The 60948-nt window shown below is 45.6% G+C and overlaps 1 protein-coding gene across 1 annotated transcript; it reads right to left on the bottom strand.

Moving 5' to 3' along the window:
- Positions 1-2237: 2237 nt before the first annotated feature.
- Positions 2238-36861, bottom strand: JOSD1 (Josephin domain containing 1). The gene is made up of 5 exons (XM_075321881.1): positions 36669-36861; positions 32088-32614; positions 19988-20116; positions 12021-12215; positions 2238-7409 (listed from the first exon to the last, which is right to left on the bottom strand). Exons 2-5 carry the CDS (start codon positions 32267-32269, stop codon positions 7310-7312), a joined length of 606 nt encoding a protein of 201 aa, XP_075177996.1. The 5' UTR covers positions 32270-32614; positions 36669-36861; the 3' UTR covers positions 2238-7309.
- Positions 36862-60948: the final 24087 nt, after the last annotated feature.

Here is a 60948-nt window from a genome sequence, read left to right as displayed (position 1 = left end):
TTCTATGACTAAAAACGCAGCTATAAACGCAAGGGGTGGGTACTACAGTGACGTGTACAGGAAGAGGATTCCTTCTGTTGGTAAACACAGAAGCAGGAATCCTCCCGGTACCGTCACCGCTGCGTCCACCTCCCGTCCTGTGCACGTCAGCTCCGTGCGGCGCCATGTCTGGGCGGGAGGTGGAGGCAGCGGCGAAAACCAAAGTGAACAGTAGAAAAAAAAAAAAGTCATATACTCACCTGTCCGCAGGGTCCCGGTGCCATGCCCGCTCCCAGCTCCTCCCGGTCCCGCCGCTCTGGCTGTGTGCAGTCTCCCCGGGGCAGGACCTTGCTTGCAGGACCTGGCGCTGATCACCTGATGCAGTCACCTGACGCATCAGCTGATCGCGGTGTCGCCGGCTTTTTCGCGCCCGGCCGGCTATCAGCTGATCCTGCCGTCAGGGGACTTCATCAGCTGATTACCGGCAGCGATCGTATAGGATCAGACTCCTGTCCAATCGATCGCTCCAGGAGCTGCCGGTCATCAGCACAGCACATAAGTGAGTATTATTTTTTTTTTTTTTTCTACTGATGCATCAGCTGACTGTATAATCGGCTTTTATACAATCAGCTGATGTGTGATGTGATTCAGGCACTTGATCCTGACACATCATCTGATCGCTTTGCCTTCCAGCAAACCGATCAGATGATATTGGATCCGGATTGGACGGCGCGGGACCCTGACCCAGGATTACTGCGGAGGGGGGTTTATTTCAATAAAGATGGAGTCACTAATTGTGTTGTGTTTTATTTCTAATAAAAATATTTTTCTGTGTGTTGTGTTTTTTTTTTTATCATTACTAGAAATTCATGGTGGCCATGTCTAATATTGGCGTGACACCATGAATTTCGGGCTTAGGGCCAGCTATACAGCTAGCCCTAACCCCATTATTACCTAGCTCGCCACCCGGCTTCAGGGCAGCTAGAAGAGTTGGATACAGCGCCAGAAGATGGCGCTTCTATGAAAGCGCCATTTTCTGGGGTGGCTGCGGACTGCAATTCGCAGTGGGGGTGCCCAGAAAGCATGGGCACCCTGCACTGTGGATTCCAATCCCCAGCTGCCTAGTTGTACCCGGCTGGACTCAAAAATTAGGCGAAGCCCACGTCATTTTTTTTTTTAATTATTTCATGAAATAATTAAAAAAAAAGGGCTTCTCTATATTTTTGGTTCCCAGCCGGGTACAAATAGGCAGCTGGGGGTTGGGGGCAGCCCGTACCTGCCTGCTGTACCCGGCTAGCATACAAAAATATGGCGAAGCCCACGTCATTTTTTTTTTCTTTTTGGGCAAAAAACTGCATACAGTCCTGGATGGAGGATGCTGAGACTTGTAGTTCTGCAGCTGCTGTCTGCTCTCCTGCATACACTAGTGAATGGAGGATGCTGAGACTTGTAGTTCTGCAGCTGCTGTCTGCTCTCCTGCATACACTAGTGAATGGAGGATGCTGAGACTTGTAGTTCTGCAGCTGCTGTCTGCTCTCCTGCATACACTAGTGAATGGAGGATGCTGAGACTTGTAGTTCTGCAGCTGCTGTCTGCTCTCCTCCATACACTAGTGAATGGAGGATGCTGAGACTTGTAGTTCTGCAGCTGCTGTCTGCTCTCCTGCATACACTAGTTCTGCAGCTGTCTGCTCTCCTGCATACAATGAACATTTTGAAGAAGGAAATGACATCAGACCTTTTTTTTTTTTTTTTTTCATCAACAATCTTTAATGGCATTGTGCACTGATTAAAAACGCAGTGAGCAAAAACGCAGCAAAAAACGCACCAAATCGCGGCAAAAACGCATGCGTTTTTGCCGCGTTTTTTTAGCCGCGGGTGCGTTTTTTAGACAAAAACGCACATAAAAACGCAGCGTGAAAAAAACGCCTAGTGCGCACATAGCCTAAGGGTGTGGGGAGCATTTGTGAACCCACAGACTTGTAAGAATTAAATGTAGGAAATAAATATTCATATATATTCACTGCTCAATCTAATAAGGGGTATAGGAAAAAAATAGACCCCAAAATGTATTAAACGATTTTGTCCAATGGTATGGATACCCCATGAGTAGTTGGACTACTGTTTGAGCCCACAGCAGGGCTCAGAAGGGACAAATCATGACTTGACATTTTGAAAAGCAGTAATGGTGTGAACAGAGCTTAAAGAATAAATTAAAAAGGAGGAAAAATAAAGGAAACAAAAAACACCACACCAAGGTCATGTTCTTACTTTATTTTATATTTGGATAACAAAATACATTTTCTCTGTAAACAAATAGCACAGAAAATAGCATAAAAAAGTTCGTCAATTTTACATTTTCTGAGCTCCATTTTTTAGACTTTTATTGAAGGAAAAACATTTTTTTTGTTAGTGAAGTCCAACATTTCCAGTCTAGACCAAACAAGCTGTAAGCTGTAAACCATTTACCATTAAGGCCTAGCCTTCATGGGAATATTTTGATTTGTGAATATTATGCTTTGCAATCATGGCAGATATCATATTAGTGGCGAAAACGCACCTTTTCAAAATTCCAAAATGTAATAATCACATTGCAGAAATGGCTATGGAGCTCCGGCCTAAGCCAGTTAAGAGGATTTTGTACTTTTTTTTTTTGTTGAGGTGGGGGGGGGGGGGTTAGTTGTACAGATAAATTGGGCAGTACTCAATTAACACACCAGTTCCTGCAATGATAAAACAAAACCAGAAAACATAGCAAGATACCTGGCAGCCTGTAGTACACAGCTGCTAGCGAAGTTTATTACAACCTGAGATAGAACAGAAATGAAGCATACAAAAACCATTGTATAACAAAGAAAAAACAACAACCAATGAATAGTAACTCTATACATACCGCTATCCCCAATTGAAAAGCATTGGTGACAGAGACCTTGCAGCTGAGACGCTCTGTAACCACGGCCCGGACTTCAAGATCACATTAAACTAGTCCCAATTCATTTAGAAAACGTTTCTGCCTAAAACCTATTCCTTGGTTTTATTTGCAGCACTGAAGGAATTTTTTTTTTAATTGTGTGTGCTAACAACATCTAATAAACTAACCAATAAGAATAACATTTTATCAGCTTTTGCAAGAACTGGTGTGCGGCTAGACAATGTAAAACAATATAGGAAAACTGATGATTTAAAGGGGACCTGTTCAAAGATTTAAAAATGTGTCCAGTTCTTCTCTTATTTAATACCCACTGATCCCCTAAATATGGTTTGTTTGTTTTTTTTTTTTTGTTTTTTTTTTTAAAATCCTCCACACGGTTCCGGAGATCTGGGCCTTTTTTCTTTAGCGCTATTTTATACATGTAATCCTTACTAAGGAGGCGTGTCTCACAGGGTTCTCTGTGGGCGTGTCTTCAGGCTGCTCTGCATATTTACCCGGTGAGCTCCACCCCATTAGTAAAGATCAAAAAAAGTAGCAACACTAAAGAAAAAGTGCAATATACTCAGAGGAGCAGCAGGAATAAAATAAAATAAAAAACTGGACACTTGACTTGGAGACGAGGCCCCTTTAACTCATTGTAACTAACTTAAGACACCTACATTTGTTTTAAGAGGCAGAATATTTAGTGCTGACAGCATTTCCCTTCTCCAAAAAGTGATGTTCATACAGCATCAGTTATTAAAAAGGGGTTGTCCACTACTTTTACATTGATAGCCTATCCTTAGGACAGGTCATCAATGTCTGGCACCCTGTACACCCGCCGATCAGCTGTTCTCAGTCTCAGCAGCAGCTAGAAATGCTCAGTTCCGGACCTGCTCCGTCTTCTGATAGTGGCCGTGGCTGGGTACTGCACATCCCCTTCCCATTCTAGTCAATAAGAGGCAGATGTGCAGTGCCGCGGCCACTATGAGAAGGCGGAGTAGCTCCGGAACTGAGCATTTCCGGCTGCCGCCGCCGGGACCAAAATCTGCTCATTGGTAAAGGTGTGGGGTATCAGACCCCGGCCGATCAGACATTGATGACCTATCCTAAGGATAAGCTATCAATATAAAAGTAGTGGAAATCCCCTTTAAGGCTGTAGTCACATTAGCGTATGGCATCCGATGCTAGAGCATCGGATGAGATATGTTAATGACCCCCGACTCAGGCTCTGCTGCGAGCGTGAGAAGAGTGTCATGCAACTTTGAAGCGGAGAGTGGGCACTGCGGAGGAGAGGGAGGGAGGGGTTAATCCCCCCATCTCCTCCATAGTCAGCCTGTGCGTATATCGCACTGCACTGGGATAACATTTGAGTGCAGTCCGTTGTTTCTCTCGCACCCATTCACTTGAATGGGTGCGATATGGCTCTAGCAGAAAATCGCAGCATGTGGCGACTTTTCTCTCATCCAGACTCTGAATGCGAGAAAAGCTGCCAACTGCTCTCCCTCATTGACTAACATTTCTCAGAGTGCAATGCGAGATTTTCTTGCATTGCACTCGTCAGTTTTTCACGCTCGTGTGAGCGTACACTAACACAGATTATGACTCTGCTTAATCACGTTTCCTTGACTTTGCAGACTTGTAACTTTTCTTTGTTTGCTACTGCCCCAATTAATCAGAAAAGCGACTTTACAAATAGTCTTGATTAAAAAAATGTCATCCTGATATGGCTCCTCTGCAGACCCATACACCTCTGTGTTTAGGCCATAAACCAATAATTTGTGTTACCGGTTATTGCCGTCACATGTTGCTCCACTGCCTCTGCCCCTCTACTTGCCAACCTACAGCCAGGAGCGGGGGATCAGACAGAAAGACGGAAGGATCAGACTAACAATTGGGTTTGCAGTGTGTAACCAAAGAGACTTAAGTTTGCAAAGAAACTGCATACACAAAATAGATATATTAGGAGTGTTGTCCAATAATTTACAATCTAATCCCAGGATAGGTGATCAAGGCCTGATTACTGGGGCACCATCACTGGAGTCATGTCCCCTTGCCTCCTTGACCACCATGGGAGGACACTGAAAAGGGCTACGTTGAAAATATTCCAATAAGTCTATAGGATCTACATAAACAGCCGAGTACTGGGATTGGGTTTGAATGAAGCGTTAAATGTCTGGGTGCTGGGACTCCGCAATTAATCACCTACACCATGGACAGAACATTTTGGCCAATACGCAAAGTCACCATTCTTAATTTTATATGCACTGGAAAAACATTAGATATGGTTACCAGTATATGCATACTCTGTGGGTAAGGTTGGTAAATTAGGCTATGTGCGCACAGTGCGTTTTTCGCGGCGTTTCGGGCGCGTTTTTGGCCTCAAAACTGCAGGACTTTGCTTCCCCAGCAAAGTCTATGAGTTTTCATTTTTGCTGTCTGCACACATCTGTTTTTCTTACCTGCGTTTTTGAGTTAAAAAAAAAAAAATGGACGTCAGTTCTTTCCTGTGTTTTTCTGCGTTTTCCGCCCATGCAATGCATTTGAAAAATGCAGCAAAACGCAGAGATCAAAAACGCAGCCAAAAACGCATTCGTTTTTTTATGCGTTTTTTCGACGCAGGTGCGTTTTTGTGCGTTTTTAGCAGCCAAAAACGCACAAAAACGCAGCGTCAAAAAGACGCAGTGTGTGAACCTAGCCTTAGGCTGCCTTCCCTTACAAAATACTGGCTCCAATGCTGCCTTCATTCATCAGTGTGTCGCGGTCCATCCGAGTTCAGACTGTGACGTATGAACTGTTTGTAGGTCTTCTGACCCAAACGTGACAGCTTCATATATATCAATTTAGGGTGAGAATGTGAAAGAGTTGGCACTCAGATTGCTGAACAAAAGCTGTGATTTTTGTTATTTTGAAATCTGCAGTCTCCCCATAAGAGTCTATGAAAGTAAGCCGCAAGTGAACTCCAGCATGCACATTGATGAGGTCCAAGGAATTAGGACCAAAACGTCTGTGCTTTATTCACTTTGAGGAATTCACTTTGTGAGGATTTAAAAAAAAAAAAAAAAAAAAAAAAAAATCACAGCTTTCGTTCAGCAATCTGAGTGCCAAGTCTCTCTTTCACACCATACCAAGGGATTAGATCGTACTGAGGACCACAACCGAATTGCTGTGGTCATTCTCCAATTTTGGGTGAGAAGACCTGAGAGCAGTCCAGGCATCGGTGTCCATGCTCGGACCATGACGCACGGATTTATCAAGGTGGGCTAAAGATGAAAGTCGTTTTCTTGTAACAGCACTCACTTTGGTCAAAATCTCATTTTGTGGACAAAAATCCAGCTGTTCCTTGTGCCAAGGCTTGGATATGTAACACTTAGGCAGAATTACCTACATATGAAATAATACACAGATATGTCAAATAAATAGGCAGCGTTCCACATCACAAGTGATGAGGATGGCAAGTCATGGTGCAAGCAAAAGCAAGAAGTGTTTCTTGGTGCAGCAACTGTACAAAGACAGAATGGAGAACACCATGTTCCATGTATCCCCTCCTCTTATACCCCCTCACTGCAATACTGCCATTGATTAGTAAGCAGCTATTGTGGAACAGGTAATTGGTGTAAACAGACCTGTAAACAGACATCCTCCATCACTGCATATAATTCTAGGAGGATGCTCCTAGACGTGTTCAAGTATCTGAAACAGGCCATATTTTGGCTGCACATGTAAACTCCCCTGATTGCACCATTAATTCTGTCCGGACACGTGGGTAATGTCTGCATATATGGGGCTGTGCTATTTCCACTCACCAAATCATGTCCGTATTTTCAGATTTCTTAAAAAAAAAAAGAGCACTTAATAGTTGAGAACAACAGCTTAGGCGTCTAGATATCGTGCATACAATAGGTTGGCTCAGTTTCTTATAATGTCATATAAGATGGTACATAGATTGAAAAATATATTTTTACTGGTGGGCCAGTTGCTAAAATCTGATAGCACGCAGTTGCCCTGTAAAATGTACAGCATAAATCCACAATGTTGGGGGGAAAAAAAAAAAAATGAAGATTGCACTGTATAGCTTCCATAAGAACTGGTGTGCGTGGGCGTCTTCATCGCATATATTGACTTATGCCACATGGTTTCCATTGCACTCTTATTAGAAAATACTGAAAATGAACCAGAGCCTCTTCCGGCATCCATACAGACAAGTGAATGTAACCTTCAGGTTACTGCTGGATATTGCACAGTCAGATACAAAAAGGAAAATGCCCAAAGGCTCCACTTCATCCGATTTTGTTTTTACTTGGAGGAGTCTGAGCTCCACCGTTAACAGAGATTGTCAACAACAAATAATAAAACTGTAGTGAATGAGATCGAAATATTAATAACAACAATGATAAAAAAAAATGAAGTTCAAGGATGTTTACAGATCAGTCCTCCAACGCTGATGAACCTCAACCTCCTCCGGCACCACCAGCAGCAGCTCGCAGTTTTTGCCCCTTAGTTGCTGATGTAAAAAATGTCTGCCAAGAGAAAATCAGTAAAATTAGTAAAACAATTCAGCAATAAAATAATAATCTTTATTTCTATAGTGCCAACATATTGCGTAGAGCTTTACAATGTGCCAGCTTGTTTGTAGACGTATATCCATCCATACTCCAGCAAAATACAAAATATAAAAGTGTTATGAGCTTTATTTTTGGACATGACTGGGTCAAATTAATAGAGCACATTTATAAAGCACAATAGCCACAGATACTTTTTTTATATCAAGGTATGTTATTCAGATGCATCTAAGTATCAGAACAGAGCAATATAATCCAATTATAATCCCAAAGAATTTTTTCTATATTAAATGAAGAAAACATCATTAAAAGGGAATGTATTAGCAGGTATTTGCTATGTAATCTGAGGACAGCATGCTGTAGGGGTTAAATCACAAAATTCAGTGATGTCTCTCTTATCAAGCTCTGTGCAAAGGTTGTTTGTTTCATCACTGCTACCTTATTGCTGGGACTACAGCAGCATGTAAGCACTAGTCTGGCGCCCTCTCCTGTGATTAGCAGCTCACTGTCTATAGACATTATACAGTGAGCCTGGTGTGGACAGGTTAGCTCTGCTGCATAATAAATCTAAAAACTCTGTCCCAACTGCTGCACCCAGTACACTAAGTGATACATTGTTGGAATCAGGGCCTTTTTCTTACAACATACTGATGAGCACATTAACCACAGAGAGGCCATACTATACAATTGAACACTGGGGGTGCACTAAATTAGTGATCCCCGGGTGTGGGTACATTCTTCAAATAACATATCAAAAAGAGGAGAACAAGAAGAATATATATGAATATAAACTAAAAGGCAGTAATCAATTTACTTATATTTTGATTTTATATTTTGCAGTTTGCTAATAAAATAAGTAAATGGATTACTGCCTTTTAGTTTATATTCATATATATTCTTCTTGTTCTCCTCTTTTTGAAACATACCGATGAGATAGCAACACTGCTGAAACGTAGGCCAGAGCGAGCACAAAGCAACTTTCTGCCTCAAAGTTATTGGCCATGTGGGAGATTTCGGAATCATGTTTTTTCAGGGCTTCAATTGAAAGCCCTCGAAATAAAAAACATAACATGAACATAAAAAAAGGCAAAATAAGCCGGATAACCCCTTTAATTGTATGTTCATGTTATGTTTTTTATTTCGATGGCTTTCAATTGAAGCCCTGAAAAACATGGTTCAGACACCTCCCACATGGCCAATGACTTTGAGGCAGACAGTTGCTTTGTGCTCGCTCTGGCCTACGTTTCAGCAGTGTTGCCATCTCATCGGTATGTTTCAAAAAGAGAAGAAGAAGAATATATATGAATATAAACTAAAAGGCAGTAATCAATTTACTTATTTTATTAGCAAACTGCAAAATATAAAATCAAAATATAAGTAAATTGATTACTGCCTTTTAGTTTATATTCATATATATTCTTCTTGTTCTCCTCTTTTTGAAACATACCGATGAGATAGCAACACTGCTGAAACGTAGGCCAGAGCGAGCACAAAGCAACTGTCTGCCTCAAAGTCATTGGCCATGTGGGAGATTTCTGAACCATGTTTTTTCAGGGCTTAAATTGAAAGCCCTCGAAATAAAAGACATAACATGAACATACAATTAAAAAGGGGTTATCCGGCTTATTTTGCCTTTTTTTTTTATTATTTCACTATGAGGCTACATTGGGGCAGGTAAGCAGATAGACCACTTACCTGCCCTGCTGTGAGCCCCTCTCCCCAGGCTCAGAGTGTTCATGTGACTGCTCCTACTGTGATTTTGCTATTTCCGGTCATTTCATGTCAACAGGGGCAGGACATTGTTGACATGCAAGTCAGCCACTGCATGTTGCTGCCCTGCTGGCGGGTACAGTGTGATGAGCCCCCTGCCCCCCTCCCTGTGTGCTGCTATCTGTGCCCTGTATGTGCTGGACAAACAGGGTTGCCCTCTCTATCTAGAACACCATGAGCGTTGTTTGCCGACAGTGTCCTCAGCTCATTATGTTGTATGGTGTCTGGGCAACTGAGGTCAAAAGGCCCTTAATAGAAGGGTACTTTGACACTTGCGTCGTTTGGCATCCATAACAATGCGTTATGTGATGGATGCGTTGTAAATAGTGTGATATAAAGGCAACGGATTCCTGTGAAATAACACGTTGCGTTAGTTTTCTTTAGCAGAGAGAGCGCTCATAATCACCGCAAACACCGGCACTACCGCCCCAACATCACCATACGCACGTAGGCACTACCGCCCCCATCATCACCGCACACACCCAGATACTACCGCACCCATCATCACCACACACACGCAAGCATTACCGGCCTTATCACCAACGCACACACCCAGCACTACCACGCCCATCATCACTGCACACACGCAGGCACTACCTCAGTGACATCCCCGCTGACTAGAGAGATTCACTTCAGTTGCTGCGTGGAGCTGACAGAAACGGCCATAGAACACCGCTGCTCTCCGTCAGCTTCATGTAGCAGAGCTAAAAGTGTTGTGGGACCTCGTGTGGATTATGTTGGACCTTGGGGGTATTTGGGGATTAATAAAGTGGTGAAAGAGGGTGTTTTTTTGTCTTTTATTTCAAATAAAGTATTTTTTTCAGGTGTATGTGTGTTTATTTTCACTTAAAGGTTAATCATTGGGGGTGTTTCATAGACGCCTGCCATGATTAACCTAGGACTTAGGGTAATAAGAAGTTAATGGCAGCCCATAGTTGCCACTGATTGCCACCGCACCAGGGCAATTCGGGATGAGCCGGGTAGAGTTCCGGGACTGTTGCATCTAATGCATGCGGCAATTCCGGGCGGCTGCTGGCTGATATTGTTAGGCTGGGGGGCTCCACATAACGTGGAGCTCCCCATCCTGAGAATACCAGCCTTCAGGCGAGTGGCTTTACCTTGACCGGAATCAAAATTGGGGGCAGGGGGGACCACATGTCGTTTGTTAATTATTTATTTTACTGCACGATATATACCCGCCCACCAGCGGCTGTGATTTGTTACAGTGAGACAGCTGTCACTCAGCGTGGGGGCGTCTGTGACTGCAACCAATCCTAGGCGCCGGTAGGTGGGGAAAGCAGGGAATACGAGATGGAATAATGAGCGGCCGGCATTTTTAAAAGAGGAAAAGCCACCAGGGCAGTGTGACAGCCATGCAGCGCCATGTCTGATCGGTGAGTATGAGACAGAGACAGACCGAGAGAGACCGAGAGATTTTAAACTATTTAGAACGTTCTGCTGGACATGCTGAGCATGCTCATTAGAACTCGACGTAATCCTGCACTGGAATACATCGCCAAATGCATGGCGACGGAATCCAGCACCATAGACATTCATTATGCCTCTTAACGGATCCCAACTTAATCCTGCGGAGAGCGTTTTTTGACAGCAACAACAAAAAAAAACCCCTGCTACATTCAGCGTTCCTTCCGCCCGACAGTCACTGACAAAAGAACTGATGCGCAGCGGGGCGGATGCAACGCAAGACCATCTGTTGCAATCTGCCTTTAATAGAAGCCTATGAGGAATAAATGGCTTCCTGCAACAGTTACCGTAATTCCTGAAGGCGGCGGATTGCAACGAATGCCGCACAACTCAAGTGTAAAAGGACCCTAAACCCAAACACCAACAGTGACGTTTGGAGGTGGGAACATCATGGTGTGGGGCTGGTTTTCAGCATACAGCACAGGCAAACTTCATATAATTGAAGGAAGGATGAATGGAGAAATGTACTGAAAGATTCTTGATAAAAATCTGCTGCCATCTACCAGGATGATAAAGATGAGATGAGGGTGAACCTTTTGGCAAGACAATGACAATTTCCTTGGCTGTGTGTTTGGGATCAATTAGTTTCAAAGAAAGAAAACAAAGCTTCTAGAATGATTCAGCCAATCACCTGACCTAAACCCAATAGAAAACTTATGGAAGGAACTAAAGTTCATAGAAGGAGCCCACAGAACCTTAAGGATTTGAAAAGTGTTTGTGTGGAAGAATGGTCCAAAATCACACCTTGGCAATAATGCATATAGTTTCTCCATACAGAAGTTGTCTTGAAACGGTCATCACATACAAAGGCTTTTGTATACAGTATTAAATAAATTTCAGTAAGTGTTTTCAATACTTTTCCTTGCGTCATTTCTCATTATTACACATCACTAAATTTATAAACATCTATGGTTTGATTTATTTGCCTGTGTGTATGGCTTGTTACTGACATCTGGTGAGAAATTAATGTGAATTGTAACTTTAGAAAGATATTTACTTAAAAAAAAATGGTGATGTGTTCAATACTTATTTCACTCGCTGTATCTGCTGTATAAACTAACAAGCTCAGAACTGTGGATTTAGGTCCAAATTTAACTTGGAATGTGAAGAGAGCAATGTGTGACATCCCCGCTCCTCCTTTGCATAGGTATCCGCAGCAGTAAATGCCATTACTGTTGCAGCATCCTGCTTCGGAATGTCTGCAGTGTTAATGCCACGTGTGAAGGTAGACCTATAGACATCCTTTGTGGACAGGAAAAAAACGTGCAGATTCTGCCAGGAATTCATGGCTTTACAGTTAATTATCCAGCTTACCTTAGGTCATCGTCATTTCCAATCCTCACAGGCCTCTTTAATTTGGAGTCTAGGTTGAAATAAGTGCCACTGACCTCACGTACACATATCCAGTGCTGCCTCTTAAGTGGCAGCTTCAGGGGTCCCCAGGAGAGACTGGATGGAAGATTCATAATGAATCCAGTAACGTTAGAGAGTGAAATCAAGCCAACATCCCTACAGAAAGAGGAAGAAACAAGATTAGTAAAAAAAAAAAAACAAAAAAAAAAAACAATTACCGCATATCTGATCATGTCATATCTGCAACGAGATGGAGTAATAGCTGTTTTCTTTTACAGAATTTCCTTAAGTGGTCAGCCTACTAAGGCGAGTCCTGCTCCGATTCAGGTTTGTAAATTCCACCATAAACACTTTCACAATGAGTCATAGTACGAAACCAAAGACAGTACAGGGAAATAAGGGAAATCCATTTTACCATCTACAGTACTGCTTTAGGAAATAAAAGACAATGACTTATCATAGGTCACTATAAAGGTCCCTATATAGCCTAACCTAGCCTGTACATGATGATACCTGGGGATCAGCTGATAGTCTAGTGTGTTTGGGTGTTGTAAGAATCCATCACATCAGATGTAGTGATTCTACCATGTAATTAAAGGGAACCTGTCAGGTGCAATATGCACCCAGAACCACGAGCAGTTGTGGGTGCATATTACTAATCCCTGCCTAACTGTCCCTGTATACACGAACATAGATAAAGGGATCTTTAGAAAAAGTGTTTGTAAAGATCTTTAATCATATGCTAATGAGCGCAGGGACTAGTCCCCTGGGCGTTCATTCCCCTGACTATTCGGCTCCATTAGCATGTTAGTAGGCCCCTGTGGGTGTGCCATCATGCTAATGAATGCTCAGGGTCACAGGATGATCTCACTCACCTCTCCGCCGTCATCGAGTCAGACACTTGATTTCGGCTCAGTGCGCATGACCCCAAAGTTTGGGTCATGCACACTATGAAGCCGGGTGTACGCGTCCTGGCTTCATACTGAAGCAGTGCGCATGACCCAAACTCCGGGGTCATGCGCACTGAACCGAAATCCAAAGTCGGACGCGATGGCGGCAGTGAGATCATCCTCTGACGCTGCGCATTAATTAGCATGTTAGCACACCCACAGGGACCCACAGGGGAGTAATAACATGCTAATGGAGCCGACTAGTCAGGGGAACTAACGCCCAGGGGACTAGTCCCCTCGCTCATTAGCATTTGATAAAAGATCTTTAGAAATATGCATTGGATTAGCAATATGCACCCAGAACTGCTTGTGGTTCTAGGTGCATATTGGACCTAAAAGGTTCTATTTAAAAAACAAAAAAAACCCTATTTGGTCACAAATAGAAAAAAAAAAAAAATAAAATTTTAGGACCCAAAACAGCATGGGATAAAAGTGGCAATTGACAGACTTCTAGTTTATACTAATGTTAAGGCACAAGGTGTCCCTGGAACCCTCCAGTGCTCCTGCAATACATGTTTTAGTAAATACTTGTATTCCCCATATAACATTAACGCTCTACAGAGCCATTTATGCCTCCTGAAAACACCGTCTGACAAAGTCCAATCAGTTTCAAGCGCTTCAGATAATGGTTCAATTACCATGCAACCAAACAAAAGAGACAGTAAACAAATATTAAAAGAAAAATATAATATAATATAATATATACACTTTCTGCATAAAGGTGATCTTTTGATGCCCATTTTACATAAATTCTGGTCAAATGCATAATTACAACTAATTTCTGATTAACATTATTCAACTCCCACTGAAAATTTAATTTTTTAGCAAAACGTACAAACTTCCTGCTTCTTTCAATAAAGAAAACAAAAACAATTGTAATGAAACCTGTCATGTCCTCAAATGCTATTAAAATGCAGATATGAGGTTAATCTGAAAGCATAGCTACTGGGAGAAAATTAACTTTATTCCTCCCTGCAGCCTCCGGGTGCTGAATAAAGTTTATTTCCTCCCAGTAGCCAATCTTTCAATACAGTGATTGGCAGCTATAGAACACTATTAACCTGCAAATTAACCCCACATCTGCAGGTTACTATAGAGATATGACAGGTTCCCTTGAAATAACTCCACACAACCAATATAAATCAAGTTTCTCCAAGTTTAAACACAATGGGCCAGATTCATCAAAGCAATTATGCCAGTATTCCTGTGTAAAAAGCTTTGAAGAGTCACAAAGTTTTGAAGAAACTCATTTTGACATGGTAGGCAAAGCTGGGGTGGGACAAGGGTGTGGCGTCAAATTCATGATGAGCTGCAGCATGCGTTATGCCACAAATCTTACTTCAGACCCTGACTGGCAACAGTTTTCTAAGAAGGCTGGTGGTCAAAACTCTCAAGTGATGGCAAAAGTCCTGCAGTAAGATTAGGTGGCCGAAGGCACTGAGGTTAAAGTTTGTACAGTAAGTCGCGTACTAAACCTTGATGGTCTTCATGACCAATGTCCAAGAAGTCGGCTCTAATAAGCTCATCATATAAATAAGCCATCTAAGTTTCGGGATTCTGTTCTGTGGAGCAATCAAAATCTTTTCGGGTCTATGGATTAATGCCATGTCTGGAGAAGGAAACATTTTGCAAAACACTGAAAACAAAAAACACCCTGCCTAAAGCGAAGCATGGCGGTGGTTCGGTGATGCTCTAGGGCTATTTTGCCTTCTATGGCATTGGAAATCTGCAGTATGTGAAGGGCAAAATTAAAGAAATCAAGTAGGAAAAAATGTGATGGGTTCTGTAAAGAAGCTTAAGCTTGAATGTCATTGGATAGTCCAACAGGACAGTAAACTCAAGCAAACTTCTAAGTCAATAGCTTGGTTTAGGAAGTCCGGGAATATTCTGCAGTAGCCGTCACTGTCCCCTGATTTGATCTAGATGGAAAATCTTTGATTGGCTTTGAAATTGTCTCATGCAATCCCAAAAACATTAGTAAAAAGGGAGGAATGTGCTAAGACTCCTAAGGGACCTGAAGCTGGTGTCTGCACATGCATCACATCTACAGCAGGTCAAAACAGCCAAAAGGGTTGTACACTTTACTAAACACACTGGTCATGAAGGGGATGAATAATTAAGTAAAATGGCAATTTCTGCTAAATTTGGAAATACTCTTGGTATAATAAATGTTTTGAGCCATTTCAATAGCTACTGGTTGAAAATTGTATAGCAATTAAGAATTTCTGCCATATTACTACATAAGAAAGTAATAGTAAATGTGCCTTACAACTGATGAGGAGTATGAGAAGAAATAAAATTGTGTAATAGTAGTGGTTAGACTACTTAAAATAGCAAAACAACCCATAGAAGCAGTGTAGTAATGTCACCATTAGATTTTTACAAACATCACCAACTGTCATGGCGTCGTCAGGATCTGTGGAGACTACAGATTCCGGCACTCTACCGGTTAACTTCTCTGATGTCTGATCAGCGCAGGATGACTCTGGTTCATAGGCAGACATGTAGTTCATAGGCAGGCTAACAAGCATTAATCTCTGCCGGGCTGCTTGCTAGTCTTTTTTGATCACATGCTGTGGGGGAGCCTTCGCTCTCCTCCTATATATGCTAGACGGACAATTCCATTAATGCCAGCTACAGCTTCTCTATACTGGTCTGGTGAGGTGTTGTACTCCAGACTTACTGGGGATTGTAGCACCTCATTGCTGTGAGTGGTGGTGTTAACCCCTATTTTCCTTTGTTGCTGCCTTACTTCTCTTGTGAGTTTGCTGTGTGTCTGGGTTTTGTTGTTTCCCTGTCTGTCTCATCCGTGTTTCCATCACACTCCTGCCCCTTCCTTTCCTGGGAGAAGGGTGGAGCAGGGGGTGAAACCCGATTAGTTCTGGTCAGGGGAATAGGAAGTCACGGGACTCTGGCATCTTCACCATCAGGGGTGATCTGGAGGTTAGGGGTAGCCTAGCATCTCCTAGGGACAGTATAGGAGCCCCCTGTCCTGCACTATCCTACAGTCAAATCGTGACTAGAAAGCTACAGCCTTTCAGAGGCAAAAATATAATAACCTGGAAAAAATATTTACATTTGCTAGCTGTAACTTGCTAAAGACTTTAATTTTTATTTTTTTTTTTTCCAAATTGCATTAGAGTTGAATGAATAATTAAAAATCACATAGCAATTAATGGTCTCCAACTCCAATGACTCCAGGAAACCATGACATCTGGTTCCTCAGACCTGCAATTGGCTGCAGCAGTCAGATGACTACAGCAGGACATCATCTGAGGAGGTGACTGAAGGAAAGGACGTGATCACTTCCTCTTCTGGTGACGGCCACAGCTAAAGCCATGGGGTTAGAGCCAGGGCTGTGGAGTCTGTGTGTGTAAATATATATATATATATATATATATATATATATATATATATATATATATATATATATATATATATATATATATATATATATATATATATATATATATATACATATATACATACACACGTATACACATATACATACATATACATATACACACACATACATATACACATATATATATATTACACACACACACGTATACATGTATACTGTGAGGTAGCACGGTCGGCTGCGCAGCAGAAGACACGGGATCCAGGCATTAAGGTTCACAGCACACGGTTTTAATGTCCACACAAAAGTCCACAGCAATATACATGTGCCTCTCCAGCAGAGAACTCAGGAAGTTCTGTTCACTCCCTCACACCCGGCACACCTGCCCTCGTTCCTGTTTCCATTTAACCCTTCCTTCAGCCTGTAGGGAAACAGTATTAACCCTAGAGTGGATTTACTTTCTATCATGGAGTGAGCACAACCGGGGCGAGACATACCGGCCGTCATAGATAACCCCGGTCACAGTCTCACAATACACATACACACATATATATATACATACATACACACATATACATACTATACACACTATACACACATATACATACACACATATATATATTATACACACACACACACACACACACACACACACACACACACACTATAGACCAAAAGTTTGGACACACCTTCTTATTCTTTATAAGACACACTTTTCCTCCCAAAAATTCGGGAGGAAAATGGGGGGTGCGTCTTATAAAGCGGTACCCGGGGGGGGGGTCCTGTCTGAGGCGATCGGGCGGCCGGGTGCCTGTGGCTGCATGCAAGCGGCCGGGTACCTGTGTTTGCGTGCGGTGGCAGCCGGGTACCCGTGGCTGTGTGCGGGCAGCAGCCGGGCGCTGTGTGGGGTCGGCAGCCGGGTACCTGTGCTTGCGTGCAGTGGTAGCCGGGTACCCATGGCTGTGTGCGGGCGGCAGCCGGGTGCTGTATGGGGTCGGCAGCCGGGTGCCCGTGCGGGCGGCACCCGGCTGCCGCCCTCACACAGCACCTGTCTGCCGCCCGCACACAGCCACGGGTACCCGGCTGCCACTGCACGCAAGCACAGGTACCCGGTGGCTTGCACGCAGGATGGGCGGGCAGCCTGCTGGCTGCCACTCTGTGCGTGCAGGGCGGGCGGCTGTGCAGCAAGTTACCAGGTGTCCGCGGTCCCACTTTCAAATGATGGCGCCGGTGGAGCTCTTGGATGAGAGCTCCATCTGCGCATACGTCGCTCCGGGCGCCATTACTTGAATCGGGACCGCGGACACACTGGGAAAACACCGCATCCGTCTGCTCCACCACTGAGCAGTCGCCGCCACTGCCACCACTGAGCAGTCGCCGCCGCTGCCACCACTGAGCAGTCGCCGCCGCTGCCACCACTGAGCAGTCGCCGCCGCTGCCACCACTGAGCAGTCGCCGCCGCTGCCACCACTGAGCAGTCGCCGCCGCTGCCACCACTGAGCAGTCGCCGCCGCTCCCACCACTGAGCAGTCGCCGCCGCTCCCACCACTGAGCAGTCGCCGCCGCTCCCACCACTGAGCAGTCGCCGCCGCTCCCACCACTGAGCAGTCGCCGCCGCTCCCACCACTGAGCAGTCGCCGCCGCTCCCACCACTGAACCGGGACCGCGGACACTCACTGCACCGGCCTGCTGCACGGCTCACCCGCCGCCGCTGCCGCCACCACGGACCCCACGGCTCCTGCCACCACCGCGCCTGCAACCACGGACGCCACGGCACCTGCAACCACGGACCCCGCTGACACTGACCCGCCGCGCCTGCCAGCACAACCTGTGCCTCCTGTGACCCCGCTTCACCACCACTGCTGCCCCCCTCCGGTAAGAGAACACCGGAGTATAAGACGGACCCCATTTTTTTTTACCTTTTTTTATGTCTAAATTTGGGGTGCGTCTTATAATCCGGTGCGTCTTATAAAGCGAAAAATACGATATGTCTTATATTCTAGGTTATTTAAAGTAGCAACCTTTTGCTTTGATTACTGCTTTGCACACTCTTGGCATTCTCTTGATGAGCTTCAAGAGGAAGTCACCGGAAATGGTTTTCCAACAGTCTTGAAGGAGTTCCCAGAGATGCTTAGCACTTGTTGGCCCTTTTGCCTTCACTCTGCGGTCCAGCTCACCCCAAACCTTCTCGATTCAGTTCAGGTCTGGTGAGTGTGGAGACCAGGTCATCTGGCGTAGCATCCCATCACTCTCCTTCGTCAAATAGCCCTTACACAGCCTGGAGGTGTGTTTGGGGTCATTGTCATGTTGAAAAATAAATGATGGTCCAACTAAGCGCAAACCGGATGGAATAGCATGCCGCTGCAAGATGCTGTGGTAGGCATGCTGGTTCTGTATGCCTTCAATTTTTAATAAATCCCCAACAGTGTCACCAGCAAAGCACCCCCACACCATCACACCTCCTCCTCCTCCATGCTTCACAGTGAGAACGAGCCATGTAGAGTCCATCCGTTCACCTTTTCTACAAAGACACGGTGGTTGGATCTAAAGATCTCAAATTTGGACTCATCTGACCAAAGCACATTTTTCCACTGGTCTAATGTCCATGTGTTCTTTAGCCCAAACAAGTCTCTTCTGCTTGTTACCTGTCTTTAGCAGTGGTTTCCTAGCAGCTAATTTACCATGAAGGCCTGCTGCACAAAGTCTCCTCTTAAGACTTGTACTAGAGATGAGACGGTGTGTCCAAATGTTTGGTCTGTACTGTGAGAGATATATATATATATATATACACTATGTAATAAACTATGTAAGTGGCAAAAACAACAGTGTTCAACAAAAACCTACTAAATAACATTTGTGCAGTCTATGAATTTGTTGCAAGAAATAGAATTGCTTCCATCAGATCCTCCTTCACAGAAGACCTCAAATCTGACCTAAAAATTTTAAGGCTAGAGAACAACCTCTCGACACTAACTTGGGTTGGAGGCAAAGCTGTGACCACACGGGCAACATCTCTAACAATTTCCGGGTATAAAGGGATTGCCTCATGCACAGTCAGTTTTGATGAATGGTTGACTTTTTATATATATATATATATATTTTTAGGAGTCGGAGTCGGTCCATTTTATACCGACTCCGATTCCATCAATATGAGTTCCGACTCCAACTCCACAGCAATGGTTAGAGCCAGCGAAGATACCTCATCTCAATATTTCACATCTTTGCATACAGTTTAAAAAACACCCTGCTTTTAACATTTCATTGGGAGATTTTTGGGAAATCCATCCTTGAGGTTTTAATTGCAAGTGCAGCAGGACGGGCACTGTACTTATAGCTCTGCCTTCTCCCATCATAGTGGATAACCTTTACTGGTGGGAAGACTCCTTTAATCTTAGTACTCCAAGTACTCCTTTGCAAGTCTTACTTCACCGATTACATCTGTGTGAATACATTTCTGTCAGGTATGAATATACCCCTGACAAACCCTAAAATCATTGTTCCCTCAACTAGGTCATACTCCCTAATACTTGCTAGCGGGGGGGGGGGGGGGTCGGAGGTTGTGATCATTTACACTGGGCTTCTATTGTACAGTACAAGTGGTAAATAGGTGAGGTTACCTTCTTTTATCCCACCAAACCGCTTCATAGCCCTTCGTCTGCAATGCGGCCATAATAACATTAACGTCATAGTTTCCATTTCCCAACATATTCTTCTTATGTGGGGTCACCAATGTGTTGGGGGACAATCTGCAAAGAATCACAAAACATAAAAAAAAATGTAATGGAAATAATAAAATTATGGTGCAAAAGTATCAACATTAAATTAGCCAGATTGGATGTTTTTTCACATTTCACCCTCAGTGACTCCTGCACTTTGCCGTATCACAGCAGAGCCACAGCCAAGGAGGACAAAAGAGATGTTATTATGGAAGGACATTCCAGATCTGTTATGATGAGGATGGGATCCAGTCTGTGGCATCAGATCACTGGCTAATACTGCCAAGGATGTCAGACCCCAAACTACACGAACAGAACTGCAAACCTAAGAACCCCCTAATAATGAGCGATCAATATTTAAAAATTACCCATCATTACATTATTTTAAAGGGAATCTGTCACAAAACTGCTACTTAGCTGTAGCATTGTAATCCGCAGGCAAACCGCATTTATATCGTATTAGGTTGGTTTACTGGAAGTGCAGTCACAGGAAAAAAAAAATTAAAGAGATTGTCCACTACTTTTACATTGATGGCCTAACCTAAAGGCCCTGTTACACACAACGACATATCTAACGATATGTCGTCGGGGGTCACAGAATTCGTGATGCACATCCAGCGTAGTTAGCGACGTCGTTGTGTGTAACAGCTCCGAGCGACTGTTAACGATCAAAAATGCTCACCTTATTGTTGATCGTCGACACGTCGTTCATTTTCAAAATCTCGTTGGTCGTAGTGGACACAGGTTTAGTCGTTCCCGAGGCAGCACACATCGCTACGTGTGACACCCCGGGAACGACGAATAACACCTTACCTGTGTCAACGAGGTGGGCGTCAGTTTATTTCGGCTGCTCTCCGCCCCTCCACTTCTATTGGACGGCTGCCGTGTGACGTCACTGTGATGCCGCACGAACCGCCCTCTTAGAAATGTCGCTAGGCAGGTAGGTCCGTGTGACGGGGACTAACTATATTGTACGCCACGGGCAGCGATTTGCCCGTGACGCACAAACGACGGGGGGCGGGTACGCTCACTAGCGATATCGTAGCATGTAAAGACCCCTTTAGGATAGGTTATCAGTGTCTGATTAACCGGGTCCAACACACACCACCTCTGCCAATCAACTGCTTTCAGTGCTGGCAGGAAATGCTCAGTTCCGGAGCTGCCCCATCAACTGATAGCGGCCACAGTTGGGTCCTGTACTGTTGTCTCCCATTGAAATCAATAGGAGATGGATATGCAGCACCCAGCCGCTATCAGAAGACGGGGCAGCTCCGGAAAGGAGCATTTGCGGCTGCAGCTTCCGTCACCAAGAACAGCTGATCGGCAGGGGTACTGGGTTTCGGACCCCGGCCAGACATTAATGACCTATCCTAAGGATAGGCCATCCGTGTAAAAGTAGTGTCCAACCCATAGTTATATCCTGCAACAGGGTGCAGTTACAATCACTGCCCACCACTCAATGAGGGCGCTGTTATCACTCGTCTGCACCTTGATTGGCTGCCAGCTTTGCAGCAAGTGTGTAAAACAGGCCTTCAGCCACAGCGCAGGGGGGAATGATTACAGAGCGCACACTGTACAGAGAGCCACATTCAGTATTTGGCGAGTCTTTACCTCAGTATTTGTAGCCAAAACCAGGAATGGAACGATCAGAGGAAATGTATAAAAGAAACATGGGCACCACTCCGTATTTTTTACCTACTCCTGGTTTAGGTTTACAAATCCTGGAGGTAAAAAACTCATCAAATACTGAATGTGGCCTAAGGCTGTGTCCCCACTAGGAGTATTAGGTGAGTTTTCGAAGTGCCGAAAACCTGCCACCTATTAAGTAAATCAGATTACTTTCAATACACCACAATATTACAAGGATCATCATAACTATGATTAATTATTCTGCACATATGGAAACAAGCGAAAATCCACAACAAGAATTATCACAAACATAGATATTTTTATGTCTGAATAAAATCCTATCTGGAAATTTTTTATTTATTTTTTTAAATGAGGAGGAGAGAAAAATATATCCGAAAGAAAGTTCACAGATAAAACAGATCAAAAATAGGGCATTGTATAAGGAGTGTGGTTCTAAATATACAGTGTATCACAAAAGTGAGTACACCCCTTACATGTAAATATTTTATAACTTTTCATGGTTCAACACTGAAGATATGACACTGATACAATGTAAGAAAGTCAGTTTACAGCTTGTATAACAGTGTAAATGTGACATCTTTATAAGTCATCACACAGCCATTATTATCTAAACCACTGGCAACAAAAGTGAGTAGATCCCCTAAGTCAAAATGGCCAAAATTGTGCCCAATTAGCCATTTTCCCTCCTCGATGTCATGCGACTCATTAGTTTTACATGGTATTAGGTGTGAATGAGGAGCAAGTATGTTACATTTGGTGTTCTCTCTCACGCACTCTCTCATACTGGTCACTGGAACGTCAACTCATAGCAAAGAATTCTCTAAGGAACTGGAGGAAGAAAAAAAAAAAAAAATTGTTGCTCCACATAAAGATGGCCTAGGCCAGGGGTCTTAAACTTGGTTGGGTATATAGGCTGCACATAGAAAAAAAATTATTTTGGGGGGGCCGAATTCTTTGCAGGGCCAAGTGACATTTTAGTGATTCCATGTATTTTCTTATATACACCTTAGGATCACTTTTTGTGAACATTTTTTACTTGTTTTAATAAACAAACCTGTACTTTCTTGTTACGTTTATATGTAAAAAAGCATTTTTAATGGTAAAAACATTTTTATCTCTTTCTTGTGCCTTGTATTAATGTGCCCATCCTTGTAGTATTGTGCTCATCCTGCAGCATTGTGCCCATCCTTGTAGCATTGTGCCCAGGGCAGATTAAAGTATTGTAGTGCACGTAGGACGCGTCATGCACCCAGGCGTCAGAAGGAGAACAAAGATGGCCGAAAGAGGAGGCGCCGGTACCGAAGAACAGAGACACCCATCTGCACCGCACCAACTGTTTAGGTAAGTATTATCAAGTCATTTTTACGCTCTACACAGTGGCCTGGGCTCTTATCTACAGCATTTTAGAATGAGATAAGAGCTATAAGAGCTCACTGGTGGTGGCCGCTGCTTATAGTCACCAAATATGGTGACAGGTTCCCTTTAAGACAGTGATTGAAAGACGAAAAAAAAAAAATCATTTTATACAGTTAGGTCCAGAAATATTTGGACAGTGACAATTTTCGCGAGTTGGGCTCTGCATGCCACCACATTGGATTTGAAATGAAACCTCTACAACAGAATTCAAGTGCAGATTGTAACGTTTAATTTGAAAGTTTGAACAAAAATATCTGATAGAAATTGTAGGAATTGTACACATTTCTTTACAAACACTCCACATTTTAGGAGGTCAAAAGTAATTGGACAAATAAACCAAACCCAAACAAAATATTTTTATTTTCAATATTTTGTTGCGAATCCTTTGGAGGCAATCACTGCCTTAAAAGGGGTTGTCCGACATTAGCTTAACAAAAATGTTTGAGTTTATCTGTGCTGTATTGTCATAAATCACACCTACATTGTTATTTTTTGTTTTCTAACTTTTGTTCCTCTTGAATTATACCTTTATTCTCTGCAGCTTCTTGTTTACATTCAGCTCTAGCAAACTGACCACTTCCTGTGCAAAACCTCCCAGTCACAGCTGTCACCGCCCAGCCTCAGTGTCCAGCCCCACTCCAGTGTCCAGCCGCACCCTCTGCCCGCCCCCTGCACACATTCCCTGTCAGTATATTCTTCCCCAGCACCTGACCTGGTATCACTACAGCATTGCAAATAACAGCCCCACATCGGACTCTGCACCGTACACGCACACACATGGCTCTGCACCGTACACGCACACACATGGCTCTGCACCGTACACGCACACACATGGCTCTGCACCGTACACGCACACACATGGCTCTGCACCGTACACGCACACACATGGCTCTGCACACGCACACATATGGCTCTGCGCCTCACACGCACACATATGGCTCTGCACCGTACACGCACACACATGGCTCTGCACCGTACACGCACACACATGGCTCTGCACCGTACACGCACACACATGGCTCTGCACCGTACACGCACACACATGGCTCTGCACCGTACACGCACACACATGGCTCTGCACCGTAAACGCACACACATGGCTCTGCACCGTACACACATGGCTCTGCACCGTACACGCACACACATGGCTCTGCACACGCACACATATGGCTCTGCGCCTCACACGCACACATATGGCTCTGCACCGTACACGCACACACATGGCTCTGCACCGTACACGCACACACATGGCTCTGCACCGTACACGCACACACATGGCTCTGCACCGTAAACGCACACACATGGCTCTGCACCGTACACACATGGCTCTGCACCGTACACACATGGCTCTGCACCGTACACGCACACACATGGCTCTGCACCGTACACGCACACACATGGCTCTGCACACGCACACACATGGCTCTGCACCGTACACACATGGCTCTGCACCGTACACACATGGCTCTGCACCGTACACACATGGCTCTGCACCGTACACGCACACACATGGCTCTGCACACATATGGCTCTGTACCGTACACGCACACACATGGCTCTGCACACGCACACATATGGCTCTGTGCCTCACACGCACACATATGGCTCTGCACCGTACACGCACACACATGGCTCTGCACACGCACACATATGGCTCTGTACCGCACACGCACACACATGGCTCTGCACACGCACACACATGGCTCTGTACCGCACACGCACACACATGGCTCTGCACCGTAAACGCACACACATGGCTCTGCACCGTACACGCACACACATGGCTCTGCACCGTACACGCACACACATGGCTCTGCACCGCACACGCACACACATGGCTCTGCACCGCACACGCACACACATGGCTCTGCACCGCACACACATGGCTCTGCACCGCACACGCACACACATGGCTCTGCACCGTACACGCACACACATGGCTCTGCACCGTACACGCACACACATGGCTCTGCACCGTACACGCACACACATGGCTCTGCACCGTACACGCACACACATGGCTCTGCACCGTACACGCACACACATGGCTCTGCACCGTACACGCACACACATGGCTCTGCACCGTACACGCACACACATGGCTCTGCACCGTACACGCACACACATGGCTCTGCCAGCCCCCCATCCCCATCCCCATAGGGAACACATGTGGAGTACATACTCACCTGTCCTCGGTCCCCGCCGCTCCTGCACGTTCGTGCGCTGTCTGTGCTCTGTTCAGCACAGTAGTGACGTCACCGCTGTGCTGCAGATTGCACAGACAGCCGGAGGGACAGTGATGAGAAGCAGCGCTGCGCTGCTTCTCATCAGCACTTTCAAATGTACCGGCATCGGTGATCTGTGATGCCGGTACATTTGAATGTGCGATCCTGGGCAGGGGGCCCGGTGCTGGAGCTGACACCACGGCAGCTGCCGCCAGGCCCCGCCCCCAGGTCACGGACCCCCACAGCAGTGCAGGGGGAGGTTACTGGAGGTGCGGGGGAATGTGTGGGAGGGTGCAGGGAAGGGGGCGGTGACTCCTCGCCCTGTAGACACCCAGCAGGGAGGTGACATGCTGCTCCACATTTGCATGTCAACATGGCCCTGCCCATGTAGACGTGCAAAGACCGGAAGCAGCAAAATCGCGGCAGGAGCGGTCACATGACCGCTCTGAGCCGGGGGAGAGGGGCTGACAGCAGGGCAGGTAAGTGGTCTCTATCTACTTACCTGCCCCAATGTAGCCCAATAGGGAAATAAAAAAAAAAGTCAAAGAAGCCGGATAACCCCTTTAAGTCTGGAACCCATGGACATCACCAAACACTGGGTTTCCTCCTTCTTAATGCTTTGCCAGGCCTTTACAGCCGCAGCCTTCAGGTCTTGCTTGTTTGTGGGTCTTTCCGTCTTAAGTCTGGATTTGAGCAAGTGAAATGCATGCTCAATTGGGTTAAGATCTGGTGATTGACTTGGCCATTGCACAATGTTCCACTTTTTTGCACTCATGAACTCCTGGGTAGCTTTGGCTGTATGCTTGGGGTCATTGTCCATCTGTACTATGAAGCGCCGTCCGATCAACTTTGCGGCATTTGGCTGAATCTGGGCTGAAAGTATATCCCGGTACACTTCAGAATTCATCCGGCTACTCTTGTCTGCTGTTATGTCATCAATAAACACAAGTGACCCAGTGCCATTGAAAGCCATGCATGCCCATGCCATCACGTTGCCTCCACCATGTTTTACAAAGGATGTGGTGTGCCTTGGATCATGTGCCGTTCCCTTTCTTCTCCAAACATTTTTCTTCCCATCATTCTGGTACAGGTTGATCTTGGTCTCATCTGTCCATAGAATACTTTTCCAGAACTGAGCTGGCTTCATGAGGTGTTTTTCAGCAAATTTAACTCTGGCCTGTCTATTTTTGGAATTAATGAATGGTTTGCATCTTGATGTGAACCCTTTGTATTTACTTTCATGGAGTCTTCTCTTTACTGTTGACTTAGAGACAGATACACCTACTTCACCGAGAGTGTTCTGGACTTCAGTTGATGTTGTGAATGGGTTCTTCTTCACCAAAGAAAGTATGCGGCGATCATCCACCACTGTTGTCATCCGTGGACGCCCAGGCCTTTTTGAGTTCCCAAGCTCACCAGTCAATTCCTTTTTTCTCAGAATGTACCCGACTGTTGATTTTGCTACTCCAAGCATGTCTGCTATATCTCTGATGGATTTTTTCTTTTTTTTCAGCCTCAGGATGTTCTGCTTCACCTCAATTGAGAGTTCCTTAGACCGCATGTTGTCTGGTCACAGCAACAGCTTCCAAATGCAAAACCACACACCTGTAATCAACCCCAGACCTTTTAACTACTTCATTGATTACAGGTTAACGAGGTAGATGCCTTCAGAGTTAATTGCAGCCCTTAGAGTCCCTTGTCCAATTACTTTTGGTCCCTTGAAAAAGAGGAGGCTATGCATTACAGAGCTATGATTCCTAAACCCTTTCTCCGATTTGGATGTGAAAACTCTCATATTGCAGCTGGGAGTGTGCACTTTCAGCCCATATTATATATATAATTGTATTTCTGAACATGTTTTTGTAAACAGCTAAAATAACAAAACTTGTGTCACTGTCCAAATATTTCTGGCCCTGACTGTATATAAATATAATGGTGGCCACATAAAAGATTGACACATTGGGCACAATTTGTCCATTCTCGCTTATGGGTGTACTCATTTTTGTTGCCAGCAGGTTAAACATTAATGGTTGTGTGAGGAGTTATTTAGAGTGCACCAAATTTACACTGTTATACAAGCTGGACACTGAGTACTTCACATTGTATGCCTATGTTCACACAGGGCATTTTTGGTCAGGTTTTTTTCTGCAGCAAAACCATCTTATGCCAGTAAATAACTTGCAGTTTTGCCATGCTTTTTTGCAGCGGTTATGCAAAGAATTGATAAGCTCGTTCTTTGAAAAACTGAGGGGGAAAAAAAAGCAGGTGGTGTGTGTGTGTGTGTGTGTGTGTGTGTGTGTGTGTGTGTGTGTGTGTAGGAGGCAACTACTGTAGAGAAGTATTACACAGAGAGTCCTTCTAGATATTCATGCTAAAACCTTTACCCAAAATGTGTTTCAACACAACATGACCTTATTCTACAATATTAGAGGACATTTTCCCCTCTTTCTCCTCTTTGCAAATCTCTTCAAATATTTAACCACCCATGAGGTGTAATTAATGAATTAGCCAATGTTGTTTACCTTGTGACGTTCTCCTAAAAGTTTCTAAACCACTGTGTATCACTTTATGCTTTAATTAAAGGGGTTGTCCGACATAACAAAAATTTGAGTTTAAGCTAATCTGTGCTGTATTGTCATATAAAACACCCCTACATTGTTATTTTTTGTTTTCTAACTTTTGTTCCTCTTGAATTATCCCTTTATTCTCTGCAGCTCCTTGTTTACTTTCAGCTCAAGCAAACTGACCACTTCCTGTGCTAAACCTCCCAGCCACAGCTGGCACCGCCCGGACTCAGTGTCCAGCCCCTCCCCAGTGTCCAGCCTCGCCCCCTGCCCACCCCCTGCAGATACATTCCCTGTCAGTATATTCTGCCCAGCACCTGACCTGTTATCACTACAGGATTGCAAATAACAGCCCCACATCGGGCTCTGCACCGCCTACCCACATCGGGCTCTGCACCGCCTACCCACATCGGGCTCTGCACCGCCTACCCACATCGGGCTCTGCACCGCCTACCCACATCGGGCTCTGCACCGCCTACACACATCGGGCTCTGCACCGCCTACACACATCGGGCTCTGCACCGCCTACACACATCGGGCTCTGCACCGCCTACACACATCGGGCTCTGCACCGCCTACACACACGGGGCTCTGCACCGCATACACACACGGCGCTCTGCACCGACCCCCCCTACCCCCATAGGGAACACATGTAGGGAATACATACTCACCCGTCCTCGGTCCCCGCCGCTCCTGCACGTTCGCGCGCTGTCTGGTCTGGACATATCAGCACAGTAGTGACGTCACCGCTGTGCTTAAGAGAGCACAGACAGCCGGACAGTGATGAGAAGCGCAACGCTCCCTCTCATCAGCACTTTCAAATGTACCGGCATCTGTGATCTGTGATGCCGGTACATTTGAATGTGTGATCCTGAGCAGAGGCCCGGTGCTGGCGCTGACACCACGGCAGCTGCCGCCAGGCCCTGCCCCCAGGTCACGGGTCCCACAGCAGTGCAGGTGGAGGTTATGGGCAGAGTACAGGGTGCGCGGGAATGTGTGGGAGGGTGCAGGGAAGGGGGCGGGGACTCCACGCACTGTAGCCGCCCAGCAGGGAGGCGACATGCTGTTTCCAGATTTGCATGTCAACATGGCCCTGCCCATGTTGACATGAAATGACCAGAAGCAGCAAAAATCGCAGCAGGAGCGGTCACATGACCACTCTGAGCCGGGGGAGAGGGGCTGACAGCAGGGCAAGTAAGTGGTCTCTATCTACTTACCTGCCCCAATGTAGCCCAATAGGGTAATAATGAAAAAAAACTCAAAATAAGCCGGATTACCCCTTTAAAGGTCAGTTGTGCCTGAAACACATAACCACGTATCACCTGACTGTGGAATCCCATTTGAGTTATGTTTTTAATCCGAAGACATAAACTCAAGATTTTACTAATTTTTGGACACTGGCTTTGGTAATCCCTTTCTGCGCAGTCCCAGCCAACTGTGCTGGAAGTGGCAGAGTTTGGTCTGGATATGGGTATGTCTAGGAAAGCCAAGTCATCATTTATGCCAAAAATATATGGTGACAATCCTGGCAGAGGTGCACAGCAGTAGTAAGAAGCACTTGATCGATTAAATTCATGAATTAGACGCATCTTACTATAGTGGCGCCTTAATCAAAACTGCAGTACAAACGCAAGGCTTAATGAATTGGGCCAAATAAGTGATGAATCTGGTGCAAATTATTATTTTTGGGGCTCTCTTCAGTAATATGTCACATAATGCTTTCAACGAGCTTGATAATTTAGAACACGTTGGTCATCAACTTCGAGAAAAAAAAAAAAAAAACAAGCACAAAAATGTTCACAATTCAACATGTCAGAATTAATGAAAAAGACCAAAAATATTTTGATAATGAAAACTGCAACGTCTACATTTGATGAACAAATGAAAAAATTAAGAGGAATGAGAAAAACTAGAGTAAAAATGAGGCAAAAATTAAGTGTCTAAAATCCCAACTTTTACTAAAGAAAAAGAAAGGCACAAAAGGACGGATGAATCGCGAACTTTGTGATTCTTTAATTTTACGAGCAATCAAGACAAAGATGGGTTATATGCCCCGTTATCACCAGACAGATATTGATTATTCCTTTTTTTTATTTCACAGATCAACGTGTTTCAGGGACCGACTATCCCCTTCATCAGGACATCAAGGAACATCAGACAGTTTGATCTTCCTTGATGTCCTGATGAAGGGGATAGTCGGTCCCTGAAACGCGTTGACCTAACCTATGAAATAAAAAAATGGAATAATCAATATCTGTCTGGTGATAGCGCAGCATATAACCTATCCCTCTCTTGATTATACGTGGTTTTATCGGGGCTGCTGATGTCGCCATTTTTCTCCAAAAGCTACTCTCGGAGTTGTGCCTGTCACAACCCTAGTAGGTGAGTGTAATATCTGTCACCAATTGTTAGATTTGGTAAGACCCTATTGCGCTCTCTCCCTCCACAGTTCCTGTATTTTTTATTTTTGAAAATATGGAAATTTACTAAAGTTCCAGAATTCTACTTCAATTTATGCCAAAGATATATACCGTATTTTTCAGATTATAAGACAAACTTTTCCTCCCAAAAATTTGGGAGGAAAGTGGAGGGATGCGTCTTATCTGAATATAGCTTACCGGGGATGGTGGAGAGGGGGTCGCAGGCCAGGAAAATGCTGCGGTGGCTGTTGCTGGGTCTGCGGCGGCTTTTGAAGGGGGCAGGGCGGTAAGGACTTCAAATAATGGTGCCTGGAGTTGGTGGAGGAGAGGTACCGCCTTTTTATCAGTGGGTATCCTGTCCTGATGTGGGCGGAACCTATCTCTCAGGTGGTGCTGTCATGGGCGAAGGGGAAAAGAAGCTCTTGGCTCAAGATCTCATCGTCACACGCGCCACCTCCGGTCCATTGATCTCCCTACAGCGGACTTAAGGAAAAATGGCACTTAGAGGTTGCGCGTGTGCAGATGAGATCTTGGCTTGTCATTGAGCTGAGAGCTCAATCTGTGCTGACTCCAGGTGCCATTTCTTTGAAGCCCTCACCGCCTGCAGTCCAAGCCCCAGCACAGCTACAGCTGCCGCCCGAGCCCCAGCACAGTGGCCTCAGCACTAGCACAGCTGCTGCAGGCCCAGCACAGCTGCCCCAGCTACCGCTACAGCCCCAGCACTGCCACCATTACAGCTGTTGGTGGTGCATGATCATTGCTATTATGATGCTGTCTTCTGTAAAGTCAGAATCAGCGCATGTGTGTACAGCGATCTCCAGCGCCATTTTACTGAGGACACTGTGAAGATTATTCTGAGCGATGATGGCACATGCGCTGCTGAAACAAAAATTCAATCTGTGCATGCGCGCCCCTACTGCACAGTCATCTCCACAGTATCTTCAATAAAATGGCGCAGCAGAACACGCATGCACAGATTCTGGAGCCATTTTATTGAAGACAACATCTCAATGCACACACGCTTCCAACAGCAGTAATGGTGGCAGTAATGCAAAATTTAAATTAAAAAAAGGAGGCAAGGCAAAAGGAGGAATCATAACAGAGGACCTGACCCACAAAGTCCTGCCCAGATGCTCAGGCCACTGCACCAATGACCAAGGATTATTCTGCTATCAAGCCTCGGATTTCTTATCTAAAGGTATCATTTTAATCAGCTTCCTAGAGCCATCATGGCACGCTCTCTAGTTTATAGAGCAATTGTTTCCCTTTAATTTCCCTTTTCTTCACCTGTGCTCTGATTCTTTCATGATCGAGAATCTGCTGCAAGCGTGAGCAGAGCCTCATTCATTGTGATCAGAGTCTGAGCCGAGTGTTATTAGCATATCCCATCCGATGCTCTCACATGACAGAATAATCGGATGCTATACGCCAGTGTGAGTGAACCCTTAAAGTTTCTCTTCAAAGATGTTAGCAATTTTAAGGAAAAAGAATGGCTTAAATTGATCCAAAAATGATGGCAAAACCATTAGGCTAAAGTAACCCAACGAAGAGGCGGTGGAGGGAAAAGTGTGTAATGGTGCAGCAAATGTATCACACAGCGTGCACCGCTGTCATTTCTCCTGCCCGGTCTAGATTTAGCATTTCTATATTTAAAACAGTAATAAGAAACGTGTCCCAGTATTCCTGTAAAATGAAGATATGTATATAGCCAATTACAACTTCTCACCTCTGGAATATTTCCTGAAGGGCTTCCCGAGTGAACGCTCCAGCATCCTGGAAGACATTGTTCAAGGCATGGAGGGCACAGAGCTCTCGGCGCTGCTTTTCGTGGTAGATGTGTGCTGGCAGAGGCTCCTGAAACTCACTGCCAGATTTTGCCTTGTCCCCTTTCCATGGTACACAACTCATGGTTGTAAGAAAAAAAAAAGGTTGGGGCCAAACCACAGTAATGATGTGGATGTCCAAGAAAAGCCCTTTAGAGCGAGTGTGCACAGTAGGTCCTAGTATGGCTCATATGATTTATATCCCATGTTCTTTCATACACGTAACAAAAAGACAAAAAACGGTGCCGTGTTCCTTTAGGAGAATGGTCAAGAGCAATATCCTTTGTGAAGTATGAGAACAGTAACAAAACGGGTTCTTAGACCGTTCATTAAGACAGTAATCTCTCTGCACATCTCTCCTTTTCCTCCATGCCACCGCGCTCCTTGGCCCGGCACAATCACCTCTTACTGTTCACATGGGTTTGAAAACCTGATTTAAAATGGAAAAAGAAGGGGTTAATTTGACAGAATAAAGGGCACGAATAAAACTATAGGAATGGGGATTGCTAAAATCTATGCACATGCTGCAAGGGAAAAAGAAAAAAAAAACCAAACAGGCTGTGTGCACACATTCAGGAATTGCAGAAGAAAATCCTGCTGCAAATCCAGATCTGTTTACATGAAAAATGTTGTGTAAATTACCGCATGTGCATTTTGCCAAGTTTTTGTCAATTGTTGGTGCGTTTTTTTCCTGCCATTGATCTCCTTAAAAAACGCATAGCACGAAAACGCACCTAAAAACACATGCGTTTTTTGGTGTTTTTCTGACATAAGGTGTAGGTTTTGGTGCAGAAAATTTCTGCATTTAAAAACTCAGTGTGCGCACATACACTAAAATGCTGAGTATTTTCCATCCAAATCCATGGGGGGGGGGGGGGAACCCCAAAAAAACGCAGAAAAGAAAAATGCAAAAAAACACGCTCATACCCTTAAGGGTGCTTTACACGCTGCGATATCAGTACCGATATCGCTAGCTAGCGTACCCACCCCCATCGGTTGTGCGACACAGGCAAATCGCTCACACGGACTTACCTTCCCTGCAACGTCGCTCTGGCCGGTGATCCGCCTCCTTTCTAAGGGGGCGGTTCATGCAACGTCACACGGCAGCCGTCCAATAGAAGCGGAGGGGCGGAGATGAGCGGCCGGAACATGCCGCCCACCTCCTTCCTTCCTCATTGCCGGTGACGCAGGTAAGGAGATGTTCATCATTCCTGCGGTGTCACACAGCGATGTGTGGTGCCGCAGGAACGACGAACAACATCATACCTGCAGCAGCAACGATATTAAGGAAATGAGCGACGTGTCAACAAATAACGATTTATCATGTTTTTGCGCTCGTTAATCACCGCTCATTGGTGTCACACGCTGCGATGTCGCTAACGGTGCCGGATGTGCGTCACTAACGACGTGACCCCGACCATATATCGTTAGCGATGTCGCAGCCTGTAAAGCACCCTTTAGGCTTCCGTCTGACATCTGTCATTCATGTTCTACCATGTTTTTCAGAGACAGAACATGTGCCCATTGAAGTAGAAAATTAAATTTAAGTAGCAATTTTATAGCTTACGCATTTGCCTCATTTTGTGTGCCAGAGCTATTTTCTATACAATAATGTCGCTCTGGGGCACCACTACTTTACAGTGAGCAGAGCCCTAACTTTTCAGTTGTTTTTAATATGAATCATGGATCAAAATTGCCCTTCCAAGTCTAGGGGGCCATGAAAATCATGATGTACAGCACACGACCATGCATGTATGATCAGCGTGCTCTCCGTGATTAACCCTGTAATGACGAGGCAGCGACAAGAAGAATAAGGCTGAGGTCACACGTCTTGTATTCATCTGTTAAAACAAATCCGGTAGAAATCATTTTGCCAATGATTCTCTGCAGGATCCGTTCTAACATGGGAGTCTATGGAGAATGGATCCCTGATAACTGTTGCTATTTATTTTCCATTTGAAACGGATCTTCTAAGGAAAAAAAACTGATCCTTTGCTATGTAGTCATCCGTTTTTATTGCATCTGCAATCTTAACGAATCCATTCTCCATAGACTCCCATGTTAAAAAAGGATCCAGCCGACATCCGTTATTTAACAACGGACAAAAAAGTTGTGGGTGCAAAACTTTTTTCCCATTGAATCTCTGCCGGATCCGCTCTAACAGATGGATTCAGGACATGTGATCAAAGCCTAACAGGCATCTAATAAGGCCTTAACTGCAGGGAACAGGTCTTCAGAGGGTTGGACCCTATCCGAGCACCCTAAAATCTAGAAGTGCGTACTTCCCTGGTTATACAATCCTATATATAGCGATCACGAATAAAAATCCCAATATGCAAAACTTCTCACTGCAGCAAAACATCTTTGCACTAAATGCCAAGGTCATTAGAACGGGTCCTTTATCGCTCTGCAGAAATCCAGCCAAATCAACAGCTGAGAAAGCCATGTGTGTACAACTCCGTGCACCCTGACGGGACGGCAGGAAAATGTCAAGGAAAGGGTCCAAAAGTGATAACCGGAGCAAAAGACAAAAGGTAGTGAGGCCCACCCACTGTAAGGGCTGGTGAAGACCACTGGGAATTGTGTCCGAGTGCGAAGAAGACCAGGTGTCCATTTTTTTCCTAGGACTGTGTGGTCCAAGAAAAAAACAAAATTGCATTATGCAGGATTTGCCTCTGTAAATCTGATTGCAATTGGCCATGGAAGTCAATGGTCCTTTCTCAACCTACAGATTGGCAGGTTAAGGACCTTCAAAGGGTTTGTCAGGGCACATGATACTGATGCACCGTCCTAAGGAGATGGGTGGGAAGGTGACACCGGGCCTCTCACCGATCAGAAAGAACCAGAGCTGCTCAGTGACAAGCAGAAGCCACTAATCAACAGCTCCAAGAGGTCTACATCTGGACACCCCAAAAACGAATAACAGCCGATCAGCGGGAGTGTCAGGATCTGATACTGACGATGTATACTAAGGAGATGGCCTCAATGTCACATCCAGGCAATGTCTGTAACTTAATGTGTACGGGCGTCCTAACATTACAATAAGCAGCTGATGAGCAGCACGATCACTAAGGCCTCAAAAGGTTCACCGACAACGTCACCACCGACAACGTCACCAACAATGTCACTACCGAAAAAGTCACCGAGAACGTCACGACCAAGAATGTCACGACCAAGAACGTCACCACAGACATTACAAACTCCTCTATAGAGCACCCTGGGGGCAGTGTATTCCTCCATAGTTACAAGAAGTGTCTGGAATGTCTGCAAATTTTTCTCATGATCAAGGAATGGAAACAAGATTGTGAGACATTAATGCAACACCACAGAGCCCCCCAGCACCACAAGAGCGCGCCCCCCTTCCCAAGCACCACAAGAGCGCCCCCCCTTCCCAAGCACCACAAGAGCGCCCCCCCCTTCCCAAGCACCACAAGAGCGCCCCCCCCTTCCCAAGCACCACAAGAGCGCCCCCCCCTTCCCAAGCACCACAAGAGCGCCCCCCCCTTCCCAAGCACCACAAGAGCGCCCCCCCCTTCCCAAGCACCACAAGAGCGCCCCCCCCCTTCCCAAGCACCACAAGAGCGCCCCCCCCTTCCCAAGCACCACAAGAGCGCCCCCCCCTTCCCAAGCACCACAAGAGCGCCCCCCCCTTCCCAAGCACCACAAGAGCGCCCCCCCCTTCCCAAGCACCACAAGAGCGCCCCCCCCTTCCCAAGCACCACAAGAGCGCCCCCCCCTTCCCAAGCACCACAAGAGCGCCCCCCCCTTCCCAAGCACCACAAGAGCGCCCCCCCCTTCCCAAGCACCACAAGAGCGCCCCCCCCTTCCCAAGCACCACAAGAGCGCCCCCCCTTCCCAAGCACCACAAGAGCGCCCCCCCCTTCCCAAGCACCACAAGAGCGCCCCCCCCCTTCCCAAGCACCACAAGAGCGCCCCCCCTTCCCAAGCACCACAAGAGCGCCCCCCCTTCCCAAGCACCACAAGAGCGCCCCCCCTTCCCAAGCACCACAAGAGCGCCCCCCCCCCTCCCAAGCACCACAAGAGCGCCCCCCCCCCCTCCCAAGCACCACAAGAGCGCCCCCCCCCCTCCCAAGCACCACAAGAGCGCCCCCCCCCCTCCCAAGCACCACAAGAGCGCCCCCCCAGACACCGTCCCTGTACTGCACTTTCATACACAGGAGAGCTGCCAGGAGTGCGGGAATCCCAGGTATTGGAGAACAGGAGACCTGCAGAGGGTTGTCAGGAGAGGTAATCTGTGAACTACAAGGGGAAAGTTGTCAGTAAAGAGGAAGTATCGGCCATAACACTAGTTGTCAGCACAGGAGGCTCTGTCCGCCTGGAAAGTTCCTTTGGAAGCCGTGCAGGCTGCTGCGGGCTCACACCGCCTCATGTAGCCACATCCAGCGCTCTGCTGGCCCCCGGCCGGGTGCATGGCCTATGTCACACATGACCATGTAATGAAGTCCCTGAGGTTATGCACTGACCTGCTCCAGATGAGCCCCGTGCAGACTCTGCTCCCGGAACCGTGATCCCCACTAACCGCACAAGTTCACATCCTTCCCCGCTCACAACCGAATGGTGAGCCGTTCCCGTACAGCTCCCAGCCGTGTGACGTCACTGGTCCTAGCATTTCACCAGAACCAGCCCCATAGCTTTGGTTCCTTGCGCTGATTGGAGCTATGATGACGTCACGCGAGTTCCACGCCTCGCTTTCGATATTCAGCCTAATTGGTTCAGTAATTCCCTGTGGGCGGGTCAGACTTTGAGTCAGTTCAGTGCTTGTAGTTTCCGCTTTCGTGCATGTTTATTTCTCTGGTGCTTATGGCCGCGGAGCCTCGGGCTGTCCGTGTGGCGGGAGGCGCCTGTGGCGTCTGCGCTGAGCGCCATTAATATGCATGAGATGTGCAATGGTCACCTTCACTTATTAATGCAGTGCAGAGCTGTGCTGCTCTCGGTTTTACAGGGCGGCGATAGGGCGGATTTGTAATCACAAATAGTTAAAATCACTTGTAAAAAAAACCAGCAATTCACTTGTTCTTAAAATAGTTGTTATTCAACATATAGTTATTAAAACTATTATGTGTTAGAATTGATAGTTTTGTTTCCTGTTTGTTGTCAGATGAGTCTCAAAATTTGGACCAGACCCCCCTTATGTTGGTCACATGTACGGGCCCTTGTAGTGTTCTAAATCCTATAAAGATATATCTGTTCCCCCCATAATGTGATAATGTCCTCCCTCCTGTGCCCCTTCCTGTTATAACGTCCTCCATACTGGACCCCTTCCTGTTATAACATCCTCCATACTGGACCCCTTCCTGTTATAACATCCTCCATACTGGACCCCTTCCTGTTATAACGTCCTCCATACTGGACCCCTTCCTGTTATAACATCCTCCATACTGGACCCCTTCCTGTTATAACGTCCTCCATACTGGACCCCTTCCTGTTATAACGTCCTCCATACTGGACCCCTTCCTGTTATAACGTCCTCCATACTGGACCCCTTCCTGTTATAACGTCCTCCATACTGGACCCCTTCCTGTTATAACATCCTCCATACTGGACCCCTTCCAGTTATAACGTCCTCCATACTGGACCCCTTCCTGTTATAACATCCTCCATACTGGACCCCTTCCTGTTATAACATCCTCCATACTGGACCCCTTCCTGTTATAACGTCCTCCATACTGGACCCCTTCCTGTTATAACGTCCTCCATACTGAACCCCTTCCTGTTATAACGTCCTCCATACTGGACCCCTTCCTGTTATAATGTCCTCCATACTGGACCCCTTCCTGTTATAGTGTCTTTCATTTTGGGCCCTGTTCTGTTATAACGTCCTCCATCCTGGGCCCCTTCCTGTTATGACGTACCCCAGCCTAGGCCCCTTCCTGTTATAATGTATTCCATTCTGGGCCGCTTACTGTTATAACGTCCCCCATCCTGGGCCCCTTCCTGTTATAAGGTCTTCCATCTTGGGCCCCTTTCTGTTATAATGTCCTCCATCCTGGGCCACTTCCTGTTATGACGTACACTGTCGTGGGCCCCTTCCTGTTATATTGTTCTCCATCCTGGGCCCCTTTTAGTAATATATTTCTCCATCTTGAGCCACTTCCTCATATAATGTCCTCCATCCTGGACGCCTTGCAGTAAAAATGTCCCCTATCTTGAGCCTCTCCCTCATATAATGTCCCCATCCTCTAACAATACCATTATCAGCCCCATTCATATACCATTCTGAGAACCTTCCTGCATTAATATCCATATCCTGGCCCCATCAATGCCCTCATCATGCTAGCCCCATCCAGTAATATATTTTTCCATCCTGAGCCTCTTCCTGTTATAATGTCCCCAATCCTGGGGCCCTTCCTGATATAATTTCCCCATCATTGTCTCCTTGCAGTAAGAATATCCCCTATCACGGGCTTCTTTCTCATATAATGTCCTCATTCTATAACAATGTCCTCCATTCTGAACCACTTCCTGCAATAATATCCCAATAATGGCCCCATCAATGTCCTTATTCTAGCCACTTCCAGTTACATAGTTACATAGTTACTTAGGTTGAAAAAAGACCTAGGTCCATCTAGTTCAACCTTCCTCCACCAGTTCTACATTTGGTCACTAAGTCATTTATAACCAACAATGTTGTGTGTAGTGAGGAAATCATCCAGCCCTTTTTTAAAAGCTGTTATAGTATCTGCCATTACTACCTCTTGTGGTAGGGCATTCCACAGTCTGACTGCTCTAACTGTAAAGAACCCTTTCCTATTTAGCTGCCAGAATCGCTTTTCTTCCACTCGCAGTGAGTGTACCCTGGTCCTTAGTATTGTCTTTGGAAGAAATAAGTCATGTGCCAGTCCTTTATATTGCCCACACATGTATTTATACATATAAATGAGATCTCCTCTGAGACGTCTTTTTTCTAAGCTAAACATATCTAACTTTTTCAATCGGCCATCATATGGGAGGCCTTCCATTCCTTGTAGTAGTCTAGTTGCCCGCCTTTGAACTGACTCTAATTTCTGAATGTCCTTTTTAAAATGTGGAGCCCAAAACTGGATCCCATATTCCAGATGTGGCCTTACAAGTGATTTATTGAGGGGTAACAATACGATGGGATCACGGGATCTAATCTCTCTTTTTATACACCCTAAAATCTTGTTTGCTTTAGCAGCTGCTGCCTGACATTGAGTGCTGCTGCTCAGCTTATTTGTAATGAGAATACCCAAGTCCTTCTGTTCTGTAGTCCCGAGTTTACTTCCATTTAATGTATACGCAATTATAGGATTACTCCATCCTAGGTGCATTACTTTACATTTATCAACATTAAATCTTATTTGCCAAGTATCTGCCCATTCTGACATCTTATCCAGATCTTTTTGTAATATTGTACTATCAAGGTCAGTTTTTAATATCCTACATAGTTTGGTGTCATCAGCAAAGACTGACACTTTACTATCAATCCCATCCACAAGGTCATTAATAAAGAGATTAAAAAGAATCGGTCCTAGCACAGATCCCTGCGGCACCCCACTGCTGACTATAGCCCATTTAGAGAATGTACCATTTATGACTACTCTTTGTTTCCTATCTTTTAGCCAATTCCTTACCCAGTTGCATATAGTTTCCCCTAGTCATTGCTTCTGGAGCTTTAGTATAAGGCTATTATGTGGTACAGTATCAAATGCCTTTGCAAAGTCCAAATAAATCACATCACAGTAATATGTTTCCTCATCCTTGGCCCCTTCTTGTTATAATGTCCTCCATCCTGGGACTGATCCAGTAATACATTTTCCTATCCTGGGCCCCTTGCTGTTAGATTATCCCCCATCTTGGGCCTCTTCCTCATATAATGTTCCCCATCCTGGGCCCCTTGCATTAAGAATGTCCCCCAGATGCAGATGTGAGAAAAGGTCAAAGACTGCCTGTGCATATGCGTTACAGTACTTTGCTCTGCCCTCAGTCAGGCAGACCAAAGTGCACATGCGCAGGAGCTCAAAGGAGACCTCTCTGTAAATGACGCAGTATGCGGCATGCGCACGGGGCTGGGCAGGAGGACGACAATCACAAGATGGAGGAGGCACTGGATGGAAAGCAGCGACACCCATCGGACCGGACCGCCGCCAGGTGAGTAAAATAAAGATGTTTTTATGTTATACAGCGCGGCCTGAGCTCTTATATAAAGTATACTAGAATGCTGTATATATACTGTATATAAGGGCTCACTGGTGGTGGCCGCAGCTCATAAGGGAAAAACCTAGTGACAGGTTCCGTTTAAATGGACCCAACAACCACATGGACACTTTCTGGGTGAAAGCAGACATGTTTTGTTTATTCTTTTAGGCCACCTTCACACATCAGTGTTTCGTAGTTTGAGATGCACTGACTGGCTGTGGCTGTCCTGATCCGACTCCCCATACCAGCTAAGGCCTCTTTCATACGTACGTGCCTCCGGTATGTGTTTGGTAGTTTTCTCACGTACCAGAGACACGTACACACATAGACCTAGGTATTCCTATGGTTTTGGACACACGTAAGTATTTGCGCACGGAACGTGTGTCCGTTCCGTACTTACGTGTGTCCGTGTGTTTCTCACGCTGACATGTCCGTTTTCTCTCCAGCATCACGGGTGTCACACGGAACGCAAACATGTCACACGTAATGCAAACGAACCACACGGATGTGTTCCGTGTGACACGCACCAGAGAGAAGACGTGTCTGTGAGAAAAAAAAAAAAAAACTTTACTCACCTTATCCAGCCCTGCAGTCTCTGCCGCTGCTGTCATTTGCTGCCGACCGCCGCTCATTATGCTAATTGAATATTCACTTCACTGCGGCCGGAAGCTGCAGCAGCAGGGAGTCGGCAGGACCGGAGACCGAAGATCAGCACCACGGACAGCAACGCCAGGGACAGGTGAGTAGATAGTTCCTGATCTCCGTGTGTTATCACGGATAACACACGGAAAACACACGTAGCCCATAAACACGGCTCACGGAGGGCAAAACGCACCTCTGACACGTCCGTGAAAAACGTGCGTGGTTTTTCACGAACGTGTGAAAGAGGCCTTAAGGCCTCTTTCACACGTTCATATGTTTTTCACGGACATGTTGAAGGTGTGTATGTCCCTCCATGTGCTGTGATTTTGGCACATGTGTGTTCTCCGTGTGCTATTTGTGATAACACATGGAGATCAGGAACTTTATACTCACCTGTCCCCGGAGCTGCTGTCCGTGGTGCTGATGTCTCCAGCGCTGCTTCTTCCGGATCCATGGTGCAGTGAATATGCATGAGCATAATGAGCAGGCCCTGAAGCAAATGACAGCAGCACCGAAGACAGCAGCGCTGGAGACATGCGAGTATAGAAAATCATTTTATTTCAAAGACGTGTATTCTTCGGTACATGTCACACGGATCACATCAGTATGTGGTCTGTGTGACACCAATACTTCCGGAGAAAATCCGACTTGTCTCTGTGTGGAGCACACAGACATGAGTGTACTACACACGGACACATGCTACACATGGACACATGGTCCTTGTGAAAACTCTTATATGTGCACAGACCCATTGATTTTTATGGGTCTGTGCATGTCTGTGTCTCCGGTACGAAAACGGACATCACATGTACTGGAGTCACTGATATGTGAAGGAGGCCTAAGGCATATACAGTGGAACCTCTGGTGTGCGAGTATTTCGCTATACGAGCAAAGCTTGCTGTAAATTTGTAACTCAGTTTATCAGAGGCACGCGGCTCATGCCTTTGACGTCAGTGCTCCGGGATCGCGATGGTTACCCGATACACATCCTGTACCGGCGAACTACAAGAACAAGGAGGCCGGCGATGGAACGGAAGGTAAGGTGAGCATAATATGTGTGTGTGCGCGGTGTGTTTGTGCATGTGTGGAATGGCACAATAAGGGACCAGGATGGGACATTGCACAAGTTGTGGAATGAATTGTCTGAGCTTGCATTATTTCCTATAGGAAATTTTGCTTTGCTAGACGAGTAACTTAGTTTACAAGCACACTCCTAGAATGGATTGTTCTCGTAAACCAAGGTTCCACTGTATAGGGCTGTAAGGTTCAGGCCAGGATACATCTCAGACCGCAATACACTGATGTGTGGACCTGGCCTAGGGTTATTTGCCCACATTAAGTACGGTTTGCTGCAGACATTTCGGTATCAAAAATGTGTCTCTTGGCAGGAAAACCTTGCATAACAAAAGCACAATTTTTATCTAGTTTTTCCTAGTAAGACCATGTGCACACGTGTATTTAGTCAGTTTTACATCTGTTATGTAAATTAGGCTTTCATTGCGGTTTTTATGTGCTATTTTTACATGTGTTGTTCTAAATAAAGCTGCTTTGTTTGTGATACTTACTGGTATTTATTTCGCTTTGAGAAAACTTTATTGCTACACGCATATACAGATTACATTTTTGATGCGTTTTTACAGTGGAAACATAATAAAAACGCATATGCGGTTTTTTACCTGCAGATTTTCTGCACCTAATGCAAGTCTATGGGGAAAAGCTACACGATAAACTCAGCGTATCCATAAGAGAACTTGATATTGTGGATTTGAAACATGCACCGCAGCCCGGTTTATGTTGAGTAAAAAAAAAAGCCCAGTGAGGAGGAAATTTCTATATATCCCATAATCTGTGCTGGAACTGTAAGATGCTGCATTTTTCAGGCAGTGAAAATTCACAGCAACAAAAACTCATCAGGGGCGCATATCCTTAGAATGGGTGAACAGCACTAAAAGAACTGACATGCTGCAGATATAAAACTGCTGCAAATCAGCAAGGAAAAAAATAGCAACGTGTGCATGACATTTCAGGAGTCTCACTTTGCTGGTGTGACGCCCTGGCAAAATCAGGTAGTCACAAATAGGCACCCGCACAACACCTTCACTCACAAGGCAACATCAGCCAACCAGTAAACCCTAGTCACCCCCCCTTAGGGATAGATAGACACACTAGTGGGCGTGACCAGGCGGTTGGGACACGCCCACCCAGGGGTCTAGACAGCCTGGGGCGGGAAAAGTTCAGTTGAGTCAGCAGTCAAGTCCAAGTTGAACGGTACCAGGGTAGGAGCCCTGGTGCCACTGGTTAGAAGGCAGACGGTGGTCTCCGTCAGCAGGAGATGGGAAGACGGCTCGGCAGAACCGAAGTGGACTGGGACAGGGTTGTAGCCCACCGGTACCGACATGGGGAACCGACCCGGAAACCGTAGCACAAAAGGGGGGTACTCGGACCCTGAAGCCGGCACCAGAACCAACTGGTACCAGCTAATTAACCGATTGAGGCCAAGACTAGAGGTCCTGTCACACCCAAAGTCCCCCATAGAAGACAACAGCCCACCGATTAGGGATAAGAGGTCACCGCCAGGGCCCATAGATCCCACGGGCCAGCATCTGCGGGCATGGCTCCTTAGGCTACATCCAGCCGGGAGCGGACTCCCGAGTTTCACACTGGGAAAGTCCACTTTACACAAACAGTGCAGGAAGAGGATAGAGACCACCAGCCGGGTGGGAGACCCGAATGCAACCGGCCGCGGCATCAGCCACCACCACCTTGGTTTACCAGAGACTCGTGTGCTTTACTAAAAGTGAGTACAACAACGCTCCCTGTGGTTACTATCCCCTGTACTGAGTCACTGGGTCCTGGGACCACCATCCCTACCCACGGAGGGGTTAACAACTTGCTGCACAACATCGCCCCCGGGTGACCCTCAACAGCAGTGGTGGTGTCCCACCTCACCACACACCGTGGGTGGCGTCACGAACTTACTACGGCCTAGCCCGTATAACTACGTCCCCCTATTTATTTGGCGTGTCCGCGAGACCCCCGGGTCCGGAGAACCTCGAGCCACCGCCCAAAGAGAAGGTCCGGATCCGAGCAGCGTCGGCTGCTGTGCACGGGGGCGGCACACTGGACAGTAATATGCTGCATTTTTTGCAGGAAAACGCAACAAAAACACACTGTGTGCACATACTCTAAAGAGTGTGTTTAGATTAGTCATTGTTGTAGATTCTTTCTGTTGTGGTTTTTTTTGTGCCACAGTTACAAAAATCACAGCAAAACATGCCACAAAACCGACACCTCCTAAGGATTCTCTCATACCATTGTATATGTGCCGCGGATCGAACCGCTCGGATCCGAGGGTGGTGATTGATCGTGGCTCAAGGGTCTCTGGACCCGGAGGCTAGGGGCCACACTCAAATGTAGAAGGGGGGTTATTTACAGGGGAGGTATGTATAGTTCGTGATGTCACCAGTGGTGTGTGGTAATTGGGAGTACCGCCGCTGCCGTTGGGAGTAACCGGGGTGATGGAGATGGGCAGCAAGATGACGTTACCCTCCATGGGTAGGGGTAGGCCCCGGGACTCTGGATGGTGATGCGGGGAGTACAGTGCAGGGGTAAATCTGGTACTCAGCAATGAAGCAGACGCTGACACCAAGGTAAACCAAGTCTCTGACTACCGCTGTCTCCTGAGGGGAGTCCCGTCCCCTGCAGCACTGCCTGGCGATCTGTATCCACACAATTTAGATTGTCTGTTGTAGCCCGGTAGCTTGGAGCTTTCCGGGCCCCAGTCCCCGCTGTGGCTAAGCGAAGGAGCCTGCTCTCAGGAGCTCACGCTTGGGATTTCAGTGGGCCGCTTGCTAGGAAAGCCCTATCCCCCTCGTTGCGCTAGTGCCCCCGATCTCTGAGCTTCGTGCGAACAGTCCATAAATGCTCTGTCCTCCGCAGGTTAATTGCCGGGTCGCCTGAAGTTTCTCCCCAACCTAGGGTCCGTGTACCCCATTGTGCCTTCGGTCCCGGACTGGTGATTGGACCAGGCTGCTGACCGTCCTCCTTGATGGGTTCCAGGCACCTAGCCTCAATCCCCTGCGACCGGGGGTCCGACTCCTCTAGGTCCAAACCACGTTATTTATTTTACCGTACAATAGAGACCTGCCCATGCTGTGATTGGTTGCAGTCAGACAGCTGTCACTCAGCGTGGAGGCAGGTCTGACTGCAACCAATCACGTCCACCGGTGTTCGGGGAAGGAGTGAATATGTATATGCTTAATGAGGGGGTGCTGTGAATATATGATGAGGCTAATGAGCGGGTAGGGAAGAAGAAGAGAGGCTGCGGGAGCAGTGTGATAGCCATGCCGCGCCTTTATCGGTGAGTATGAACCTGAGCGAGAGAGAGACAGAGAGAAAGAGATAGAGAGAGAATAAGTGGTGTAATACTGTCTGTAACATCCTTATTGGTAGAAACTATATGTGAGTCAGAAGTGCATCCATAAATAGAGGAACAAAAAGGAATGGTCTCATGGAGCGCTAATAAAGGGAAATTTCAAAAAGTTCTTTTAAAGCAACAGACCTTTTATTGGTGGTCCCTTATAGCCACTATGTGTTTCAACATCTCATATGTTGTCTTCTTCAGGTATATCACCTGGATGGCCGCCTAGAGGTGGAGCCAAACCAGTCCACTAGACAACCAGGTGGCAGGGGCAGACAGTGGACAGTGTGACAGTAGACAGCGAAGAGTGAAGTTGACAGGAGGCTGAGAGAGGGAAGGACTGTCAAGAGTGTAACATTGACCTGTGGGCCCAGGCGGTTAGTTGCCGGTGGAGTACTACGCACCAATGGGGTACACAATCCTAGGTCAGAAAAAAGCTCCAGGCAGACCTGATAAAAACTGTACAGTGAGGGGATCATCAAGGACCTCACTGACCTTGAAGTTCGGGACACAGTAGCAATGGGAGAACCGGTAACAGGACCAGAGACTCCAACCCCACTGGGTTCACGCTATGTCATACGGACTGCTGTAGAAGACAACCAGGAGGGGACCCCCAGCCGCTCTAAGCCACGGGGACCCACCAACCAAAGACAGGTGCAGGAGAAAGAAGCCACCAGGTCACTAAACCGGCACTGGAACAAAAGGGACCTGCGGTTAAGACCAGCCAGCCTCGGGTGACCAGTTGCCAGCTTACTGTGAGTAAAGGACACAGTTACACTGAAACCCCTTGTGTGGCCTACCGTCTTTCAACACCCAACTCCATCACACATCCTCTTGGGCCTGGCCCTGCTTGCGGAGGGCCTAACAGCCAGGTTGCCACTAACACCAGCCCCAGTAGTGAAAACTGTGCAGCGGTGGCTTCCTCCACATAGCCGCAAACCGCAAGTGGCATCAGATGTGAACTTTATTCAACAATCCTCTGTAAATATTCAATTTTTCAAAAAGTACCCAGGGCACGAAATCGGGCAACAGCCACCAAAGTGACATTCCTCAGTTATACACCGCCCGGGACCGAGTACCTCATAACCCTGGGCGACACATATCTAGACGTAGGAAACAGGCTGTGCTTCCCTGAAAATATTTCCGGGAAAGGCAGTTTGAGTGCTGATGATCCAGAGACCAAGACAGTTTGCATCGGTGTGGCAGACTGCTTGCTGTGCTACCGACCCTTTTAATTCAGCCATCTGAAGAAACAAGGTCTGCAACTGTCTCGTACTACACATTTTTAGGATTCAATAGTGCCAATGGTGAGAGTGGATGGTCATAAGAGCACAAGTATGCGATTTATATACTTCTGGCCACATTCTGACTAGACGTGTCCAGCCTTACTCAATTCATTTTCATTGATCAAGTCCATGCATGTTGAGATGGCACGTGACTGCATGTATGTAAATAGCATACTTGTGGTTTTGTGACCTCCCACTCTCACCGCCGGCATCAGAGAATCCTGACAGCGTGCAGTGTGCGGGCTGTGAGAACTCAGAAGTCTGCAGTCACATAAAGTGACACATAAAGTGACTGCAGACTCATCACAAACTTGGGATAACCTCTTTCATGATCCTAACATTAAAAAACATAGTAACCCTTAAATTGGCAAATGGCACAATACTTTTTAACATAGCCCTTTATAATGTAATCTTACAAGTTCTGAACTGTTACATTTGTACAGGATCAGGACGTATAAATGCACAGGAATACATCAACTGAGAGCCACCAGAGGTACAGAAATAAATCACAAGAGGCCCCATCAGTACAGAAACACAGTATCAAACCCTTATCAGTACAGAAATTCATCATCAGAACCACCAGCAGTAATGTCAGGTCAGCCCTGTATATATACAGTGGCTTGCAAAAGTATTCGGCCCCCTTGAATTTTTCAACCTTTTCCCACATTTCAGGCTTCAAACATAAAGATAAAAATTTAAATTTTATGTTGAAGAATCAACAACAAGTGAGACACAATTGTGAAGTTGAATGAAATTTATTGCTTATTTTAAACTTTTTAAAAAAATAAATAACTGAAAATTGGGGCGTGCAATATTATTCAGCCCCTCTAAGTTAATACTTTGTATACTTTATTAAATTTTAAGGGGTTTACTATAATAGGGGAGGGGGTAATTGAAGTATTTAAAATTAGTGATGAGCGAGTACCAAAAAGCTCGGGTGCTCGAGGCTCGGGCCGAGCATCCCAAGATACTCGTGTACTCGGCCCGAGCACCGAGCCCAATGTTATCCTATGGGAGACCCGAGTATTTTTCTGAAATGACCCCCCGGCAGCATGTAGAAACCCTAAAAATGTCACAAAAGTCTCAGAAGAGTGCTCAAATGACATGGCAACAGCATGGGGAAGACCCCTTGAAGCATTTATCACTCAAAAGTCACAGCTGTGAACAATTTTGTCCGAGTTTTACGCCATTTTTACGGACTCACCAGAAAACCTTCCAAAATGACACCAAAATGAATTTTCATGGCGGAAATGTTAAGGGCACATACCCAATAGTGAGATAGAGCTGGTGTATGTTACTTTTTGAGATTATTACATGAAAGATTTTACGGAAAAACATTGTGTGGCACTCCGATGTCCAAAACGCACGTTTTGTGCTTTTTACTAGCGATGTCGGTCATTTTTTTTTTCATTCTATCTCCCGTCGGTCGGTCTCGCTCTGTCTGTCTCTCTCTGTCTTGTCTGTCCCCCTCTCACAGTCTGTCGGTCAGTCTCCCCCCTCTCTCATACTTACCGTTCCCCGATCACTGCCGCGGCGCTGCACAGCTGTTCACTAAACTCCGGCGGCTTTTCCTCTTTTGAAAAAGCCGGCCGCTCATTAATCAATCTCGTATTCCCTGCTTTCCTGCTTTTCGGCGCCTATGATTGGTTGCAGTGAGACACGCCCCCACGCTGAGTGACAGGTGTCTCACTGCACCCAAACACAGCAGCCGGTGGGTGTGTGTATACTGTGCAGTGAAATAAATAATTAAATAATTAAAAAAAACGGCGTGCGGTCCCCCCAATTTTAATACCAGCCAGATAAATCCATACGGCTGAAGGCTAGTATTCTCAGGGTGGGGAGCTCCACGTTATGGGGAGCCCCCCAGCCTAACAATATCAGTCAGCAGCCGCCCAGAATTGCCGCATACATTAGATGCGACTGTTCTGGGACAGTACCCGGCTCTTCAGCGTGGGGGCGTGTCTCACTGCAACCAATCATAGGCGCCTGTGGGCGGGGAAAGCAGGGAATATGAGATGGCTGTGTGCAGAGCACAGCGCGCCCGCCGGTATAAAGGCTCGGTCACGCTGTGCGGGCCGGCCAATCACTGCAATTCCACAACTAACAGGGCTGTGGCATTGCAGTGGTCTGCCAGCCAATCCCTGCATGAGGGCTGGCTCTCAAAAGAGCGCCAACATGCAGGGATGAAGACCACGAGTACAGCACGAGTATCGCGAAATTACTCGGTACCCGCCGAGTAGCCCGAGTACAGTGATACTCGTGCGAGTACCGAGTAGTGACAAGCATACTCGCTCATCACTATTTAAAATGCATTCTTAAAAATATTGTTGAAATAACAAAGAAGGGGAAGAGGAAGGGAAGAAAGGGTAGGCTAAAAGTGGTAGGGGAAGGGGTATCGGTGGGGAAGTGGGAATGGAAGGAGTTAGGGAATATAAACGGGGAGGAGAAAAGGAAGGAGGAAGACGGTGAGGCAATTCGTTAAGTTTCAAAGTCAAGCAAGATTATAAACTCATATTCATTTAGCACAGTAAATAAACACATTCGGAAATAACATATTACATTTATATTATTTAGAGAATGTCAAAGAGCTAAGTCAAAACAAGATTTGGCATGTATTTCTGCGACCAAAGAGACCATCTTATTTTATATGTTTGATAGTTTTTTTCTTTTAACGCAATATTATACTCATATAAATTATGAGCTGAAACCCTGTCCGTAACTTCTGAAATAGATGGTATTCTTTCTTCTCTTCAGTTGGCTGCTAATAAATTCTTAATAACTAAGAAAATGTGACAGACAATGTATCTATATTTTTTCTTGTATTCTTCTAACCCTATGGAAAGGATGACCAATTCTGGAGTAAAGGCTACTTTACACGCTGCGATATCGGTCCCGATATCGCTAGTGTGGGCACCCGCCCCCATCTGTTGTGCGACACGGGCAAATCGCTGCCCGTGCCGCACAACATCGCGCAGACCCGTCACACATACTTACCTGCCCGGCGACGTCGCTGTGACCGGCGAACCGCCTCCTTTCTAAGGGGGCGGTCCGTGCGGCGTCACAGCGACGTCACTGAGCGGATTCCCAATAGAAGCGGAGGGGCGGAGATGAGTGGCCGGAACATCCCGCCCACCTCCTTCCTTCCTCATAGCGGATGGGAGGCAGGTAAGGAGAGGTTCCTCGTTCCTGCGGCGTCACACATAGCGATGTGTGCTGCCGCAGGAGCGACGAACTACATCGTTACTGCTGCAGTAACGATAATCGAGAATGGACCCCCATGTCACCGATGAGCGATTTTGCACGTTTTTGCAACGATGCAAAATCGCTCATCGGTGTCACACGCAGCAACATCACTAATGCGACGGATGGGCGTCACAAATTCCATGACCCCAACGACTCCGCATTAGCGATGTCGCAGCGTGTAAAGCCCCCTTAAGATTTATATCTTTTGTAGTTAATTACTTTAAGAGGTCTCTGACGTCCTTCCATAAGAGTTTAAGTAAAGGACATCCCCAGAAAATGTGGATAAAGGATCCAATTTTCCCGCAACCTCTCCAACATAGTGGTGAGTTTTCAGCAGAAAACTTGCACAACTTTAGAGGGGCATAGTACCATCTGGAATACACTTTATAATATGTCTCCTGAAAAGAAGCACAGGTTGCAGTTGCATAAGTTGTTTCCGGAGCTTGTTTCCATGTACTTATAGGGAATTCCTTGTGCAAATCTTTCTCCCAATTATTTAGGTTTAGCTTTTTCTCAAATTCATAATCTTCATTTAGCAAGGAATATATATTACTGGTTTTCCAAATAATTTGGTTTAGTGGATTATTTAATAAATGTATTAGGGGTTTAGGAAGCTGAAATCTAGGTTTTTTGTTTGTAAGAAAATGTTCTATACGGTTTCTCTTTATTTCGGATGTTGAATTTACTTTGTATGTTTTTGAAAGGCAAGATTTTGTTATTTTCTATTAGGTCGAGAAAATTGTTTATGTTGTATTTTTTCCATTTTATTATGTTCATTTTGGGAGTCAGAATTTGTATTGTTTCAACTGGGCAACATTTAAAAGGGTGGTTCACCCATATTCACCCATATTTTTTATTGTCTAGTTCGATATTATATTGAGAAACAATGTTTCTCTCAAATACCTTGTATTGGCAATAGTGCCTGTGCGCTATTGCAGACTGCTGTTCCCGCTCCAGTGACGTCACCGTCAAGTGCTGCACACGTCAAATCCGTGCAGCCGGCTGCATTCTTCCAAACTCACTGAGCTGTGGGCGGTGTTTCACCGCTGTCACAGCCCATCTGCTCCCTGCTCCCTCCTCCTTCACAGCAGAACGCTGCAAGCAAGTGACGTGACGCGCTGTGCTGTGAGGGAGGAGGGAGGGGGGAGCGGGGAGAAGATGGGCTGTGACAGCGGTGAAGCACCGCTCACAGCTCAGTGAGTCTGGAAAAATGCAGCCGGCTGCACGGATGTGACGTGTGCAGCACTTGAAGGTGACGTCACTGGAGCGGGAACAGCGGTCTGCAATAGCGCCTCTCACAGGCACTATTGCCAGCACAAGGTATTTGAGAGACTATAATATCGAACTAGACAATAAAAAATATGCGTGAACCACCCCTTTAATATCCTCCAAAGGTACATTATCTTTCATCAATGTTTTTAATAGGGATTTCCATGCCCATAGTTCTGCTTTACTTGTTTGAAATTTAGTTAATGTTTTTTGTGTGTTTAAAAGTTGGGCCAATCTGATTTGGGAATGTTTCGATTATAATGTTTTTCTATATGTACCCAACTATTTTTAAATTCTGTAATTAGACTATTTTGGGTCTGTTTAATGAGACTAGTTAAATAATAAGCGTAAATATTCGGTAAACCTAGGCCTCCATTCCTCTTATGTTTACATAAGATTTTTTGGGAAATTCTAGGTTTCTTATTTTGCCATGAATAGTGATAACTGAGATTATAGTTTCTGGATCTAGGGCTTAGGGATTGTTGTTGTTAAACATCGGAATAGGTATAGAATTTTCGGCAAAATAATAGATTTTTGCCAGATGAATAGTGATAACTGAGATTGTAGTTTCTGGATCCAGGGCTTAGGAATTGCTGTTGGTAAACATCGGAATAGGTATAGAATTTTCAGCAAAATAATAGATTTATATGATATGACCTTTCCCATCCATGAAACTTCAGTCATCTTTAAATTTTTCAATTCATATTGGATGTTGTTTAATTCTGGGGAAATGTTCATAGAATCAATTTTTTTGGTTGGGTTTGTGATGTATATCCCTAAATATGTCAATTTTTCAGTTTCCCACTTGAAGGTAAATTCCTTCTGAATACAATCTTTTAAATCAGGGTCTATGTTATAACCCAAAATTTGAGACTTCGAATAATTGATTTTATAATATGATACGGCTGAGAAATCATCCAGAATATTAATTGCATTTCTACGTGACTCTAGTGGGTCAGTTATACTAAGAATTACATCGTCAGCATATAGTGTGATTTTATACTGTTTGTGATTTGTGGAAATACCTTTTATATTTTCTCTTACTCTAATTTTTTCAGCTAGGGGTTCCATCATTATGGCAAATAATAAAGGAGAGAGTGGGCAGCCCTGTCTGGTTCCATTGCTTATAGGGAAATTATTAGAGAGGAAGCTATTGACGTACATTTTTGCAGTGGGTTGGGAATAAATTTCTAATATTAATTTTATTATCTGACCATTAAATCCGAATTTTTAAACTGTCCTGGTTTGGACGTATTAATGTCATCAAGATGGATGTTCTCCCTCGTTTTCTATATATCTTTCAAACGGCCCCTATAGCACTACCATCGTTTTTCTTTACCAGAATACAGTCAATTATTAACAAATTTGTGTGGGGAGGGAGGAGCTCTCGGGTGGGGAGGAGAGTGTTGAGTAGAGGTAAGGGAGAGGGGGGGGGCAGGGTTGCCAGACTTTAAAAAGTACCACAAGGCGTCTCTTCTGCTGAGACTAATGGATTGGCAATTTAATAGGAGCACTAAACAATGGGTGAGTCTGGAGCAGGTTTGCTCCGAAACGCCTTTGCGGTTCCTCCCGTGGATTACACCGCTGCGGAGGGGACGGATAAACGGAGAGGCGGAGTTTCTCAGGGCATCCCTGAGGGTCTGGGACGTTGAGTGCAGGCAGGTATCTCTCTCAAGGGGTCCTGGTCCACTCTCACCGCTTTTCTCTAACCCGGAGTTCTCCCCAGGGATGAGAGTCGAGCGTTTCTTATGTTGGAGGAGGGGTGAGGACACACGGATAGCCCAGACTTTGCACAGTTTGGAAGTACCCCCCTTTTCGGCCCTTTTGCTCCCAGAGGGTCGGCATCCAACGGCTTGGCTGGAATACCTTCAACTTAGGTCCTTCTTGATGGTTGACAACAGACTTGGGCTTTTTGCGGCTCAGCCCACAAAATTTGAACAATTGTTTTTGCAGGAGGATTCTCCCGGGCATCTCTTGTCTCCGGTTTACTCCTTCCTGATTACAGAGGCGGACATGGGAGACCTTAAATATATCGAGAAGTGGAATAGAGATTTAGGGACTTTCATTCCTGAGGAGGACTGGAAAAAGTCCTTTATCCTCACTCATAAATTTTCCATCACCTGTGCAGCACAGGAAAAAAAAGTATAAGATTCTGACCCGTTGGTACAGGTGCCCGGATACTCTACACGCAATATTTCCTGGGGTCTCAGATAGCTGCTGGAGGTGCGGAAGGGGGACAATGCTGCATATCTGGTGGGACTGCCCATTGATACAACCTTTCTGGAGATCCATGTTCAAAGCATACGCTGTGATTTGCGGAGAGCAGTTGGTGGGTTCCCCTGAGATGGCGCTGCTTTCAATTCTCCCGGGATCGCTTCAATCACAGAAAGTGGGCCTTCTGGGATACTGTCTTACAGCGGCACGCATGGTGATCCCGAGATACTGGAGATCGACTGGGGTGCCATCTGTGAGAGAGTGGTTTGCGGAGATGGCCATCATCCACAGGATGGAGTCCCTAACGGCAGAAACCAATGACTCAGTGGATACATTTCTTAGGATCTGGACCCCCTGGACCCTGGCTCTTGATTCTCTACCATTTCAGAACCTTATTGGTAACGCATGACGCGTGTTACGTTAGTCCAATGTAGCTGCCCGAGTACTGGGGAAGTAATCCCTACCATGCCTTCCCCCCTCTCTTTCTGTTGCTCTTCTCTCCCCCTTTTCCTTCTCTTCTTTTTCTTATCTTTCCCCCTTGCTACTTTCCTTTCTCTCTGGTTCTCGTTAAATCTTCAAATTCTTTCCTTTTTTTTTGTTTTCGGTAGTAGCCTCACTTTGTTTGAGGTATAGTTCTCATTTGGAAGGAGATTGTCTGTATTATAAAAGGTGGTTACATGTCATATGCGTGCCTTATGATAGTAAGAGAAGGGGTGTCAGTTAGGATGTGGCTTATACTCTTCTCTGTAAGTTGACATGAAGTAAACACGTATTTGAATCTTCTTTTTTTTTCTTCCTGTAAATTCTCTTGTTTACTTTAATAAAGAAAGATTAAACATAAATCCGAATTTTTTCAAGGTTGCTATCATGTAACCCCAGTGGATCCCATCGAAAGCCTTCTCTGCATCCAATGAAAGGAGCAGAGAAAGCTCCCGATTTTTCTCAACCAGATCCACAAGGTTCAAAATTTTACGCGGCGCATCAGATGACTGCCTGTCTTTAATTAACCCCACTTGATCAAAGTGGATCAAATTAGGGAGAATTTTCTGAAGCCGGTTTGCAATAAGCTTAGAGATTAACTTCATATCTGTGTCAATCAAGGATATTGGCCTATAATTTGACATGTCTAGAGGATCACCTTTATTTTTTGGGATAATAGTAATATTAGCTGTAAGCATCTCTTTTGGGATATGTCCTTCTCTAGATAAGTAGTTAATTTATCTGGTCAGATATGGGGATAATATATCTCCAAATGTTTTATAATAGTCATTATTTAGCCCGTCGGGACCTGGTAATATCTCTAATTTAAGCTGTTTGATGACTAATAAAACGTCTTCTTTTGTGCATGGCTTATTTAAAGTTTTTAAATCATTATTTGAAATTTTGGGAAGGTAAATTTTATCTACAAAATCCTTTATTGATTTTTCAGTGGGTTGTATTAGGTGATCGTTATCTTTCAAGTTATATAAATCGTGGTAGTATCTGGCAAAGGAATTTGCAATATCTTTAGGATGTTTACAAAGGATACTGTCTTTATTTTTAAATGCTGGTATTCTACTTTTAACTCTTTGTTGCCTAATTATTTTCATCATTAATTTTGTGGGTCTATTATTAGAATGGTAAAAATTAGTTTTGGTTATTAATGTCACTTTGTTGTACTCTTGGGTTAGTAAAGAATTTACTTCTAATCTCAGATTCAGAATGTGGGAGTGATTTGCATCCGATGGGATTCTTATTTGTATGTATTCAGCTTCCCTAATTTTGTCTGAAATTTCTTTGAATTTCTTCAATTTTTGCTTTTTATCTTTACTGTTAATTTGTATCATTATCCCTCTTATGACCGCTTTATGTGCGTTCCAAAGAGAGCTAATTGAGATGTTGCTTGTGTCATTTTCCTTTAAATAATTTTTAAGGGCTCCTTCAATTACTACAGTATGTTTTGGGTTTCTAAGCAAATACGAATTGCACCTCCATATTCTATCACTATTATCTAATTTTCCAGAACCTATCTGAAAATTTACAGGGGAATGGTCAGACTAGGTTCTTTGACCTATGCTTACAGATTTAAATTTATTTATTCTAAATAATGTAGTTAGAACCAAGTCTATTCTTGAAAAAGTCTTATGGGAGTCAGAATAATACGTATACTCTCTTGAACTCGTATTTAAGCACCTGAACATATCAAACAATTCTTCATCTTCAAGCCAATTATCTTATGTAGGAAAAAGATATCTTGTTTTAGATGTTGAATCTAGCATGCCATTTGGTACCATATTAAAATCACCAAAAAGAATCAAATGCCCCTTCTGAACTTCTCTGACAATAGTAATCAACTTATTAAGGAAGTGTATCTGGCCTCTATTTGGTGCGTATACATTAACAAATGTATATATTGTGTTGTTGATTTTGCACACTATTATGCAATACCTACCTGCATTATCAGATACCTTAGTAATATGTTCTAAGGTTACAGAATCTCTAATTAGAATAGCCACTCCAGCCTTTTTTTTTTCATTTGAGGAAGTATATTTGTGGGGAAATGTCTATGGTTGAATGAAGGTGGTTTGGATTTTTTTAAATTTTGTCTCTTTGAGACCTACAACATCCGCCTTTGATTCATTCAGGAATTTCCATACCGCAAATCTCTTCCTCGGACTGTTTAGTCCCCTGACATTATATGTCAAGAGATTAAGTGTCATTAGCAATAGTATTGAAAAAAGTGGTTATTCCAAATGTTGTGTGTGGTAACCAAAGATTAGATTTGTACAAACATATAACTTGACAATTATTTTGTTCCTGTATAGAAGGAAAAAGGTTAAACACAAGTAATACAAACAAGAAAAACATAACTGTGTGACAAAAGTCCCAAAGTCTTCCTGGAGGATCTTGATATGGAAATGAAATGAAACCCATTTCAAGGATCACTCCTGATGGGGGTAAAGTTAATACTTTGTAGCGCCATCTTTTGCTGCGATTACAGCTGCAAGTCGCTTCGGGTATGTCTATCAATTTTGCACATCGAGAGACTGAAATCCTTGCCCATTCTTCCTTTGCAAACAGCTCGAGCTGAGTGAGGTTGGATGGAGAGCGTTTTTGAACAGCAGTTTTCAGCTCTTTCTACAGATTCTCGATTGGATCCAGGTCTGGACTTTGACTTGGCCATTTTAACACCGGGATATGTTTATTTGTGAACCACTGTGGGGATGTTATGTTCAGGGTGATGAGCTGTGTTGCTTTTACGCCAAACAGCTCATTTGGCATTGTGCCCAAATAGTTCGATTTTGGTTTCATCTGACCAGAGCACCTTCTTCTACACGTATGGTATGTCTCCCAGGTGGCTTGTGGCAAACGTTAAATGACATTTTTTATGGATATCTTTGAGAAATGGCTTTCTTCTTGCCACTCTTCCGTAAAGGCCAGATTTGTGCAGTGTACAACTGATTGTTGTCCTATAGACAGACTCTCCCACCTCAGCTGTAGATCTCTGCAGTTTATCCAGAGTGATCATGGGCCTCTTGGCTGCATCTCTGATCAGTATTCTCTTTGTTTGAGATGAAAATTTTGAGGGACGGCCGGGTCTTGGTAGATTTGCAGTGGTATGATACTCCTTCCATTTCAATATGATCGCTCCTTGGGATATTTAAAGTTTTGGAAATCTTTTTGTAACCAAATCCAGCTTTAAACCTCTCTACAACAGTATCATGGACCAGCCTGTTGTGTTCTTTGGTCTTCATGATGCTATCTGTGCTTTAAACAGAACACTGAGGCTATCACAGAGCAGGTGCATTTATACGGAGACTTGATTACACACAGGTGGATTATATTTATCATCATCAGTCATTTAGGACAACATTGGATCATTCAGAGATCCTCAATGAACTTCTGGAGTGAGCTTGCTGCACTAAAGTAAAAGGGACAAATAATATTGCACGCCCCACTTTTTAGTTATTTTTTTTTTAAAAAAAGTTTTAAAATAAGCAATAAATTTACAATTCACAATTGTGTCCCACTTGTTGTTGATTCTTCACCATAAAATTTTAATTCTTATCTTTATGTTTGAAACCTGAAATGTGGGAAAAGGTTGAAAAAAAATCAAGGGGGCCGAATACTTTCGCAAGGCACTGTATTTATCGCATGAACCGAGAACTTTCAGTATGTCCTTAACAATGGTAAGAAGATACTGGGAGTTGTATTATCAGACCATACAGGAACCACAGTACTAAGAATTAGTCAGTATGATAAATAAACATTTACATCCAGGTACATTAAAGATGACGTCATCTGTAATCAGAGTCGTTCTTTTCTTTTCTTTAGTTTGTCCAGATGCTTTGATGATTTTTTATGGCCAAAGCTCATCTCTCCAGACTTCCCTCTTTTCTGCTGTTCTGCAGCACATTCTGACACGATGCCTAAGAAGTAAGAGTGTTATCATAATGTCCATGAATATCTGCCCTACACTGTGCTCCTCAATAAATAATTGTCCCTCACTGTGTTCCCTGCACAAAATATGATGCACACACAGTCCCTCTTACAGTACATGCCCTCCACACTGACCTCTCCTTTGCATATTAGGCCCTCTCTTCACACTGCCCTCTACACAGTGTGCCCCTATACTGACCAGTCTCTATAGTGTTTCCTGCCATCACACTCCCCCTTCTCACCATACTGTCCTCTCCTTGCTGAGGCCTCATACTATCCACCAATGAAGCCACTTCTACATACCGCCCCCACCCACACTACGTAATCGTGTCTGTATCCATCCCACCCCTACCCTACCCAGTCTTTATTATGTGCCGTTTTTCTCATCCCATACCATCTCATAACGACCTCCGTAGTCATCTCCCCCTTGCTCCTCATACTATGTCCACACCCATCTCCCCTCCTCATATTGTGTGCACCCATCCCCCTCATTCCTCATACTGCGTCCAAACCCATCCCCCTCTCATACTGTGTCCGCACTCATCCCCTCACTCCTCACAGTATCTGCACCCATCCCCCTCTCCTCATACTGTGTCTGCACCCATTTCCCCTTACTCCTCAGTGTGTCTGACCCCATCCCCCTCACTCCCCATAGTGTTTCCACACCCATCCTCCCTCACTCATCAGTGTGTCCGCACCTATCCCCCTCACTTCCCACACTATGTCTGCTCCCATCCCCTCTCCTCATGCTTAGTCTGTACCCATCCCCCCTCTCTCTCTTAATGCTTTGTCCGCACCTATCCCCTTCCTATTACTGTGTCCGCACCCATCACCCCTCACTCATTATGCTGTGTCTGCATCCATCCCCCTCACTTTTCATACTGCGTCCAAACCCATCCTCCTCATACTGTGTCCGCACCCATCCACCTCACTCCTCATAGTGTGTCCGCACCCATCCTTCCTCACTCCTCAGTGTGCCCGCACCCATCCCCCTCACTTCCCATACTATGTCTGCACCCATCCCCCTCTCCTCATACTTAGTCTGTACTTATCCCCCCTCTCTCTCCCCTAATATATTGTCCACACCTATCCCCATTCTCATACTGTGTCCGCACCCATCCTCCCTCACTCCTCATGCTGTGTCTGCATCCATCCCCCTCACTCCTCATACTGTGTCCAAACCTGTCCCCTTCATACTGTGTCCACACTCATCCCCCACTCCTCACACTGTGTCAACACCCATCCCCCTTCTCCTCATACTGTGTCAGCACCCATCCCCCCTCACCCCTCATACTATTTCTGCACCCATCCCCCTCACTCCTCATACTATCTGCATCCATCCCCCCTCATTTACCATACTGTGTATGCACCCATCCCCCCTCACTCCTCAGTGTGTCTGCACCCACCCCTCCCTCTCCTCTCATACTTTGTCTGCACCCATCCCCCTCACTCCTCAGTGTGTCTGAACCCATCTCCCTTACTTCCCATACTATGTATGCACCCATCCCCCTCGCCTCATATTTAGTCTGTACCCATCCCCTCTCTCTCCTAATACTTTGACCGCATCTATCCCCCTCCTCATACTGTGTCCGCACCCATCCACCTCACTTCCCACACTATGTCTGCACCCATCCCCTCTCCTCATGCTTAGTCTGTACCCATCCCCCCTCTCTCTCCTAATACTTTGCCCGCACCTATCCCCCTCCTATTACTGTGTCCGCACCCATCCCCCCTCACTCATTATGCTGTGTCTCATGCATCCCCCTCACTTTTCATACTGCGTCCAAACCCATCCTCCTCATACTGTGTCCGCACCCATCCACCTCACTCCTCATAGTGTGTCCGCACCCATCCTTCCTCACTCCTCAGTGTGTCCGCACCCATCCCCCTCACTTCCCATACTATGTCTGCACCCATCCCCCTCTCCTCATACTTAGTCTGTACTTATCCCCCCTCTCTCTCCCCTAATATATTGTCCACACCTATCCCCCTCCTCATACTGTGTCCGCACCCATCCCCCTCATTCCTCATGCTGTGTCCGCACCCATCCCTTTCACTCCTCATGCTGTGTCTACACCTATCCTCCCCTCACTTCTCATGCTGTGTCCACACCCATCCTCACTCACTTCTCATACTGTGTCCGCACCTATCCTCCCTCACTTCTCATACTGTGTCTGCACCCATCCCCCCTCACTTTTCATACTGTGTCCGCACCCATCCCCCCTCATTTTTCATACTGTGTCCATACCTATCCCCCTCACTCCTCATGCTGTGTCTACACCCATCCCCCCTAACTCCTCATAATGTGTCTGCATCCCATCCCCCCTCACTTTTCATACTGTGTCCGCACCCACCCCCCCCTCATTTTTCATACTGTGTCCGCACCCATCTCCCCTCAATCTTCATATTGTATCCAAACCCATCCCCCTTCACTCCTCATAATGTGTCTGCACCCATCCCCTTTCACTTTTAATACTGTATCCGCACCCATCTCCCCTTACTTTTCATACTGTATCCACACCCATCACACTCTCATGCTCCCCATACTCTGACTTTCAATTTACCCCATGGCTCCCCATACTTCCCCTGTCTAAACGACACTAGTACAGTACAGTTGATCCCTGGAAGCTGGCGCTGAAAATTCTGTGAGCCACAATTAGTTTGACAGCGGCTCAGAGAATGTCCGAATCTCATGCAGCCACTGGGAAGACACCGTGGACCCCTGCATCAGGCGACCTGACGGCGCCCCACTGCCTGCTGCGCCCACCTGCCTCTACATACAGCTCTGGTCTCTGCCCCCCTGCTCTTGTGGCCCGATGAGCGGAAGAATGAAAGAGAATGGGACCGGACTGCCCGCTCCACAACCACCTTGGTTGTTGTAGTGTTGCCATGGTGATGGGATGGATGACATACGTACTCCTTCCTATCACCTTCGGCATGCTCTGACTCTAACCTGGTGTGGAGTGGAGCATCATGATGTATAGCTTGCTGATTTGCCCAGATCATTGTGAAAAATTGTGGCGGTAGCATAACAAGACCTCCCAATAGTAGCATAATAGCCACACCTAGTGACAAAGCAGCTGGAGCCGTGAA

Source organism: Anomaloglossus baeobatrachus, chromosome 8, assembly GCF_048569485.1.
Source record: "Anomaloglossus baeobatrachus isolate aAnoBae1 chromosome 8, aAnoBae1.hap1, whole genome shotgun sequence".
NCBI lineage: Eukaryota > Metazoa > Chordata > Amphibia > Anura > Aromobatidae > Anomaloglossus > Anomaloglossus baeobatrachus.
The sequence above is the reverse complement of the archived record's forward strand: the minus strand, read 5'-3'. Positions and strand labels throughout refer to the sequence as shown.

Coding starts and splice junctions, on each gene's coding strand:
- JOSD1 (XM_075321881.1), bottom strand. CDS start 32,269: ATGAGTTGTGTACCATGGAAAGGGGACAAGGCAAAATCTGGCAGTGAG. Junction 20,117..32,087: donor CTTCAGGAAATATTCCAGAG/GTGAGAAGTTGT, acceptor GATTCTTTGCAG/ATTGTCCCCCAACACATTGG. Junction 7,410..12,020: donor GGAAATGACGATGACCTAAG/GTAAGCTGGATA, acceptor TTCTCTTGGCAG/ACATTTTTTACATCAGCAAC.